General features: G+C 37.4%; 5 protein-coding genes and 1 long non-coding RNA gene across 7 annotated transcripts in view; 3 read left to right on the top strand and 3 right to left on the bottom strand.

Annotated features, from left to right (window-relative positions):
- LOC103433732 (phospholipase A1 PLIP1, chloroplastic-like) overlaps positions 1–1,366 on the top strand; it is a 3,009-nt gene extending 1,643 nt beyond the window's left edge. The window contains exons 5-6 of the mRNA XM_070820263.1: positions 36–455; positions 711–1,366. Coding sequence (XP_070676364.1) covers positions 36–455; positions 711–1,094 — 804 coding nt within the window. The 3' untranslated portion in view covers positions 1,095–1,366. The remainder of the gene's footprint in view (positions 1–35; positions 456–710) is intronic.
- A 4,896-nt stretch (positions 1,367–6,262) lies between these two features.
- LOC103433734 (zinc finger CCCH domain-containing protein 1) lies at positions 6,263–9,565 on the bottom strand. Of its 2 annotated transcripts, none has more exons than XM_008372007.4 (4): positions 9,397–9,565; positions 7,717–7,885; positions 6,826–7,640; positions 6,263–6,705 (listed from the first exon to the last, which is right to left on the bottom strand). In XM_008372007.4, exons 2-4 carry the CDS (start codon positions 7,751–7,753, stop codon positions 6,601–6,603), a joined length of 957 nt encoding a protein of 318 aa, XP_008370229.1. In that variant the 5' UTR covers positions 7,754–7,885; positions 9,397–9,565; the 3' UTR covers positions 6,263–6,600. The 2 variants fall into 2 exon arrangements, with proteins under 2 accessions (XP_008370229.1, XP_070676811.1); XM_070820710.1 differs by lacking the exon at positions 9,397–9,565 and adding an exon at positions 8,192–8,591.
- A 26,204-nt stretch (positions 9,566–35,769) lies between these two features.
- On the top strand, positions 35,770–47,202 carry LOC103433730 (regulatory-associated protein of TOR 1-like). The gene is made up of 23 exons (XM_008372003.4): positions 35,770–36,560; positions 38,125–38,227; positions 38,733–38,815; positions 38,903–39,061; positions 39,157–39,273; positions 39,400–39,557; positions 39,760–39,914; positions 40,038–40,182; positions 40,265–40,343; positions 40,506–40,607; positions 41,084–41,167; positions 41,266–41,376; positions 41,704–42,057; positions 42,145–42,325; positions 42,572–43,132; positions 43,374–43,694; positions 43,800–43,923; positions 44,682–44,815; positions 44,918–45,063; positions 45,188–45,289; positions 45,457–45,542; positions 46,182–46,266; positions 46,354–47,202. Exons 1-23 carry the CDS (start codon positions 36,276–36,278, stop codon positions 46,690–46,692), a joined length of 4,014 nt encoding a protein of 1,337 aa, XP_008370225.1. The 5' UTR covers positions 35,770–36,275; the 3' UTR covers positions 46,693–47,202.
- Positions 47,203–48,033: 831 nt separating this feature from the next.
- On the bottom strand, positions 48,034–52,990 carry LOC103433729 (TOM1-like protein 6). Its single transcript, XM_008372002.4, has 9 exons — positions 52,539–52,990; positions 51,766–51,844; positions 51,564–51,662; positions 50,689–50,802; positions 50,215–50,378; positions 49,991–50,072; positions 49,824–49,909; positions 49,423–49,719; positions 48,034–49,189 (listed from the first exon to the last, which is right to left on the bottom strand). The coding sequence occupies exons 1-9, from the start codon at positions 52,670–52,672 to the stop codon at positions 48,277–48,279; spliced, it is 1,968 nt and encodes a 655-aa protein (XP_008370224.1). The 5' UTR covers positions 52,673–52,990; the 3' UTR covers positions 48,034–48,276.
- A 4,934-nt stretch (positions 52,991–57,924) lies between these two features.
- On the bottom strand, positions 57,925–62,452 carry LOC139195336 (uncharacterized). Its single transcript, XR_011580167.1, has 3 exons — positions 62,317–62,452; positions 61,567–61,628; positions 57,925–58,061 (listed from the first exon to the last, which is right to left on the bottom strand). It is a non-coding gene; the product is annotated as an uncharacterized lncRNA (long non-coding RNA).
- A 1,858-nt stretch (positions 62,453–64,310) lies between these two features.
- On the top strand, positions 64,311–65,237 carry LOC139195073 (uncharacterized). The gene has a single exon (XM_070820262.1). The coding sequence runs from the start codon at positions 64,311–64,313 to the stop codon at positions 65,235–65,237; it is 927 nt and encodes a 308-aa protein (XP_070676363.1).
- Positions 65,238–71,931: the final 6,694 nt, after the last annotated feature.

Below are 71,931 nucleotides of genomic sequence, written 5' to 3'. Positions count from 1 at the left end.
AACTAGGCCTAGCTAATAGCACCGTCCCTATGTAGGGGACGAATATACGTGTTCACAGAGGAATCTATGAATCGGCACAGGCTATGTACCAGCAATTCATGCCGGAAATATTGGAACACTTACATAGAAACGGTGAACTCGCAAAGCTTCAATTTACTGGCCATTGTCTTGGAGGAAGCATTGGTCTTTTAGTCCACATGATGCTCCTCACTAGGAAGGTTGTGAAACCCTCTACTCTTTTGCCAGTTGTCACATTTGGATCACCATTTGTGTTCTGCGGAGGCCACAAATTACTTGACCCACTAGGGTTGGATGCGACTGATCACATCCACTGTGTGATGATGCATAGAGATGTTGTCCCTAGAGCTTTCTCCTGCAAATACCCCAACCATGTGGCTACTCTCCTCAAGCATTTAAATGGTTCGTTTCAGTCACACCCTTGTCTGATAAAAAATGTAAGTACCAGTTTGATAAATTCATAGAAATGGGCTAGCATACTTCAATATCATGTCAATAAGGTGTCGATACCATTGTCAATAACATGTCAATAGTAAAACACGTCCACAGGTTATTGATATGTTGTCGAAAATATAAATATCGCTAAAACCCGTCGCCTAATAAAAGACGGACGTACTGCAAATAGATTTTTGTCTAACTCATAAAATCCTCCATGTTAATAAATCATTTTTTGCTGATGTGTTTTTATCCAGAAGATGCTGTACTCTCCAATCGGAAAACTGTTCATTCTCCAACCTGATGAAAAGTTATCTCCTCCACACCCTCTACTCCCCATGGGGACTGCCCTCTATGCCTTGGACAACACGCAATCTGATTTCTCGTCCGATATCTTTAGGGCCTTCTTGAACTCCCCACATCCACTAGAAACCCTTAGTGATCTAACAGCCTATGGTTCAGAAGGTACAATCTTACGCGATCACGACTCATGCAACTATCTAAAGGCTATGAATAATATCCTAAGGCAACACACAAGGATGGTTGCGAGGAAGGTGAGGAAACAGCGGAATCTCCTGTGGCTGCTGCTTACTTCACCATCTCCACACTGGTCCAACGATGAAGATGAAAGTGGTCTGTAGAGAGCAACAAGTTGGTAACAAGAGATCATACAGAGATATTTAAAAAAAAAAAAAAATCCCTGCATATAAATATAGAGATTCTCATGAGGAATTTATCTCTCTCATCCACTCCCCTAATTTCTCGAACAAAGGCGCAAGTACAATCTACAAAATTTGGTCTATAAGATATTGAGAAGTCAGGTCAATTCAAATGACAGTGAAACTGCATGTATGATAAGATTAAATCTATTCACATCACTCACTGACGAAATTTCCAAGTAAATCTGATAAACAATGCATCGATTCAAGCAAATAAAATTCAAACTTGAAATGGACAATATTATGAAGATATCATGTTAGCTTAACTGCATTCGTGGAAGCGTTGAGATTATAAAGATATCATGTTGGCTTAACATAAGTGTTCATTACTTAGAGACTAATTGGTTAGCAAGGGGCATGATTATAAAAAAGCATTCCCAGCTCACTTGCATCTCACTCTCTGAAATATACAAGCTCATCGGCTCTATTTCTCTATTCTTCTTGTATTCTCTCTCTGCTTTGATTTCTTCTTCAAAACTTACTGATCCACTACTCTTAATATAGTATCATTCGCCTAAGTTAATCGATCTTCCTTTTGTTGTTCGTCTAATATCATTGTGATTCGTACCTTGCACCATTGCTGTTTCAGTTTCTGCAACCAATTTGTGGTTTGAGTGTATTGAGAATATATATATATATATATATATATATATATATATATATATATATCGACTTATTTCTTAGGTTGTATGCTATAACTCATTCAGCACGTTATTCTTCATTAAATTCGTCGTTGAGAGTTGAGTTTCCGTTTAAATTGAAAAAAAATTTGGGCACGAATCCCTAATTTTTGCCATGGATGCAAATTCTATTTTATTTTGAAGCATGAAGCTTGAGATTGGAATATTTTGTACCGTATGATTTGTTCAAAACAAAAACAAGACTACATAAACCATTGACAAAAATAAATAAATTTTACAAAAAAAATTAAATAAATACATTGTATGGAGAACTATATAAACCATCGTCAAGCTAGCATGCATGTTGATTTTCGATCAGTAATGGAGAGCCAAATGGTTCACCAGTCATATTAAGAAGTTATATACATGCACTCAAAATTAAAAAAATTAAAAAAAAATATATGAGAAAATTTAACAAATTAATATCTAAATAAACCATTTATAAAAAAAGTAATAATTAATCTATTAAGATAAACCATAATTATTGGCAGAAAAATTCAGCTTAATTAGCCCGAAAACAAACTGATATTATATATAAGCACTGAATCAGAATCAAATCAACAGCACCAAAAACTTGAATGATATATAAACCACACCGCTTGCATTCAATAAAATTGAAGCATGAATTTAATCCGCAGATAACACTACCGATCATTTCGAGCGAACATGGACGACATCGGAGACTGCCTGCCTCCCGCAGCAGAAACCCTTGTACTTCGAATGAAAACGAAGCCTGAAAATTGAATCGTTGATGTTAGAATCGAAACAAAGTCCATTACCAAAACCCCGAATTCCTCATACACTTGTATGCTCTTCCTGAGAAATATTACAGCCATCACCGTCGACATGGCATCCTTCAATCTAGCCATTTTCTGTTTCCTAGGCTTCTGCTCTTAAGCTGTTCTTTCTCTGTGAAGACAGAACTTAGATTTGATATGGTGTTACATCAAACATTGATTAAGTTCTGTTTGTATTATTGGGCGTACCAAACTAATAATATATATATATATATATATATATACACGAAGTTAAATTACTGATATACCCTTTATTTTACCACATGAGATCAGAACTTTAAATTTTTTTTTAAAATACTAATGAAAATTACTTAAAAACAGTTTTAACGATAAAGACAAAATAAAAAATAAAATAAATAATATCATGATTTATTTTTTAATATAAAATATAATTTTTCATTAAAATAAATAATACCAAAAGATTTTCATTAAAATTCCCTCGTGATTTGCATGAAGCATGCGAAAAAAAGTTCAAAAGCTGTTGCTTTCAAGTCGAAAGGTCCAAGGACACTATCGTAATTGGATGAGTGGCATGTGAGAGAAACAAAGCACTGAAAAAAATGAGGACATTGTGGACTCATCCTTAGGTAGATGCAGGCTTATGTGTTACTGTCCGTACTGAAATTTCGAATAACTTGCTTGAAAAATGTCGACACTCGATGTCATGGGACTATTTACGATTAGTACTGGCATTTTTACTTTACACCAGACCTTTTGTTGAGTTTGTTTTATTGTTCTGTTAAGAAGAAAAAATGACGTGATATTCACACATTATTTTATTTTTTACATATCTTTCTAAGTTTTGACCGTTAAATTGGATGAATTGAAGAAAATCAACGAACAGAAACTAACAAAAGATATGTATGAAATAATTTAAAGTATGTGGATAGCACACCTTGAGAAAAATTTGGACAAAGAAAGCAGCACTCCTTGTCTCCCAAAGGTGGCGAAAGGACAGGCACAGCGACTACCCAAGGTGGACTCCCCACCGGCGGTGTCAGGCCATAAGGGCTATGCAGACTTGACGTCATCCTCACCTTCTTCCCATTTATCACTGGCATTCAATGAAGCTGAGCATTCTGTATGGGGCTAAAAAGTTATAGATATAACTTATTTTAGAGGTCGAAAAATTTTTAGGGCTCTAAAAATGAACCTCTTATAATTTGGGGCTCTATATCTTTGAGGCTATATATTTATTTGGGTGAAGTGCTGATTTAATTCTTGAATTATTTTTTCAGTAAAATAAGTTCATAAATTCATTAAAATTATTAATTTTATTCTTACTATTATATCCAATTTTTCGTTAAGTTAAGTCACTTGACACACTTTAGAGTGTAATACCGTCATTTTCTCATCTATAAGCCCTTAACACTTCATATAGATTGCGAATCTAAAGTCTAATTTACTCTCCAAATTTAACTCCACACATTATTTTTGTATGAAAAAATATCAATATACCCTTCAATGTGTATCACATGCAAGTAACGTGACTTAAATTGATGGAAAATTGAATATAGTAGCTTCGAATCTAATATTAGAGATGTAATTAGCATATTTTTATAATTCAATGACTGCTTTTTTTTAAGAAAAAAAAATAGTTTAGGGACCTAATTTTCACTTAGGTGATAATTCTGAGACTACTTTGGCAGTTCACCCTATTTATTTATGTCACAATTTGATTACTTAGTAAATTTATTTTTGTCTTAACTTTTCTTAAGTTGATTTTTTGACGTGTTAACTTAAAAAAAAAATTATGAACTTTTCAACCTAAAAAATTCAAATTCTAACAAAGTTAGATTTCGTCATTTATGCACTATTGGATTAGGTTTACTTCTCTCAATCTAATATGTTGGTTTGTTTATTTGAAATTAGACCAGATGAGATTCATTTCATAACAACCAGTGGATTGGATTATCTTATGTCAATATGATCTGTTCATTTATTTATCTGATTGACACATTCTTCAAAATCTAACAAGATAAGATTTCATTTCTTAGCAACCAATGGATTGAATTATCTTATTTCAATCTCATCCGATGTTTTATTTCTCTGATTGGCACATTCTCCGAAATCAAACAAGATAAAATTTCATTTCATAACAACATTTCGATTAGATTATATTATCTCAATCTCATCCATTGGTTTATTTCTCTAAATGGCATATTCTCCAAAATCAGACAAGATAAGATTTCATTTTCTACTAACCGTTAGATCAGATTTCTCACCTCAAGCTAACCCATTGGACCGTTATCTCTAATATCATTCAATCTTTATAAATGGTATCACACTAATTTGAGAATACATAAGCTTCCAAACCCTTTATTCTCAAATACCTCACAACCACTAAACTGTAATGGCCCAACCATGGAATGATAACTACTCATCTGATAAGGATAATGCTACTTTTGCAATGGTAGGAGCCATGTATCAGCATTTCCATAGACGTTTGGAGGCTACGTTAGTGCAAAATGAGCTTAAACACGGTGGCACATTGTCACACCAACAAAGAGTAAATTGAGATCGGGTAGAAAGCCATGTTGAACTAATGCATGATTACTTCTCTAACCCTCCGTTGTATCCACCTCGCTTCTTCTGAGCTAGGTTCCACATGAGTCTTGAGTTGTTTGACATGATCATGGAGAGAGTTGTCAATTTCGACAATTATTTCACTCAAGGACGTGACGCATCCGGAAAGCTTGGATTTTCACCATATGTCAAGATAACGGCAACATTCTGAATGCTTGCATACAGAGCAGTGGTCGATTCCCTTGATGAATATTTAAAGGTATTAGAGACAACAACTCAAAGTCTTGCAAGAGATTTTGTCGTGTCATTCATACTGTCTACGGACCAGAATACCTTCGTAAACCAACAAAGGATGACTTGCAATTGAGAAAAGCTAAGGAATGAGGGTTTCCTGTATGCATGGGAGTCTAGATTGCATGAACGAGGGTTTCATGTACTATGTGATGTGAGGTCTCTTAAAATTGACTAATAACTTCCGAGTTACCATTTTCGAAATGAAAAATGGGTTTAGCATCTTATTTTTTGTGCTTTAATTAGTATAGCCAGTAATAATTACTAATATTAGTGAAAAACACTTTATATTTTCGATATTGAAAGATGTCTTAAATTCTAATCCATCATTACTATTCGAAGGTCAAATTATAAAACAAAATACATAAAATGTCACCTATCAACTGTTAATGCCAAATGTGATAATAATCGGGTGCAATAACAATTGTGTTCAGAATTTTTTTATTCGTAAGGGAACTTGAAGTGCTCTTTTACTATAAAAAAAAAAGAAAATTTGAGGCGCTTATTAGTGAAACTGTCATTTTTGGTGTTGGTGTGGTTGATTGCCACCAATACATTTTGAAAGAAAGTTTCTGTTTAATTAGTCATTGATCATTGTTAGTACAATGCTTAATTAGCCCCATTCTGTTTAATTAACACTTTGTGTACCCTTCCATGTGCTTTGTTCAACTTCCTTTCTACCATCATTCCTCCACCTTTGCTCATCCCCATTTTCCAATTGTACTTCCCCTTTGCTCATCCCCATTTTCCATTTGTACTTCCCCTATATCGCTAACATAAAAGTGAAAGCCAAAACTAAAACAAAATGGTTATCAATTCAGCGTCTCTAATTTACAAAAATCCATCACATTACAATTTACATACAATTCTAAGGACTATACTTAGGCTTTTAACTCTTCAACAAATTATTTTACATCCATCTTAGAGCAATGACGGCCTGCGTGTGACAAGCTAAAGTGGGTCTACGCCACTCCTAAGTCTAAAACTTTTGGACATTGTTCTACCCCTAATGAAAGAGAGCTCGAAATTGATTTACATGAAGAAATTCCAGCTCTGTCAAAAGTGAGAATCATTCCTTCCCACATGCCTTCAATTTTCAAATGCCTGAAATCAACAAGTAAAGTGTCATCTCTGTTATTTACCCTCTGCTGCCATCCTTTTCCGTACCTCATGAGCTGTATTGAATATGCCAAGAGTAGGCTTGTTGCACACGAAGCACTTCTTGTTCTTCGAATGATGCTGTGAATGAAAAGCAGATTAAGATTAGCAAAACAATTGAAAGAAACACGGCATGGGAAAACGGGAAACTCTATATAATTGCAACGAGTTGAGATGATTCATGAAGAAAAGCGGGGTTACCTTTAGCGCGCAGTGCTCACAGAAGTAGTGGTTGCACTTGGTTACAACGGGATCAACAAAGGGTTTCCGGCAGATGAAACATGCGAATGGCAACGAGCCATCCTCGTCGTCGTCGTCGTCATCATCCTCAGACTGGTCCACATCATCTTGGCCCAAAGCTAAATTCCTCTTCCGTGTTTTCTCTGCTTCCTCCCACTCCCTTTCCATCTGCCACCCAGATTTGTAGTCTCCACGATCATGCATAAATTTGCAGGAATCTCCATAACCACAATAACCAGTCTCTTTGTAGTCCTTACAAATGTCTGGCTGATAATCAAATCTTGTGGTAGCTCTGATGTGCGCAGAAGCTCTGAGAGGCCCATGGGAACCTCCCGCTTTCTCACTGGCCACTGTTAGCTCTCTTCGGAACCCAGCCTTGTAGTCAGTATAACCATGGATCCCCTTATATAACTTTTCATTCCCAGTCTCTTTGCTCGTCCCCTGCAAAGCCTCCTCTGCCTGCTTAAGAACTCTCTCGCGAACAGCTCGGGCATCTCTAGAAAACTCAGTCTCAGTCTCCAGAGTCGCTGTTGCTCTGCTATCATTTTCTACTTGGATTTCTTTCGAAGACTTGAACTCAAAGATTGCACTGCCATCAGATGTAGAGCTCTTCGCCGGTCCACTAGAAAAATACAGCTTGCCATCAGGCTTTGCGGCTTTTCTTTGACTTGGGAATGATGTGCCCCCATATGTTGAGTTGTCCTCCTCCTCATCTTCATGAGGCCTTCGCTTTCTAATGTTTTGCTTCATTGATGACTTCGGGATGAAGTTGCAAACTGGAAAGGCAATAGATCAATGTTACAATGTACAACGAACGATAGCTACAAAAACTCAAACAAGTACAGAACATACCTTTTCCAGGTTCTGGATTTCCACCTGAATCCGCCATATAGACACGAGTAACCAAAGCAAGGGTAGCAAATTAAGGTAGCCGAGGGGATGGTTTCACTGCTACTCTTGCTATTGGAGCTGAGTGGTTGGATTTGGGTTCTGAGAAGTAACTCTTCCTTTTTAACAGGGGCTGCTGACAAACAAAATTAACTTAATAATCTAACCAAAAAGCTCAAACAAATAGACATCATAGATTTCTTACATGAATTTATACATGAATCTCGCGAAATAAAGTGAAATTGTAAAGAAAATGGAGATCAAGCAACCCAAAGCAACAGCTTAAACTCTCCCATAAAAAATTAAAATTAAAAAAAAAAAGAAAAAAAAAGGTATAAATGTAAGTGTTTTCTGTGGTATATCAATACTCAATTAAACAAAAGGATAGTGAAGTTCGTGTTTGCTTCCCCAGAAACCTATGAACCAACAAAAAATACACCTGTGAATCCTTAAGCCAGTCATACTGCTCTTTCAAAGTTTCAGAGAAATTCAGACCACATGAGTGATAATTTGGTGAAACCCTAATAATGGAGAGAGAACTAATTTGGCGCAATTCAGCTCCAATGGTAATGCCTCATTCACCAGATATCGTTGGTATCATACCAATTCTCACTGGCTTGATTTGGATGAAAGAAATAATTCAATCATGACAATAGCTTCATGAATGGATTGATTTCAGGGTTGCAGCCAGGAATTTCCAAAAGCGAGCTGCCATTCTTTAACTAACTACGCAAGGAAAATCCCGCCCCTCGGCTAGGGCAATGTGCCTGCCCCTTGCACCCCAATTAGAACTCTCCAATTCAGAATATCGTATTGTGATTGTCAACAAAACACGAAAAACTAAGCACGAAAAAAGATTTAATCATCAATAACTTTGTTATCAAGGTGTTAGGTACTCAAGCCCAAGGGAAGAGCCCAACCCAAAAGACTAGTCCAATAGGTGGGAGGACCCCAAGGACTTAAGAACCCCTACACTCCCATAATTGTAGTCGATGTGGGATCATAACATTACACCATCCTTCGGAAGACCCAACGCCCAAGGCGGTAATCACGTCGCCCAGTCCCTCGTCACCAAGTCCCTTGGAGCCCATACTCTCAAGGCGGTAATCACGAGGCGGCACGTCACGTCACCAAGACCCGCAACGTCGAGCACCTAGGCTCTGATACAAATCTTAGATACTCAAGCCCAAGGGAAGAGCCCAACCCAAAAAACTAGTCCAATAGGTGGGAGGACCCCAAGGACTTAAGAACCCCTACACTCCCATAAGTGTAGTCGATGTGGGATCATAACACAAGGGGCCATAATTTTGGTCATATCCCATTGTACGAATCACTTTACACTACAAGGTTGGCCAATAGTATCCCTAAACAATCCAGTACGCTAGAACCTTAATTCCTAACACTAAATTAAGTTGCAAGCCTAAGGATAACCATCCTTCTTCGAATATCGAAACGAAACGAAAATCCTTGGACCAATTCCAAATCAAGAAGAACTAACCCGAACCCTAAACCCTAATTTCCCCAATCATAGAAAATCAGAAAACTCGCAATCCCCAATTCCCAAAATCTAAAACACCCAAATTCAAGTAACCCAACAACTAAATCACAAAAACACAAAAAAAAAATTGAGAGAGAAGAAGTTACCTTGTTGCTGTTAATGGCTGGGTGGGCTATGGAATGCGTCGTCTTCTCTTCTGGGGGCGATTGGAAGATTGAAGATTCGAATCTTATACGTTTCGGAGTTTTTGAGTGTTTCAATTTTGCCGCGTTGAATGTGTGGACGCAGATCGAGAGACGGACGAATACGAGACAAAATGGGCTTGAGCTTGTCAAATAATGGGCTCAGCTGGAAGCTTCATGTTGGGCTTCCTTAGGTCGGTGCTCCAATAAGAGGTAGAATAAAAAGTATTAATTTATATTCTTTTTCAAATTAGAAAAATTATTTCCGCACCCTTATTCTCTTTGTGCACATCCTTGTTTATTCAATTCATCGAGTTTCCTTTGAATTATTCAACTCTCAAAGCCAATAATAAACAAGGATGTTCAGAGGGAGAAAATTGGTAGGTGAAAATCGCTTCCATAAATGTAATGCAACTAAACTAGGGTAAAAAGCCGATTCAAGTATAAGGTGAAGCACATTGTCCCGACTAACTAACTTAATCAATCAGTAGATATAGTATTTATTTATCTTTATTGTTGTATGAATGTATGATGCACTGTAAAGTGGTAGTGGGTGGAAATTTAAAAATGCATGGTTTGGCTGCCATTTTACTTGCAAAGCACTCAAGAGAAGGGGAACCCATCATTTGGTTGTAAAGCACAACTCATGTGGGAGGAGCATGCTGTAGACACTTTCATGGTCCTCATGTGCATTGCATTACAAATTTTTACCGTTTTGGAACACCGACATGGCATCTATCCGACCAATGAGAGACATTCTTAGTACACAGGGTGGGCCCTTGTCAAACATTATCATTTGGACCTGGATTTTGCCCATATAACTTACATACACCTAGCTTCACTGGTTTGATATCCCAATTCAATCGTATAGTATTAGTAATTAATTTTTCACGTGACAGTGTCTGATTGTCTATCATGAGTAGGTAATTTCTTATGCTAAATTTTTTTTTTCTAAAGAAAGTGAGTGCACTTGGCTAAAAAATCACATTCGACGTTGAAAAAGAGAAATATTTTTCCCCAAGATATTTGATTTCCCAATAAGTAAACAATGTTTACTAAACATCTTGCTATGAGATTGTTTGGATTTGAAAGTGGTAATTCAGGCTGAAATAAAGAAGCCTGGTTCAAATTGAAACCGTTGCTCTCCTACGCATATGAAAAAGTAAAAGTAAATGATTGAGATTTAACTAAATCTCATATAGTTAACTTTTAATTTTTCACTCGAAAAAAAATATGTGCGGAAAAGAATTTCCAACTGAGATCCGCAGCAGCTGCAATTTATTATTTAATTTTTCTACTTATTATATTTGCTATAATACATATTGATTCTGATGCATGCACCATAAACATGTACCTGCAAATCAAACAGTGACACGTGCGCAGAAATCAGGTTCAAAGCATGATAATGAAAAGAGAAATTTTGTATTGTGACCGGAATACGAATGGTACACCATGAGTTTTTATAGAAATTGTAAGAAATTTTATTTTTTAAGTTATAAATTTTTTAACATACATATCTCACCATTTATATAATGACACGTAATATATCATTCCGTGTATTGATCACATTAAAAAATCTCTCCAATAAAACAATCTCTGTCCAAATATCATCGGGATGTATGCTGATTTTCCACAATTAGGTCGACAAATTGCAATTTGTTACGGGAAAATCATGTCAGTCTTTTGCCTTAACGGCTCTAAATCATATCGAGTGTGCTGATATGTTATAGCATCATCACTGACCTAAGCAACTGCGCTTCAAACATAATCTGGGGTTTTCGAATTTGCACAGATATTGTACATGATATTTGAACTCATAACTTTCGGACGATTCATAAACATCGTCAGATCAATAGGTACATTAGTGCAGATTAGAATACGAAATGTGTTTTGATCATTTTTGTCGTAGTTAATTGGTTATAATTAGAATGAAACTTCAACTTTCTTCATTAATTCTTAAATGTTGCACAAAACTCATACATGAGATACGTTCCTAATGGTTTTTCAATATCATCGTATCAATAGGTCATTAGTACGCTTAGATACTAAAATGCATCTATTAGCATTTTCTATAGTACAAAAAATATCTTTACTTTGAAAGAAAGACTTACATGACACAGATATACTTTTGTTACATATATGAACTAAAGATAAGTGTACGTTTTTGTTCACATACCTTTCATTGACACAAAATGTCACGTAACGATGTACCCATGTCATATAATATAAATTGTTCTCCTACTTTAGCTTTGTTTTTTTTTTTCGGTAATCACTTTAGCTTTGTTTGTTAGTCAAAGAACAATAAGAATTGAAGGACACAACAGCCAGCACCAGGGAAATAGTGCAACATGAGTCATAGGCAATTTTTAAATGTACGTTCCAAAAACATGTGAAGTACTGTACGAGTGTAATTTTGTGATCTTCATCTTGTGAAGATTTGTTGTGTGCATAAACCCCCACATTGTAGGGCACCCTTCCACAATGTGACCCTAATGCCTGGGAAAGTATTGCACAAGGCTTGTCCTGGGCCTAGTTTTTATTTTCTTTCGGTGATGTGAATTGTGATGGCACAAAAATAAATGAAAAAGAAAGTTGGACGTGGAAAAAGGTGATGGCACAAAATAAAACGGATCCCCTCCTGAGCATAGGGTGGGAAACCTCTTGACCGGATCATCTAGACCATTGAAATTTGATCTAACGGCTATAAATATGGGGCCTCTAAAAGTTATAATTATTGTAGCCGTTGGATCAAATTTCAATAGTCCGGTGAAGAGGATCATCACCCTATGCTCAGGAGGGGATCTAGTTCCGACACAAAAAGGATGGCATTGAAGTTGATGAGTTGATTCTCATAAGAGTAATGTTATTCATACCATGTTTTTGTACCACATTTTTATACAACCTTATATGGCATTTGATGTGGATATCCACATCATTTAAATTACTCAGATTTTTAAATTTAGTTCATTATTTAATAAAATAATAATTAAGAAAAACTAGTTAATTAAATGATGATTATGATATACGAGGAGTCTTTCTTCTTCCTTTCCTTGGGTTTTGCAAATTTTCAAATGATATGGCTGTCCACATCAGATGTCATCTAATGTGGTATAGAAATGTGATACAAAAACATGGTATGAATAACATTACTCTTCTCATAAGCCTTTGTCTACCTCACTTTGATCCTTGTAGGACCCCTTCAAATGCCCTTACTCATTCGATTGCTGCATTGCATATTAGTGTTTTATTGTCGATGACTCAGTTTATGCAGCAAAATGACCTCGCTGCATTGCAGCAATCCATGAAAGTTAAGACCTCACGTACCATTGCACCACCATAAATATTACTAATCATTGCCAGTGGCTCGGCCAAACAGCTCATAAAAATCTTCAGTTTGGAGGGGGAACAGTGAGGCATCATAACATACTACCCTTACTTTATGGCTCAGAAGATCGGTCCTGTTAGTTGCCTAGCCTTCCATCCCTACCAAGTGCTGCTTGCAGTTGGTGCTGCAGATGCTTTTGCATCCATTTATGCTGATGACAACTCCCAAGTTTAGATGAGAATTCTAATTCTACCCTCATGGTTTGATAAGTCTTGCATTTATAGTGGAAGGCAGTGCAAGTAGACTGACGAATTCAATTGCAATCTTGCTGTTGCTGATCACTCGGTACATCTGGACCGTCATGATATAATAGTCCACTGCCCCAATTCTTCTTCGACGTCAATGGGTGGATCTGGAAGCATTGGTAGGCAAACGTGTTGGTGATGTTTATAGCGAGGTTGTACACTGGGCGTCATGACATAATCTCAAAAAACAACGCATATCATGGCAACATGGGGTCCACTGCCTAAGCCAATTGGAAATTTTGTCTCTTTGCCATCTTACCTATACTATCTTTTTTTAAATCATAATATCATATCGTTATGTTATCAAATTATTAATCAGAACTGTAAATTAGGATCGGGCTTTGAATCGTATTTTCAATATGATTTAACTTGGTCAATAGTATTTTAGGGGGCCTTTTCATTGCTGACAAGGTTCAGTCTTGTTTCGCTCGCACAGAGATTTGTGCCTGGCGGTGTGAAAATGGCAAGGGTTAACCGAAGACCAACTTAATCTCTTCATTCTTTTCTTTAACCCCAAGAAATATATATATGATCAAGCCGGTTTTCGGTGTTTGACTTAATCTTTGTCTGAACGTTTCAGGGAAATGGAAATGGCATTCCCCTTTGGTGTAACCACCTCTGAGGTTGGTAGAGGTCCTAACTCGCCAGAATTACTTGAACACCTTCAATGGGAGTCAGTTCTGAAGGTGATTGAGAAAGAAAACTGCAGAAGAATGCGTTTGTGTGGGGTTGTATCTGAAAGAAAGGCTCGCTGCCCTTATAAGGATAAATATGAACGTAAACCAGTTATCTTTATCTCAACTTCTGGTGATGGTTGCTTATGTAGTTATTGGTGATGTGAGGGGGAGAGGATTCATGCTTGGAGTTGGAGTTGAACTTGTCACTGATCGTGAGCTGAAGACATCTGCAAAAAGGCTGAAACTGTACATGTAACGGACAAAATGAAAGGGTCGTGTTAACCTCTTCATTTCTCAATTCGTGCTTTGATGCTACCTGATCTGCAAATTTATCTTTACTTTATTTTTCCTTTTATTATTTAGATCTGGGAGTCTCGATTGGCAAAGGTTTACAATAAAAATGTTTTCGGAATCACACCTCCGCTGTGCTTCACCAATGAACATGAAGGTGTACATTTTTTTTCCAACCATCTTAGCAATCATAGAAAATATTGACTGACGTGCCATTCCTAAAATTTTTAGTACCAATTGTGTCGCCTTTTTTATCCTTTGCTGCAGATTTTCTTGTGCATGCAATGCACTACAAGATGACTGACATGCCATTCCTCAAATCTATTGTAGATAAAGGGTGTCTAACTAATCATTCAGCTATCAGTCTAAGCACTTGCATAGTGTTATATTCTGAATACATATCCATAAATTTAGGTTCACTATGATCATGTAACACAGAGTAAACAATTCGTTGTCTCTCGTACTGCTATCTTGAATATAATGCATATGTTTAAATTGTAGTTTCTGTACAATTTCCTGAGCATTGCCATAAGTTTGTTCAGTTGCACTTCTGCACCACAATGGCATGCAGTTCGTTTACACCTCCGGCCTCTCCGGCTTCCTCAATTCTAAGGCCGAGTGACATCTCCACGGAGAGCCTTCGAGTCCGAAGATTTCACGTCGGGATATCACAACTTTAAATTAAGATAATCTTGACCGTGCTGCCATCGCCGATTGCTCCAAAACCGCGTGGTTTCTCAAAATTTCATAAAACCAAATACAGGAGAAACGAAATAAAAAAGGCGGACCGACGATGGTAATACTGGTTTGGGGTGAGGTATTCAAATGAAGGGCTTTTATGGAATTAGTTAATAGCAGGGTCATATTGAGTTGAGGTTTTTTATTTGAGAAATGATTTCTGCACATTTACTTTTTAGTTTTTACACCCTTTTTTGGTCATTGTTGAATAAAACTAAGAATGAAAATCCATAATTTAGAATATATGTGTCATTAAGTAAAATAAGAAATAAAACGTGCATAAATCAATTTATTTTGTTATAAGCCTCTATGAGAATGTAAGAGGCACATATCGATTAACAGGCAAAAATGTACTTTGATGGATTATGTGGCAATTATTCTTTCAATATTTGTCTTGCCAAAATTATCTCTTCAAACAATGAGACAAAAATTCTAAGACTATCTCCAACCTTTGGGTTAAAATCTAAAATTTTTAACCCACAAAATTCAGGCTTTAGCACAAAAACAATGTTTCTTCTCCAATAGTTCTAGGTTAAAATTTTAGCTCAAGATTATTAAATAATGAATTTAGACTAAATTTTTTATTTCGGTAGCCTTTTGAAAATAAAATTTATAATAATTTATTTTCATAAACATTTTAACCTAAAAATATATAGATTCTAATGAAAGTAAAAAAAAATTCCCTAAACCGACCCCATGAAATATGTATTTATAGAGTTTAGGTGAATTTTGATTTAAATAATTTTTTTAGCCGTTGGATTTAATTGTGGGCGATTAAATTCTTTTTAACCATTAGATTTGATCATATTCGATCTTAGTTGTTGGATCTAATGTATTTAAAATTAAATAGTTTGAATATGGACTGTTAGATCAACTAATTGTCTAATAATTAAAACAGTCGGATCAAAAAAGAGTCGTTGGGCTTGTTTTGAGTGGTCAACATTCTCGTCAAGGGCGGGCCCCACTTCCTGTCAGCCCTCACACGTCTTCTGTGTTAGGGGCTTCGCCTTGCTACAACCTTCACTTTTTGGGTGCGTCCAAGCACATAAGGTGGGCTAGCCTTTTAACTCTGGGCAAAATTCTGGGTTGAATTTGCCCAAAGTTTAGATTTTAACCCAACACTTATTGTAGACTCAATCATTGGAAAAATATTGGGTTAGTTTAAAACCTAAATTTTAGGTTTTTTTTTTTTTTTTGAGTTCTAAATTTTAGGTTTTAATCCTAGGATTGGAGATGGTCGAGCAAAGCCAATAAAATAAAGAAAAGCAACAAATCTATTCACCGAGTATAAAGGAGAGAGAGGGATTCAAACCCTCAATAGTTCTTTGTTTTGAACTATACCGGTTTTCAAGGCCGGAGCTATCAACCACTCGGCCATCTCTCTGAAAGATAATTTCTTTTTTATTTTTATCCCATATTTTATTTTTATTCCACTCCATAGAACATGGACATATGAATTGATACCATTACTATCTATAGAAAGATATTGGGTGTGAATCTATAGGTCTATCTATTCTACATATATGAAATATAGATGCATAATCCAGCAAGCACACCCTTAAGGCAATTTGTTATCTTATTATTTCTCTACTTTTAGTCATTTTCAATAATATTCAAGAAAAAGCAGTGTAATATGCACATGAGTAGGAGTGTAATTGTGTGTACAAAATATTAGTGGGACCTCAAATTGACCTCATCTCCCTCAACAAGGCTATTTTGCCTCATGGAATCTTTAATTGTGTTTGAATGAAGGAAGTAAACTAGAAATTAGGATAAAAGTCATAATTTATAAATTGACATCAACTTCCTTGTTTGGATTTTTAAATATAGAAATATAGAATTTTCACGTGAAAACATAACTTATAATCCGGGACCTCCAATTTCCAAGTTTTAATTTCATGTAAATATGTATAATTTTCAAATTTCTATGAGTGAGAGTTTAAAAATAAAAAAATACAAAAAAACTCAACCATGAGTAGCCACCACCACCTACCACCACCAAAACCTACAACCATCACCCACCATCATCATCACCTTTTGGTCCTTACTGTTACCACTGGCACCACCCACTACCATCGCCATCGCCACCACCACCACTAGCACATTTCATAACTATTATCTTTCATTTATATATTAATAACTTTATACGCACATTTCGTATTCAAATTTCATTATTTTTAGGTTAATCAAACTAAAAATTCACAAATTCTAGAAAATAAAATTTCATTTCGTATTCAAATTTCATTATTTTTAGGTTAATCAAACTAAAAATTCACAAATTCTAGAAAATAAAATTTCATCATTTCTATTTCCATCATTTTAGATTTCCTTAGTAACCTTAAATTTCCTTATCTAAACACAATGTTAATCCCATGAAACCATGTTTTGCTGATGTGGAGCAGTAAATCTAATTTGCCTAGTGAATTGTCTAGTCTTTTGGAGATGCTTTTAACTGCTAAATTTGGATAATGTTAGGGAGACTAAATTTGGAGACTAAATTTGCAAACTAAATGATATGTCACCAATAAGAATGTGCACGTTTATCAATACTTAAATAATAATCAATCGTCAATACTTAAATAATAATCAATCATCAATTTCCATATCCTTTGATTTTCAAAATTTTATCTAAAAATTTAGTTTCCTTAACATTAGTCACTAAATTTTAGTTTTTATGTCTTTATCCACACTTCTAATAGTTAAAAAGTGCGAAATATACGACACCCAAAATATTATAAATAAAAGGCCTTTTCTTTTCTTTCAGTGTTGTGTGATGCACAAAAAGCAATGAGAACAAAGTTGGACATTGAATAAAGGTGATTGTAAAGTCATTATGTTTTAACATTTTTTTGTATAAAACTGCAGACTTGTAGGTCAACATTTCTCCTTTTGGCTTTTGAGGAATTTTTATATTGGTCGGTTTGGTTGTCCTTCTATTTTATAATATGGAGAGAGGAAGAGAGAGGAAGAGAGAGACAGAGAGAGATAGAAGGTGAGGAAGAAGGAGGATGCCACTGAGTTGATGTGTTGATTCTCCTATAAGCCTGTCAAAATTCTTGTAGGACCCCATGAAATGCATTTGCTGAAAATTCGAATGCTGCACTGCATGTTAGTGGTTTATCACGGATGGCTCAGTTTATGCAGCAAAATGACCTCGCTGCATTGCAGCAACCCATGAGAGTTACGACCCCACTTACCGTTCCACCAACACAAATATTACTATTAACTTCACAGCAGATTGTGCATAAAATTATGGGAGTTGTACATCCCTTGATTTAATTTTTATCGAGTAGGAAATTCAAACTTAATTATATTTGAAAGCAAGACACTACTAAATTAAGAATTAATCGAGTCATTCGCAAATGCATATGTTAACATTAGGACTAGCCTTAACATTCTTAGGCTTTGAGGTAAACCATTAAAATGGGGCTCTATGCATGCCCTCAGAGCATTGCAACTTAATTATGGGGTATCGTCTAATTGTGTTTTAGGTATTTTAGTTGGTTATATGATGAATTGTTGGGGCATGCCAATAGCTACTTTGTATTGAGCTACTTAGGTCAGCATTGTAATAAGTTAATTTAAATCGATAAAACATTGCCATAAATTTTTTTTTTTCTTTCTTTTGATATGAAAGATATTATAGGGATGGGGAATTGAACTTATGAACTCGGTATACTTAAATATGAACGATATTAGGAACGGAGAATTGAACTTATATATGGACTCGATATATGGTCACATTTCTGAGAATGCTTTACCTACAATCCTTTGGGCACCATTATGACATTACGGACTAATAATACGATACCTTATAATTTAATGTTTTCACATATAATGTCGCATGATTAATTTAAAACTCTGAAACTTTAGTGTTCTCGCTAGATATAACGTATTCTCCACGTTCCCACTCTATACGAATGAGGCCTACTTTTTTCAAAATATAGCCACACCATTGTAAACAAGGAACCGTCGTATCACTCAATATACAAAAAATAAAAAAACGTTTTGGTGACTGAACACTCATTGATCAGTACTCAAGCAATTACCGCATGCATAGTACTGTTACTGTATTGGGGCCAGCCATCCTCAAAACCCCCGTTTTAGCAAACCTTAAGACTACACCAATCGTCCGGTCAACTCAGTTCATCCCAACCAGTTCACGTGTCGTGCTTGGAATACAAGAACAGCCAATCATGGCCACGCAACCCTGATTATTCTGCATGCCTTCATAACGACGTAACTCCAGGCTATCTTTTTATCTCTCGGGTATTTGATAGACTTTTCCAGATATTGCAAACCGTAGAAAACGAATAGAATTGCCTGTTTTTAGCTCACTGACGTTGATTGGCATGCGCAGGGTTAAGTATTTAGCTCGGAGAAATATTAAAGAGACTATTTAGAAGTGAGGTTTTTCATAAATTCTATATTACCTCATATTTTTTACAAAATATTTTATGATAATAACTTGAAAGTTGACGTTAAACTGTAAGATAATAGAAAGTTCATAAAAAATTATACTTTGAGAGAATTTTCTTAGTATTTCTCTTTAGCTAAACAAGATAATATTTGTTTCGTATCAATGTCCCTAAAATTAATCACACATTTACATTTATGTCTTATTCAATCGCTAATAGTAAAGAAGATCGCAAATGTTGCTATCAACTCCACGTGGTATTCATACATGCCTGCCTCGGATTAAGCTTCATAGGATTGAGTGTTGAACCATAATTCCTATTTTCCTATCCATATAGCGTTGTCTGGTAAGACAAATTCATGTATTCTGTTGGTGAATTATTAAGGCAAATGACTTCTACGTGTACCTTTTTTTTCCTTTAAATACGTGTGTTTGAAAAATATTAAAATGTTCCTTTCGGGACATCCGATAAAATGGGAAGTGGCGATATGGCTCTAGTGTAAGAATGACACATAAATGCTACTTAGTACTACGGTCTAGTGGTATTTCTTTTCACTTGTAAGTAAGAGGTCTTAGGTTCGACCATCGTAGATGACGAATTCGATACCAAATTAGGTTGTCCATTGTGTAGTTTAACCAAGCTCCCCATTCTTTTAGTGTAAAAATATATTTTTGTACTAAAAAAAAAGAATGACACATAAATAAATAATAAAAAAAATTTAAAAAGAGTGCCAAAATTTAATAAGGTATACTAAAGGAGAAAATAGCGTATGAAAATAACTTTGCAATATTAATCAAGTAATGATTTCTCACTCCAATATTTTCTCATCTAACAATTGATTTCTCTTTATATTTTTTTATTTTCTTTTAATTTATGAAACTTTGAGATTAGAACGTAGAAAGACAATCAAATGAGTGCATAAAAAGAAAATGAGAGTTTAAAATCACTTCCCTTGAGTTTTCAAACTGCATATCTTAAGTACAATCGACTTGACCAATTGTTCATTGTTAATTTTTCAAAAAATTAGAATGAATGCCAAAATTATAGGTCATGACTCAACTTAAGAGTCACACCATTGTCTAGTAACAATCTACATGGATAAGCTATGAACTTCATTAGGGTAGTTTCCCTAAAAATTGTGTTCGAGAAACTCTTCAAGAATCAAACTGTTAATAATGAGGATAATAATAAAGGATGTGATTATCATTTTTTTTTTTCAAAATTGCATTTTAATAGAAATTTTTTAGGGCTTTATGCATTCATATTTATTAAATGAGAACAATATTACAACCATTGAAATAACGGGTTCACTTTTTAAATTTAAAGTTTTTTTTTTTTTGGTCAAAAACAAAACAAACAATTTCATTGAGGATTTGTGAAGATGAGGTTGTACTTTATCTGATTTGTTGGATTTGTTGGATTTGTTGGATTTGACTAATAAGGAAAAACTCATTTCTAAGCAGCACTCTTAATATTTTGTTTAATCAAAAGACGTCACTACCCTTTCATTTTCAATGCGCATTTCCACTGCATTACTTGGACTCTGACATTTACAAAATTAAGGTCCTATGAATGTTTTTCTTGAAAATGCGGATAACTGATGGCAAACCACGATTATATACTTCTTAATCAAAGCAAAACATAGCCACTTGTTCATATTTTTTAATTTGTCATATAATTTTAGTTTATTGGATGAAAAACTTAACGGAATTAAGAAGAGATGACAAATTAATGATTTTAAAAAGTTAATATGACAAATTGCATAAAATTTTAGTTTATATGATAAATTAAAAAATGTGTACATGTTCATATGTTCAAAAAAATTTCCTTAAATATATATATTATTGTCATCTTTTGCGATTAAATCGGGAGAATTTGGCATGTATTTTAACTCCATTGCTTAGTCCATATGTGGACATCGGACTATACAAAAACTGACACGTGGACGACGTACTTACTGTTTAAGCATGCGTAAAAGTATATAATTATTTAAAGGAAAACTAATGAAAATGACTTGAAAACTTTGAGTTTTAACAATAAGGACAAAATAAAGGATAAAGTAAATAGTAATAGAATTAACTTTTTAGTGTAAAAATGTGGTTTTTCGTTAAAGTGAACAGTACCGAGAGCTTTCGTTAAAGTTTCCTTAATTTAAAGCTTAGTTTATTTTTTATTTTTTTAGTTCATTAATATTTTTACACTAAGAAGAGGGAAAGTTCGACTAAGCCACGGGCAACCTAATTTGGTATCGAATTCGTCATCCACGAGATTTGAATCTAAAATCTCTCACTTTTAAGTGAATAGAAATACCACAAAATCATAATACTGAATAACAAAGCTTAGTTTAATTTTGAAATCAAGTGCTTAATCATTTAGTTTAGCTTGGTTTTGTTTCCACGACATTGATTGGGACAGAATGAGGTCAGTTCACATGCGTCAGGGCATATGCTTTTTATGTTAATCTGTTGAAGCATATCTACATCAGAGATATTGGGCTCAAGCTTTATGATGCAGTAGCCTTTTAAAATCTTTTTTGTGGTGGGAATATGTCTTTATCTCTGTTTATTTTTTACTTGTCTTATTGACAAGAGCCGCCCGAGAATTTAGAGACCTTATGCGAGCTTTTAACATGGGGTCTTAGAATTTATTGACTCTCGAACTTTTGTATATTGATTCGTATAAAATAGAATTTGATAAATGCATGAACAAGTCTATTTTTTATTAATTATTTTTGAATATTAATATTAAAAAAAATTACAAACATTGCTTAAATATTACACGTCTTGCATTTTTACACTCAAATGTACTAATTAAGTTTACATAATCTAATTTTTCAATCAATTCTATTTTGATTAGTAAAATAGTTAACACATTCAATATTTCTTGTGACATAGTTAATAAAGATAAGATTTGATCAACTTTAATTTTAAAAAACTTCCTTAATTGTAACTGGTATGGTTAAGAAAATTCTATAAGTAAAGACTCAAAGTTTGCAAACTTCTCATTTGAGCAGACACAAAGTTTGTAATATTAATATATATATATAAAGTAAAATAAAAATTAGGGGCCCTAGGCAACCCACCTACTATACCTTCCGGGCTGGCTTTGCTTATTAGTTGAGAAAAAGATAATCAAAATTAATTGAGAGTATTGAATGGAAAACCGAATTTTCATTACTTATGCCATCTTATTCCTGCATAATTTCTTCATTTTGCAAAAATATTAATGTAGTGATCTATTATTTTTTTTAATAGCAAGTAACAAAAACAAACCAAAAGTTTGAAATTTACTAAACAAATTTGAATAATGTAATGTACTGAAAAAAACTGGATTAGAACAAATAACTTAGCTCGATTAATTAGTATAGAATTATATACATGTTAAAAAACATGTGCATATATATATATATATATGTAAATTCATTTCCAAACGAAATCTTCGTGAAGGCAATTGTAGGCCTATGTCGTCTCCGTGTATGGTTGGTCATAGCGATGGAGGATGGTGGAGAAATGCGATACATATTGATAGGTTAGAGATCCGAGTTCCCTCAATGTAAAAGAATAAAACACCACTCAGTGTTTGTTCGAGATTGTACTAATGATTTCTAACTCATGTATTCTTTTGTTTGTTTCTTCTTTATTCCACGGATTAATACTAATATAGATGGTTCTTGCGCTAATGGTCGTACCGGTTTTGGAGGAATTTTTCGTATTCGGAGGGGCATGTGCCTGGTGCTTTCACCTCGAATACGGAGTTTGTTAATTCAATGGTTGAAGAAATATTAGCCTTCATGCTTCAGTTCTAGATTGAAAACACATTTGGGTTGAAGCTGATTCCTCTTTGGTTCTGAAATATTTAAAGCCCCTACTTCAACTTCTTGGTTTGTTTCAGTCAATTAGAATAATTATTTATGGTGCCTTCGTCATATGAATTTTATTTGTACACATATTTATAGGGAAGATAATCAAATTTCTACGCGTTAGCTTCTTTTGGTGCGACTCCCTCTGGCTATTATTGGTGATCTATATTTTCAGATTTTACATATGCAGCTCATGCTTGTGACATTTCATTTCATCCTATTTTTTTCGTTTTTGTTGATTTTTTTGTTCTATTTGTGGATCTTGGTTCTGTTCTCCCGCTTATATTTTTTGTATTATTAATAAAATTTTGCACTACTTAATACTACGGTTTAATGGTATTCCTCTCCACTTGTAAGTGAGAAGTCTTAGATTCGATTTTCGCCAAAAGCAAATTTGAACCGCATTATTGCTAATCCATTGTGAAACTTAAACACATTACCCCCTTAGTAGAGAAAACATCATTTGTTAATAAAAAACAATAAAATAAATTTATGAGATGGGGGCCATAGGAGTCATTCTATCAACAAATTAGTCATTTTTAATTGCTCTGAGCGATACGAAAATAGTCTACTTTTATAGTTGATAACTAAATCTCGAGTCTTAGTTCTTTCTGACCACTTTGTGTGTGTTAGAAAGTAAAACTATTTTTGTAGTATGACTACAAAGCCTTATGAGTAATTTAACTCGCCTAATCCTTCGTCATCTCATTTAAATAAAAAAGTCGAATGATTAAAAATAAAATACTATAAAACATTAATACGGGTTGTTATATTTTGATCCAACGGTTACAATTATTATAACTTTAGTTTGTAGCCGTTAGATCAAAATATAACGATCCGTGTTATTAGATCAGGAGAATCCCGATGATTTGCCTCGGAAAGGAACCAATTCCCCAAATGAGTTGATAGTGAGTTCCATGTAATTATTCTAGTGTTTGAAATTGGAATTAAGTGCGCTTAAATTCAATGGAAGACAACCAAACACGTGCTCGACGATCAAATCTTGGAATTGGGACACGGGGTTCCAAGCTAGGATAGGACATACAGACTCCCACAACATACTCGTGCGTACACCTTCGTTTTGAGTTGGCTATGGCCAACGAGATATTTTTCAGTGCTTGTGGAATTACCGGAACACAAAATAAAACATTACGTGTCATTATATAAGTAATATATTTATGTTAAAAAAATAAAATTTCTCTTCACACATATTATGACACGTAATGTACTACATGTATTTCGAGCACGATAAAACATTTCTCTTGGCCATCAAGACATTGATCCGCCAATCCCTTCATCTATTATATATAAAGCCAATGGTGAGATGAACAGTGGCTTTGAGTCACGGGACACAAATTTTGGTGTCACCCCCTTTAACAAAAATAATTGGAAAGAACTGCCGCTCAACCAAAAAAATTCAAAACATACCCAAAATAATATATCAAATCATGCAAGGGTAAGTTGGTAATTTGATCATCATAAAATATAATATAAATATAAATGGAGAGAGAGAAAAGAATAAAAAAAATGAAAGGGAAGATAAAAAAGAATAAACAAATGACAAAGTTGATGGTGCCCAAGTGATGAGGAAGAAATATATAATAAAAAATAAGAAAAATCATGAATGTTGTATTCAAAACATCTTAAGATGTGTGTAAAGCCGGTGATAAAGAAAGAAAATAACAAAATAAAAAAATATTGAAGCAATTCACGCATATAAATACATTTAAAATGTCTAAGTCGTGCGTAGCGCGCTGTGATTCAAAAATATCTTTTGCACGCGGTTGTTTATTAAATATTATTTCTCAAATTTTAAACACTTAAGAGATTGTAGTGCCAGTTATAAAAAAAGTTTCTCGCACACGCATAATAATGTGATCAATTAGTTGTCAAATGATCATTTTTTTTATAATAAATGATGTTATCTACACTAAGGGGAGATGTAACATCCCACATCGCCCATGGGAGTGATCCTTAAATGTATATTCTCATCCTTATCTAGCACGAGGCCTTTTGGGAGCTCACTGGCTTCGGGTTCTATAGGAACTCCGAAGTTAAGCGAAAAGGTGGCCATAGCACTTCCATGATGGGTGATCCATTGGGAAATTGCTCATGAGTTCCCAGAAACAAAACCGTAAGGGTGTGGTCAGGGCTCAAAGCGGACAATATCATACTACGGTGCTAGAGCGGGCCCGAGAAGTGATCCGCCCTGGGCCGGGATGTGACAAATGGTATCAGAGCTAATCCCTGACCGGAAGTGTGCCGATGAGGACGTCGGGCCTCTAAGGGGGGTGGATTGTAACATCCCACATCGCCCATGGGAGTGATCCTTAAATGTATATTCTCATCCCTACCTAGCACGAGGTCTTTTAGGAGTTCACTGGCTTCGGGTTCTATCAGAACTCCGAAGTTAAGCGAGAAGGTGGCCAGAACACTCCCATGATGGGTGACCCACTGGGAAGTTGCTCATGAGTTCTCAGAAACAAAACCGTGAGGGTGTGGTCAGGGTCCAAAACGGACAATATCGTGCTACCGTGAGGGTGTGGTCAGGGTCCAAAACGGACAATATCGTGCTACCGTGAGGGTGTGGTCAGGGTCCAAAACGGACAATATCGTGCTACGGTAGTGGAGAGGGCCCGGGAAGTGATATGTCCAGGGCCGGGATGTGACAGGAGGGAGTGGGCTTAGTCTCACAATGGGCTAACAATCAATTGTTTATTAAATATTATTTTTTCTAATCTTAATGTCAATTCAATAAAATGTAGATGGAAATTGAAAGAGCGCTTTTATTAATATGGATTTAGCTGATTTGATTAGTTAAAAGACCACTTTTATTAAATGCATTTATTATTCATTTTCATTTACATTAATAAATAGATTTAAAACATGTAAATCATGTATAACACGTCGTGATTCAAAAAATGCCTTCTGCATGCGCTCACGCGCTTGCATGGAGGCTAGTCCATATATAATTACCCTGAGGTTTACCATTTAGATTTTCAATTACAAAAATATATTAACTATACTCTTTAACTTTGTTTTACTTGCACAAAAATTGTCATTTGTATATATTTTTATAAATCATCAAAGCAAACGATAAACAGATCTTTAACGGTTAAGAGTGATGATAATTACGTTACGTAAATTTGTTTCTACAAACATACAAGCATGAACAATTAACCTTTAAATACTAATACATAGAAATCAATACTCGATCACTAAAGTCATAAGTTTCCGCAATATCCGCCTCAAAGTTAATGCAACATGACTTCTTTTTTTTTCTTTCTTAAAAAGATTTTTCATATTTGATGTAAAAAAATCAATTGAATTAATGTTTGCAGGGAGTGTGGATTCTCGTTGATCCTCTGTGTGAGGATCTTGGGGATCCTCAAATCACATTTGTTCATCGTACATCGTGTGTAAGAAATCAAAGTAATTTATTATTATTTAAAATTGAATATAAACAGTACTTGACAAAAACTGCACAATGCACAATAAACAAATGTGATTAGAGGATCCCCAAAATCCTCACAAAGAGGATCCGACAAGGATCCTCTCTCGTTTGCAGGGGACTAGTGTTTTATTGATGTGTATTATGATAAGTTGGATGTTCTTTCATCTTACTCAAAAAAGGGAATGATACTAATACTTGAGTGAGTACTCATTGGGGAGTAGCACCCAATATACAAATTTTGGTATGTGGCTCAATAAAATAAAGGGAATTTTAACGAAAAACTTATGATACTGTTCACTTTAATGAAAAACCATATTTTTACACTACAAAGTCAATCCTGATACTATTCACTTTACCCTTTATTTTGTCCTTATCGTTAAAACTCAAAGTTTTCAAGTCATTTTCATTAGTTTTCTTTAAAATAAATTTTGGTATGATACTTGAATATATGGTTTTATTTTTTATTTTTTAACATTATTTTAACCCGCGAGCTAGAAAAGCTTATGTGTTCATCAGTTCAAGAACACCAGAAGATTCCAGTAAATTATGTTAACTTAATTTACTGGAATCGACATTGGCAAATGACTTGTTGAAAGTTATAGGAGAAGAAAGAGAGAGTGGGCTCGTTTTATAAATACAAATTTTTATTTGTAGCGCTAAAGCTAGGGCGTCACCCGTAAGTGGCGCGCTGTGTGGCCCGAGCACAGTGATAAGTGAGCAAGGGTCGCTGTATCTCCATCGGCACCTGGATGCAGTGTTAAATGAGCAAGGGGGCTATAGAAACTTCTTTTCGAACGACTCCACTCAAAGTTGTTTGGGAGCATATGCTCCTATCAACTTTACACGGGACACACAAAAGAAGTACTTTGATCCTATTAGACGGGGAATGGTGAAGAAGTTAGGACAGAAGGGTAGAGTTCAAGAGAGCAAAATGCGTTTAGGAACGTGGAATATAGGAACCTTGACGGGAAAATCTATGGAAGTAGTAGAAGTTATGGTGAGGAGAAGGATAAATATTATGTGCCTAAAAGAAACTAAGTGGGTTGGGCGTAAGGCAAAAGATCTAGAAAACTCAGGGTTTAAACTATGGTATTCGGGCACAAATAGAACGAGAAACGGTGTTGGCATCATTGTGGACAAGACCTTGACACAAGATGTTGTAGATGTCAAGAGGGTAGGAGATAGAATCATGGCAATTAAGATTGTAATAGGACAAGAACTTATCAATGTGATTAGTGCGTACGCACCTCAAGTAGGGTTGGATACGAGTTCGAAGGAGAAATTTTGGGAAGACCTTGGAGACTTGGTGCAAGGAATTGCTCAGACGGAGAAGTTATTTATAGGAGGAGATTTAAATGGACACGTGGGCAGGGAGACAGGCAACTATGGAGGTTTTCATGGTGGCCATGGTTTTGGGGAGAGAAACGAGGATGGGGAAGCTATCTTGGATTTTGCAATGGCATATGATCTCTTCTTAGCCAACACCTTCTTTAAGAAGCGGGAAGAACATGTAATCACCTACAAGAGTGGGTCGTCAAAAACACAAATAGATTTTCTTCTAATGAGGAAAAGGGATCGTATAACTTGTAAGGATTGCAAAGTTATACCAGGAGAGAGCGTGGCTAATCAACATCGCTTGTTGGTGATGGATGTACATATCAAAAGAGTGAGAAAAAAGAACAAGACTTGGAAGTGCCCAAGGACTAGATGGTGGAATCTAAAAGAAGAAAAACAAGTCATTTTCAAAGAGAAAATAACCACCCAGTGTGTGTGGGATAGAGAGGGGGAAGCTAACCAAATGTGGGATTCCATGGCTAGTTGTATCCGAAAAGTAGCAAAAGAGGTATTAGGAGAGTCCAAGGGCTTTGCCCCACACCAAAAGGAATCGTGGTGGTGGAATGAGGAGGTACAAACAAAGGTGAAGGCTAAGAAGGAATGTTGTAAAGCCTTATACAAGGATAGGACCGATGAAAATGGTGAAAGGTATAGAAAAGCGAAGCAAGAGGCGAAGAAAGCTGTGAGAGAAGCTAAGTTAGCGGCTTATGACGATATGTATAAACGACTAGATACCAAAGAAGGAGAGTTGGATATCTATAAACTAGCTAGAGCAAGGGAAAAGAAGACAAGGGACCTAAACCAAGTGAGGTGCATCAAGGATGAGGATGGAAAAGTTCTTGCTACAGAGAACGCGGTTAAAGACAGATGGAAAGGTTATTTTCATAATCTTTTCAATGAAGGACATGAAAAGAGTGCTTCTTTAGGGGAGTTGAGTAACTCAGAAGAGTGTAGAAACTACTCTTTTTATCGTAGAATCCGGAAGGAAGAAGTGGTTGTAGCTTTGAAGAAGATGAAGCATAGAAAAGCAGTAGGCCCAGACGATATACCAATCGAAGTGTGGAAAGTTTTGGGAGAGACGGGCATAACATGGCTCACTGACCTTTTCAATAGGATTTTGAAAACGAAGAAGATGCCAAATGAGTGGCGAACGAGCACTTTGGTGCCTATCTACAAGAATAAGGGCGATGTACAAAATTGCATGAACTATAGGGGTATTAAGCTAATGAGTCATACAATGAAGCTCTGGGAGAGAGTCATTGAGCATAGATTGAGGCAAGAGACACGGGTTGCGGACAACCAATTCGGGTTCATGCCAGGGCGCTCAACCATGGAGGCAATCTATCTCTTACGAAGATTGATGGAAAGATATAGAGATGGGAAAAAGGATTTACACATGGTCTTTATAGATTTGGAAAAAGCGTATGATAGGGTCCCAAGAGACATTCTTTGGAGGATTTTAGAGAAGAAAGGAGTACGAGTAGCATATATCCAAGCTATATAGGATATGTATGAAGGAGCAAAGACTGCCGTAAGAACTCATGAAGGACAAACCGAAAGCTTTCCCATAACTGTAGGATTACATCAAGGCTCATCCTTAAGTCCTTACCTCTTTGCGTTGGTAATGGATGAGTTAACAGGACATATTCAAGATGATATTCCTTGGTGTATGCTTTTCGCAGACGATATAGTGTTGATAGATGAAACTCAAGAAGGGGTAAATGCAAAGCTTAACCTTTGGAGAGAAGTGTTGGAATCTAAAGGTCTTCGCCTAAGCCGATCAAAGACAGAATATATGGAGTGCAAGTTCAGTGCAAATGGAGGCCAAAACGAATTAGGGGTGAGGATCGGAGATCAAGAAATACCAAAGAGCGACCGTTTTCGTTACCTAGGATCTATCTTGCAAAAGAACGGAGAATTAGATGGAGATCTCAACCATAGAATACAAGCTGGATGGATGAAGTGAAAGAGTGCATCCGGCGTGTTGTGTGACCGCCGTATGCCACTGAAGCTCAAGGGAAAATTTTATAGGACGGCAATAAGGCCGGCGATGCTGTATGGCACAGAATGTTGGGCGGTGAAGCATCAACACGTACACAAAATGGGTGTAGCGGAGATGAGGATGCTTCGTTGGATGTGTGGGCACACGAGAAAGGATAAGATTAGGAATGAGGATATCCGGGGTAAAGTATGAGTAGCCGAAATTGAAGGAAAGATGAGAGAAAATCGGTTACGGTGGTTTGGACATGTGCAAAGAAGGCCTACTGACGCTCCGATTAGAAGATGCGACTATGGGACAGAGGTTCAGGGCCGAAGGGGTAGAGGAAGACCCAGGAAAACTTTGAGAGAGACCCTAAGAAAAGACTTAGAGTACTTGGATCTAACGGAGGACATGACACAGGACAGAACACAATGGCGTTCTAAGATTCATATAGCCGATCCCACTCAGTGACTTGGATTTTCCAAGTCTCCAACCGAGAAGTTGTCCTCGTTCGGGAAATTAAGGGAACACTACCTCAACCTACATGCTCCACTCACAAAGCTCCAACATACAAGCTTCAACAAAAGAAAATTCAAAGAACTTAGCGAAGAAGGCTTTGGTGATTTAACACAATACGTTGAAATGAAGGAAAGCTTATTTATTGATATCTTGGTAAATTACAAATATGTACATATACTTGAGTCAAAATAAACAAACAAGAGGGAGCCTTCACAAAGGTTGCTTAGGAGAAGTCTCGGCAGTCGGTAGAGCCCCAGAAAGAGAAGGCACCGGAGGGGGATCATTCGGAGCCTCAGTACTGGACAGAACCCTAGAAGGAGGAGGCATCAGAGGTTGATCATTTGGAGCTTCATTACGCGGTACAGCCCCAGAAGACGAAGGCAATAAATGCCTTTGGAACAAACCCACAAATCTCTGATGATCAAGTAAAACCTGACCATCAGATTCCTTCATCTGGTCAAGCTTCCTCTTCATGTTTGTAGCATAGTCATGTGCGAGCCGGTGCAACTGTTTATTCTCATGCTTGAGCCCTCTAATCTCCTGTTTGAGACTCATCACTTCAGCCGCCAATGATTCAACTTGGCGGGTTCGAGCAAATAGGCGTTGTGCCATATTAGACACAGAACCTGCACACTGAACACTAAGAGCCAGAGAATCCTTAACAGCCAACTCATCAGACCGTTTGGAAAGTAGTCTGTTATCTTTGGGAGTGAGAAGGTTCCTGGCCACTACCGCAACGGTCATATCATTCTTCATCACGGAATCCCCAATGGTAAGAGGACCAGTAGGGGAGACGAAGGATGGGCGCCATATGTTGTCTGGAGAAGGCGGGGCTGCCTCTTCAACAAGGTTCAAGTCAAAACGACGGTCGGAGGGGCCAGACATTTTCAAAGGTGTAGAAGAGAGAAGAGGTCGGACAAATCAAGATCTTAGAAGTGCAAGAATGGAGCTTCTACAGGTGGATATTCAAGTGTGCTTTGGAACTTAATGTTAGCCTCTATAAAAATCTGCACTCGACGAAGCTTCAGAAATCGAAGAGGCGTTTGCTTTCTCAAAAGCTGGGCTGCTCAGAGACCACGAGGGTCGATCTCAGAAATCGAAGAGGCGTTTGCTTTCTCAAAAGCTGGGCTGCTCAAAGACCACGAAGGCCGATCTCAGAAATCGAAGAGGTTTGCTTTCTCAAAAGCTGGACTGCTCAGAAACCACGAGGGCCAATCTCAGAAATCGAAGAGGTTTGCTTTCTCAAAAGCTGGGCTGCTCAGAGACCACGAGGGCCGATCTCAGAAATCGAAGAGGTTTGCTTTCTCAAAAGCTGGGCTGCTCAGAGACCACGAGGGTCGATCTCAGAAATCGAAGAGGCACCTACTTTTCCAGCCTTGTCAGCACTTGTCACACGCACACTCAGCTTTGCGGAAATTATGGGCATTCTGTCGAAGATTTCTGGCGAAGTAGAAAGCACATGAATCGTACTGTTCAATCACCCACTTCCCATACGCAACAGTAGCTCATGGGTACCACATATAACTTTGCCAAAATTCTCTGACAAAGTTGAGACTACTTTTCCAGCCTTGTCAGCACCTGTCACACGCACACTCAGCTTTGCGGAAATTATGGGCATTCTGTCGAAGATTTCTGGCGAAGTAGAAAGCACATGAATCGTACTGTTCAATCACCCACTTCCCACACGCAACAGTAGCTCATGGGTACCACATATAACTTTGCCAAAGTTCTCTGACAAAGTCGAGACACGTGAAGCTTGCAACTCTCACTACATCGCTCTGACCAAGAAGGGTAAAAGAATAGCAAAGAAACAACACTAACAAAGTTTAGACACATAAATTTTGACGGCCTAGCTACCATATTATTACCCACAAGGGTAAAGGAACAGTACCACTGCTGGATAATTGGAAAGTCCCGGTGTGTCAACCTCTGTGCTTCATGGCAAGGTAGACTAGCAAACATGCCCAACCTTTACTCACATTCGAGAAAACACTCCCAACAAGATTGCTTGCCCCAAAATCGAAGAGGCATCGCCCTCCGAATCTCGAGAGCCAGACTCCCAACATGATTACTTTCTCAAAAATCGAATAGAGGGTAAAGGAACAGTACCACTGCTAGATAATTTGAAAGTCCCTGTGTGTCATCCTCTATGCTTCGTGGCAAGGTAGACTAGCAAACATGCCCAACCTTTACTCACATTCGAGAAAACACCCCCAACAAGATTGCTTGCTCCAAAATCGAAGAGGCACCGCCCTCCGAATCTCGAGAGCCAGACTCCTAACATGATTACTTTCTCAAAAATCGAAGAGAGGGTAAAGGAACAGTACCACTGCTGGATAATTGGAAAGTCCCTGTGTGTCAACCTCTGTGCTTCGTGGCAAGGTAGACTAGCAAACATGCCCAACCTTTACTCATATTCGAGAAAACACTCCCAACTCCCAACATGATTACTTTCTCAAAAATCGAAGACACCGCTCTCCGAATCTCGAGAGCCAGACCCCCAGCATGATTGCTTTCTCAAAAATCGAAGACACCGCTCTCCGAATCTCGAGAGCCAGACCCCCAGCATGATTGCTTTCTCAAAAATCGAAGAGGCATCGTTCTCCGAATCTCGAGAGCCAGATCCCCGACAGGATTGCTTGTTCGAAAACCGAAGAGGCACCACTTTCCCAACTTCAAGAGCCGGATCTCCTTGGATAAAGCTTGTCTGTAATCTTCACACGCAACATCAGCTTTCCAGATACCACAGACCACTTTTTCAAAGTGCTCTGACAGAGTTAAAACTTGTGAAGCTGGCAGCTCCCACTACCGTGCTATGACCAAGCAGGGTAAAGGAATAGCATTATTACTTGATGTTAGGGAGACTCCTATATATGTCGACCTCCATCCCCAACGGACAGGCAGACCTGCAAAAATGCTCAACCCTTCCTCTTATCTGAAAGGGCATTCCCAACGAAGCCTTTCGAAATATTCAGCTTTCTTTCCCCCCGATAATACCTCTGTAAACAACCTATACTAGAGCAAGAATATCTCATATCATCAGGGTTAAAAGCAAGAGTATCCCATATCATGCTTTTTCCCTGTCTTTTCCTTTGGCCTTGTTCTTACCTGCAAGACAAGGAGAAAGAGAGCAATCAGTCAGCACTTGGAATCAAGCTTCCAGCCAGGAACTGACTGCCTGGATCCCCTTACCCTGGCATTGCTCTCGAGTACTCATCTTCAACATCTTATGCTTCCAAGGAAGATACCGCATCTGCCTGAGGATAGGGCAAGTGAGAAGGATACAAGGAAGCATGTGGAGACAAGCGTAACAGCACACGTGCCGATACATCCACTACTCTGTCAAAAGCAAAAGTATCCCATATCAGCAGGGTCGAACGTACTCTAGATTTGATGGACTTGTTTTGACCCTCAAATTCTTCAGTCGGCCTTATACTTTGGAGGAAACCAGAAAACCCTCCAGCCCAGTTCAAGAATAAGCCTGTGGAAAGTTACTTCTTCAAAAGCAAAAGTATCCCATATCATCTCTTCTCATTTTTCTTCTCTTTATCCTTCATGCTGCCTGCAAGATAGGGAGAATGTGAACAATCAGCCGGAGCTCTGATTGCTTACCTTGTCTGTTACCTCTTTCAGCAGATCCCCTAGTTCGGCGACTTGGGGGACTCCTACTACATGGTTTGTATCGCGCTTGACCAAGCCTGAAACTACAAGTAAGCTTCAAGTGACATTGATACATTACCTTGTGCATCTCCACCAGTTACAGATACCACCCCTGGATGGAGGAAGAGTACTTCCAGAGAAGATTCCACATCTACCTATGAGACAGATAAGGAAAGTCAAGCCGATACCACACTCCGGGACTTAGAAGTTTCGTGGTTACGAGATCATTCTCCCACAATATTTCCTAATGTCATTTGTACTAAATCATTCACTTGTACTCCCTAAAGGAGAGCTTGAACCTATGTACTTGTGTAAACCCTTCACAATTAATGAGAACTCCTCTATTCCGTGGACGTAGCCAATCTGGGTGAATCACGTACATCTTGTGTTTGCTTTCCTATCTCTATCCATTTATATACTTATCCACACTAATGACCGGAGCAATCTAGCGAAGATCACAAAAAGTGACCGTTTTCGCTACCTAGGATCTATCTTGCAAGAGAACGGAGAATTAGATGGAGATCTCAACCATAGAATACAAGCTGGATGGATGAAGTGTAAGAGTGTATCCGGCGTGTTGTGTGATCGTCGTAGGTCACTGAAGCTCAAGGGACAATTTTATAGGACGGCAATAAGGCCAACGATGTTGTATGGCACAGAATGTTGGGCGGTGAAGCATCAACATGTACACAAAATGGGTGTAGCGGAGATGAGGATGCTTCGTGGGATGTATGGGCACACGAGAAAGGATAAGATTGGGAATGAGGATATCCAAGGTAAAGTAGGAATAGCCAAAATTGAAGGAAATATGAGAGAAAATCGGTTCCGGTGGTTTGGACATGTGCAAAGAAGGCCTACTGACGCTCCGGTTCGAAAATGTGACTACGGGACAGAAGTTCAGGGCCGAAGGGGTAGAGGAAGACCTAGGAAAACTTTGGAAGAGACCCTAAGAAAAGACTTGATTACTTGGATCTAACGGAGGACATGACACAAAACCGAGCGCAATGGCGTTCTAGGATTCATATAGCCGACCCCACTTAGTGGGAAAAGGCTTTGTTGTTGTTGTTGTTGTTGTTTCTGTTCACATAACACAAATTTTGTAGTGCCGGTGGACTAACAGAAATTAAGACTGATGTATGACATTGAAATGAAATAACAAATAAATATATGAGATTGAAATGTTTTAAAAAATACTAAATGAAGTTGCAATTGAATTCAAACTTGAGAGTACAAAATGTGATTTACCGTAAAAAAAACCGATTAGAAATAACCAAGGTTCAAAAAGACGTTAGGTACTAGTCGGACGACGGGTTGGAGTCTAGCGCCTAGGTGGTTAGGCGGGCCCTTAAGCGGACTAGGCGGATTTAAATAAATCTATTATATTTCGTGTAAATAAATGTCTCTTTATACTTAAAATATATATAATTTAATCATAAACTACAAAATAGAATAATATATATATATATATATATATATATTATAAAGTATTGGAACATAATGAAAACATGGGAACAAACATATAATGTGTGTTTATTTAACTATTCAGCAAATCTCTTACAATTTATTGAAAAAAAATTATAATATAAAATGAAAGTTATCTATTTTCTATTTAAGCGAGTGCTTAGGTGGGTCGGGTGGGTTAGACGGGTGCCTTAGCAGGTTTAGATGTCATTTCATAATTCTCAAACGCCTATCCATTAATCGGGACGGTGACAAACCTAAATTTTTAGAAGAGTGGAAATAACAAAAAAACTGATGCGACCCTTTCCGGACCCGGAGAGTAGTTCAGTGGACAGAGGTCGGTAGGGACAAAAGCGGAAACAAAGGAAAATTTGACGAACAAAGGCACAGTCGACACACACTCGCCTCCCCTCTCTCTCTAAACAAATCCTTTTTCTGAGTTTTTTTGGGTTTGGTTTTAGTTTCCTCGCTGTGCCGCCACTGTTTTATGCGCCTCCATCATCCTCTTCGTCGCCTAGGGTTTCTAGGGTTTTCAGAGGGATTTTCTGGGGCTTTCCGAGCTGGATTATTCCCTCTCCTTCCTCAGACGAATCTCAATGCGCCGCTGGTTCAGCGGCTTCGTTGATTAGGCCCCCTCCCAATCACCACTGCACTTTCCTCCAATCGCTCCCCTCCTCCTCCGCCGCCGCCGCTCTCTCCCCTCCCAGCTTTCTCTCGATCCCTATAATCCAAGGATTTCAGTGATTCCATTTGGCTATTTCTAGGCATGGTTGTTCAATTGATTGCTCTTCTGGTTGTGTTCTGAGGGTTTTTGATTTGGATGGCATTGGGGGATTTGATGGCCTCCCGGTTTTCGCAATCCTCGGTGGTGGTCTACAGTCAGTTGGACGACTGCGCCTCCAGCCACGACGACGGCGATTTGAGCTCCCAGAGAAGGGAATCAGAGACTGCCAGTAGTGGTTATGGAAATGCCACCGCCACGAGCATGGCCTACTTGCCCCAAACCGTTGTATTGTGTGAACTTCGACACTATGCTTTCGAGGCTTGCGTGCCCACCGGACCATCGGATAGTGGTTTGGTCTCGAAATGGCGGCCTAAAGACCGAGTAAGCCCCTGCTTTCATTACATGCTCTTCATTTTTCTCGTTGGCATAAATTCCTTAATAAAGTTGTATTTGTTAGATTATATGACAGGAAAAGATGTCTCATTTTTTAGTTCAGTATGCCAGTGGCTTTACTTCTTCAGAAAATGAAATCCGTAGTTAAAATCCCACTAATTCAAATTTATAATTTCATGAAAGATTGTTAAGTTTTTTCCTTCATCGATTTTGAGCATGTAAAGACCAGGTATTTGTATTGTGTCTAGGAAGTTTTAACGTTCCGTCGCTAATTGTTCTTTTGAGTACATTATTGTCAGATACTTTGGTGATACAACCCAACAACTTGGGTTTGAATTAGGTTTCGATCAATGGGTTGTATGAATAATTCCATTTTTAGTTCGATAGGAATACAAGTTTGTCAATTTCTTATATTTATCGTCGTGTCAATCATTTCAGCAGATAAAATTTTAGGAAGTGTGAAGTGATTTTCACACTCCTAGATTTCTCCTTTTGCACTACTCCCCTTTTTCTTTTTATTTACATTTATTCTTCTTGGATTAATTCAATCCTAATGGTAGAAATAAGGGGATGAGTGCAGAATAAAGGGGAGTGCAAAGACCACTTCTCAAATTCAATTTGTTTATTTCTCTGTAAAACCAACAAAAAACCAAGGTGGTTAAATCATGTGGTCTCGAATAAAGTGATGAACTGAACAATTCTAAACAAGGAGTAATCACTCAAGAAGCCACCTTGTTCACGATTCAACTAGTCATATCCTGCTGGAAAGCCCTGATTGTAAGAAAGAGTTTTCTTTTTTCTGCCCTCTTCAAGGCCAGGTTCCTTTCCAGTTGGCTATTACTGCTAGTTTCTGTTGCTGCAGCGATCCATTCAAACCTCCCACAAATACGTTACATTTCCTTTTTCCAATTTGTTACAGAATGATGTGTGACTATCCTGAGAGAATTTCAACCACCATTACATGTATGATGTATCACATGACAGAAAGAATTAGTATAATGGTTGGTTAACTTTGATCGAGAAAAAAGATTTTGTATGATTTGGGAATTTCTAAATTTAATGCCATGTTCTTCTCTTTCTATTCTTGAGACAAAGAAAGGACTCAACTTCTTCTTTTATTTTGGATTTCCAAATTATCAGTGCTTGAACCATTGGACATTTTGAAAAGTGTACTCATGAGTTTTACCAGTGAACATTATTGTTTACGCGCGGTAACGGATCACACAGAATGCCTAGGTGCTTCCTGCGGTCTAGCCTATTGGTAAACTTTGATGGCACTGTCAATGTTGGTTGAAGTTTTATCTGCTGAAAACCTGATCTTTGTTTAGGTTTTTAGAATATGCACATTCGTGTAGAATGGCAAATTTAGGTTTTTTGTCATTTTGTTATGAATTTTCAACCCTATTCTTCAACGTTGGCATTGAAGCAATTATTAAATTTATCTGTTTCCTTTGTTGAACTTGGTTTCTTGTTTTTATTCTAACTGAAGATGCTCACAATTTGTACTTGTTAGTTTGTCTTTGCTTTGGCTTAACTTTCAACTTCTTTGCAGATGAAGACGGGATGTGTAGCTCTAGTATTATGTTTAAACATTAGCGTTGATCCGCCTGATGTAATTAAGATATCTCCCTGTGCCAGAATGGAGTGCTGGATAGGTGATTTTACACTGCTGATTTTTACTTTTCCTTCAGTTTGTTGGTTGTGTAGTGGTTATTAATTATTTTCTTTAATTGTTTGCGTTGGCTTATTGAGTTTCTTACTTTTTGGATTTGGTACAGCGTGCATGAGTTCTAGATCCTCTTATCCATTTTTCAATACCAAAGCACCCTTGTCATGCTACGGCTAATAATTTTAATCTGCAATAATAAGAGATTGATTTAAGTTCTTCACTAAAAATGTACATATTCCGTAGTGAAAGTTTGAATTCTTTTTTGTTATCATCTTGTACCCATTATCAAATAATAAGCAAACACATGTTTCCAAGAGGGAATGATACACAGTTTTAGGGCTACAACCATTATAACTCAGACACAGCCAAACTTCCTTTTACTTTTATCATCCCTTTGGCAATGAAATATAACAAAATGAAAAGTTTGGATAATTATATACTTTTCTTTGTCGAGTTTACCATTCTGTTAACATATTTTTCTGTGTCTTCAGATCCCTTTTCTATGGCTCCACAAAAAGCTCTAGAAACAATTGGTAAAACCTTGAGTCAACAGTACGAAAGGTGGCAACCCAGGGTGAGAAAGTTTTTGTTTTCTTTGTGCAAGCTGTTGATTTTGTTGTTTAAAATTAATTTTTAATTTTGTTTTACAATATGTGACCAGGCTCGCTACAAGGTTCAGCTTGATCCTACAGTAGAAGAAGTGAAGAAACTTTGTAATACATGCCGCAAATACGCCAAGTCCGAGAGAGTTCTTTTCCACTATAATGGACATGGTGTACCCAAGCCAACTGCTAATGGTGAAATTTGGCTCTTTAATAAGGTTTTTACCAATTTCAAGCCTGCTGTTTTGTTCCCTTGCTATCTTTAAATAAAATACCTTCTAGGTACTCATTTATTTAATTTTTTTGGGTGAAGAGTTATACACAGTATATTCCCTTGCCGATTAGTGACCTTGATTCGTGGTTGAAGACACCTTCAATATATGTGTTTGATTGTTCTGCTGCTGGGATGATAGTCAATTCTTTCATTGAGGTATCCTGCAGTGCAGTTATGAATGTTTATGTATATTTGATGTTTTAGCTTTTGATGATGTCTGAACTTGTATTATGTTATTCTATTGTATAGAATTATTGTAATGTTTGGATTTTTTTTGGTTAGCTTTATGATTTGGGTGGCTCTAGCTCTTCTGGATCTGCAAGGGATTGTATCCTGCTGGCGGCTTGTGAACCACATGAAACTCTGCCACAAAGTGCTGAATTCCCTGCTGATGTGTTTACTTCTTGCCTGACAACTCCCATTAAGATGGCATTAAGATGGTGAAGCTTGTCTCCTTATTTTGTTAGAAGAGATTATCGGTCTTAAGTTTTGCCTTACTGTTATTGTACTTCATCCTCCAGGCTGTTGTACAATTACTGTCATTGATTATAATTTCTCATGTTTTCACTATTTGTTTATCTCCTTGTTATGTTCTAGCGTTCTATATCATTCTACTTATTTGATTGTTATGTATTTTCTCAGGTTCTGCACACGATCATTACTTCATGAGTCTATTGATTATTCGCTAATCGATAAAATACCTGGCCGCCAAAATGACCGGAAAACCCTCCTTGGCGAGTTGAATTGGATTTTTACTGCGGTCACTGATACGATTGCATGGAATGTTCTCCCTCATGGTAGCTTTTATGTCTTTCCAATTTACTGGTCTGCTGTACTGTTATCTAATGTTTTTGAATTGGATGTTCATTTGTATGCTTTGGTGGTGGCACATCCATGTAATTCTCAGTTCTGTGTTGCAGATCTTTTCCAGAGACTGTTCAGACAAGACCTGCTAGTTGCCAGCCTTTTTCGTAATTTTTTACTTGCTGAGCGAATTATGAGATCTGCAAATTGCTCTCCGATCTCTTACCCGCAGTTGCCTCCAACCCATCAGCATCATATGTGGTACTACTAAAGGAGAGAATTTTTCAGTTATGCCATATTTCAGCTAAATCAATTGTCAATCTTTTGGATTTTCACTCTGCAGGGATGCATGGGACATGGCTGCTGAGATATGCCTTTCTCAGCTTCCATCATTGGTTGAGGATCCTAATGCAGAGTTCCAGGTGTGCTTCTGGGTTCTTTTTATCCTTTGTTGCATTTTTTACGTTATGCAGTTAGGTTCCTATTGGTGTTATGTGGAATTAGATATTTGTATGAGTTTCCTGTTGTCTGTTTGCGACATGCCTAACATTTACTTCTATCATTATATTTTTGCTTTATTCCAGCCAAGTCCATTTTTCACTGAGCAGTTGACTGCTTTTGAGGTATGGCTTGACCATGGGTCTGAACTCAAGAAACCACCAGAGCAGTTGCCTATTGTTCTTCAGGTGTGGTATTATACTTCTCACCTTTTAGATTTGGTTCGCTAAAGCATTCTGGGATATAAGTTTGATGTTTTCTTTTCTTTATATCATGTCTAATTGATTTTGTTTTTAAAGTGGGTTGAAAAGTCACCTTTATGCTGCTTTTATCCTGTTTGAGGCATTTGATATAAAGCTTCCTTAATTAAGTGTATTTGGTAACAGTATCGTTTTTGTTAAGCCCAGCTGTGAAATAATTGGGCAAAATGACATGGTACTTCTAGGCAGTATTGGTTGCGTTCAGTTCAATTAAGATGATAACAGAGTAGTGCCATGGTCCCTAAGTTGTGGTGGTGTATTTTGGTTTGAAGGGCATTTCTACTTTTCTTCGTTATGTTGATTCAACTTGATTTGTCGTTCATCATGGATCATTGTGTTAAGTTCATTCTCTGCCAGATTTTTCTGTTCCTTAATAGCCTGACTGAATAACATCTGTATTTTAGGTGTTACTAAGTCAATGCCACCGATCTCGAGCTCTAGTTCTTCTTGGAAGATTCCTTGATATGGGATCCTGGGCTGTAGATCTGGTATTTGTGGTCATTTAAAAATGTTCCGTCTTATTATCTCTATGTTGGTTGAGAGCAATATTTTGATGGTCTTTTAAAAATGACATTTCTGTTTTTAGGCCTTGTCTGTTGGGATATTTCCATACGTTCTGAAGCTGTTACAAACAATGACACCTGAACTACGACAAATTCTTGTATTTATTTGGACAAAAATTCTTGCTCTTGATAAGGTATGCCTAGATTACTGCAGCACATTCTTTGTCCAGATATTTATAATTGCTATCATCATGACATGCTCTTCGTCAGAATCTGCTGCTGTTGCGTATTATCTTGATACCTGCTTCTAATCTTAGGCATCAGTGTCTACATATCAAAACTCTTTGTTATCAACAATGTGTGAAGCACGTGCTTCTTTGCTTTATTCCTGATGCGTCATGATTTTTTTCGATTTTGCTTGATTAGTTCCTTTCTGGTGCCATATGCTTGCCCCCCCTTTTGTTTCAGTTAGTACTACAGTAGTAATCACACTTATTTATTTATTTTTTGTGTGGAATCAGTCATGTCAGGTTGATCTAGTGAAGGATGGGGGTCATACGTATTTCATCAGGTTTCTTGATAGTATGGAAGCGTATCCAGAACAGCGTGCAATGGCTGCTTTTGTTTTAGCTGTAATTGTCGATGGGCATAGACGCGGGCAGGAAGCTTGTATTGAAGCAAGTTTGATACATGTTTGCTTGAAGCACCTTCAGGGTCCAACTCTAAATGATACACAGACAGAACCACTATTTCTTCAGTGGCTTTGTCTCTGTCTTGGGAAGCTGTGGGAGGATTTCACAGAGGCCCAAATATTTGGTTTGCAGGCAGATGCCCCTGCAATATGTGCTTCTCTACTTTCTGAGCCCCAACCAGAGGTAAAGTTTTACTGTATAGACTGTTTTTTATGAACCAATGGCATTTTTGGGTTCTGTAACGTAGTCAATGAGATTCTTCTATTTCAGGTTAGGGCTTCTGCTGTTTTCGCACTGGGTACCCTGCTTGATGTGGGTTCAGGCAATGGTGTTGGTGGAGAAGAAGAATACGACGATGATAAAAAGATTAGAGCTGAAATTAGTATTGTTAGAAGTCTACTAAATGTTGCTTCAGATGGGAGCCCTCTGGTCAGGGCCGAAGTTGCTGTTGGTATGTGATTAGTCATCTGATATTCAGTTAATCATATTCGTTTGGTTGGACTTTTATTGCTTTTGGGTAATAAATATGCACTAGATTGTCTGTCACCAGTACATACCCTAGTGTTTTTCCTTACCATCTTTCCCCCCATTCAAAACATTAGCAGGATTCTTTTACAGGGCCCTGAAATTTGATTAGTCATGTAGAGATTTCTTGTAGGAATTTTGATTGTGTAAAGTTGTATATTCATCTTTACAGCACTGGGACGCTTTGCCTTTGGCCATAACAAGCACCTCAAGTCAATTGCCGCTGCATATTGGAAACCACAATCTAATTCTCTTTTGAATTCCTTGCCCTCTTTGGCTCATATGAAAGGTAGTGTTGTTTCATCTCAAATTGGTCCACTTTTGAGAGGGACCAATGACAACTATGGAAGAGTCTCCACCAGCAGCCCTCTAGCGAGTTCTGGAATTATGCATGGATCACCATTGTCTGACGATTCATCTCATCATTCTGATTCTGGAATATTAAATGATGGTGTGAGCAACGGTGTTGTCAACCACTCAACACCTGAACCCCTGGACAATGCAATTTACTCTCAGTGTGTATTGGCTATGTGTACTCTAGCCAAGGATCCATCTCCACGCATCGCAAGCCTTGGTAGGCGGGTTTTGGCCATTATAGGGATTGAACAAGTGGTGGCCAAACCCATGAAGTCCACTGGTAACAGTGTTCGACCTGGTGAATCCACTACAGCAACTCCGATTCCCAGTTTTTCTGGATTAGCTCGATCTTCTTCATGGTTTGATATGAATGGAGGTAATGATTTGAGAATTACTTACTGTTTCTCCCAGTCATTGTCTTTTTATTAATTGCAGGGACCAACATTAGTATGATTAAAACATCAAAAGGAGCTGAATGTCAGGGGGAAAAATAACTTGGAAGTTATTATTTAACCCGATATTCAGCTCCACTTGATGTTTTGATGTATGGTATTGGTGGTTAGTTTAATCTACCTATGCACTTCCAATCTTGTTATTTAGTAACCGATTTTTGACAGGTCATATGCCATTCCGAACTCCTCCTGTCAGCCCACCTCGGCCCAATTACTTAGCTGGAATGCGGAGAGTATACTCTTTAGAGCTCAGGCCTCATATAATGAGTCCAGATTCTGGATTAGCGGATCCACTTTTAGGTTCTGAGGGAACTTCTGGAGCCTCGGAACGCAGTTTTCTTCCTCAATCAACCATCTACAATTGGAGTTGTGGGCACTTTTCCAAGCCGCTTCTCATTGTGGCAGATGACAGTAAAGAAGTACTTAGTAGAAGAGAGGAGAGAGAAAAATTTGCCTTGGAGCACATTGCTAAATGCCAGCACTCGTGTTGGTTTTCTTCTCTAATTCTTCTTCTCTCTTTACCTATTATTTTTGTTTACCATTTTTTAGGCTCTTCGATGGAATTAATGTATCTTCCATGTTCATGGTCAGCTGTGAGCAAGCTTAATAATCAAATTGCTAGCTGGGACACCAAATTTGAGACGGGTACAAAAACAATCTTGCTGAATCCATTTTCTCCTATTGTGGTTGCGGCAGACGAGAAAGAGCGAATCAGGTGCGTAGGTTATCACTTTTTCAAAATTTCTTTGTTTAATATTTATATGTACTCTCTGGCTAATATTCATTCTATGTTTTCTTTGTTCGTCATGATAAACTTTCAGAGACAGAAAAACTGTGCTAGAAATAGTCATTAAGTTATTATGACTTGTGGAATTTGGAACAGATGCCTGTTTTCTTGTCCTGTGTGATGGATTTCAGTTGGCTGTTCCCTTTTACCTTATTGGGGCACAGCTCAATGCCCTTTGTGTACAATGGTCCTGTTTTTTAGTTCTGTTTTGTGTGATAGTTAATAGGTATGCTTTTGATTTATGCATCAATTTTTTATGAATGATGCGACTACGGGACAGAGGTCCAGGGCCGAAGGGGTAGAGGAAGACCTAGGAAAACTTTGGAAGAGACTCTAAGAAAAGACTTAGAGTACTTGGATCTAACAAAGGACATGACACAGAACCGAGCGCAATGGCGTTCTAGGATTCATATAGCCAACCCCACTTAGTGGGAAAAGGCTTTGTTGTTGTTGTTGTATGGAGGGTTGGTACCTTGTTTGAAAAATAAAAAATGGCCTATGCCGCCTTCTTTGTCAAACCGTCAGGTTCTGTTTGGCTTTTGGGTAGCTATTGGATGAATATGGGTTCATGTATGAGTGAATTTGGTTCATGTTGCTAAAATATATTGATTACCCTCATTCTCTGACCCTTTAGTCTAGTATAAATTTGATGGTGTGTTGATGTTTTGGTGGTTATTTCTTCATAGGGTGTGGAACTACCAAGAGCAGAAGGAGGCTACCCTTCTCAACAGCTTCGATAACCATGATTTTCCTGACAAAGGAATCGCCAAGCTCTGCCTTGTGAATGAGCTTGATGACAGCTTGCTTCTTGCTGCTTCAAGTAATATTCTATACTACAGAAAGATTAGCTTCTTCAGCAGGAAGGGCGCTATTATTGAACCTTTCTAATTAATTTGCACCTTTTCTGTGGTCATATAATTAGGTGATGGACACATTCGAATTTGGAAAGATTACACTTTGAAGGGTAAGCAGAAGCTTGTCACTGCATTTTCTTCAATTCTAGGTCATAAACCTGGCGTGCGAAGTTTGAATGCTGTTGTGGATTGGCAACAACAATCTGGATATCTGGTACTTATTTTCTTTAGGATGTAATTTGTTAGTGCTATAGGACAAGTTCTGTTTCAATTTTTGTGATTCTTGTTCTTTGTTGTGAATAATGTTTTGATTGCTTCTTCATCCCTCCATTTGCTAGTATGCTTCTGGCGAATTACCATCCATTATGCTTTGGGATCTGGATAAAGAGCAGCTTATTAATTCTATTCCTTCTTCATCAGATTGTAGCATCTCAGCACTGGTGAGTTCTTACCACCTCAACATACTTTCGACATCTATTCAGTTTACAGCTGTAGTTGTATCAATTACAGACGTAGTCCGTGTGGATTTGGCCATTGAGACGTGTAATATGTTGTATCTTGAAAATGAATGGTGTAATAATGACTGGATCCTGCATTGTCTGTGTAGTCTGCTTCTCAAGTTCACGGTGGTCACTTTGCAGCTGGTTTCGTGGATGGTTCTGTCAGGCTTTATGATGTGCGAACTCCTGAAATGTAAGCTCTTTGCGTCTTCTCAGGCAAATTTATGACGTATTACTTATGAAAGCGTTGCAATTAACTGCAAATGATAAGTTGCAAATAGTTAGATTTGCAGACCTAGATGGACAATTTCTTTTATGGCCTTGTGTAGTCTTTAGGATTGGATTGAAATGGATCACTCACTGTATTCAAGGTATTTGAAGGTAGAGGCGGATGATTTTTCATGTAGAGGATGGGACATGAAGATGAAGTAAACTTATTCCTTATAATCCTGCCATTTTTTTGGGGGTGGGTGGGTGGGATTGGAATGGATGAGTTTCCTTAATGAGCAATCCATCTTCTACCTTCAAGATGGACACAATTTTGTTTCCATCTCTTCCTCCAAAATGTCTTGAATATAGTGGGTTATCCATTCCAATCCAATCCTAGCGACCATAAGAGGCCTATTATACGTGTGGCAAAGGATACACTCTTTGTATCTGTGTCTGTCACTATACATTTGTCTCTCCAATCCGTAAGTAAAAAATAAACATATTAGCATGCTACTGGGTTTGAGTTCAGCTCCTCACTAAACTTGGATTTCTTGCTGTGATATTGATGATTTGCGTATGCTATTGTTTTGAGCTGTTTTATTTGTGTGTTTGTAAATCATAGGCTTGTCTGTTCAACCCGGCCACACACTCAGAAGGTGGAAAGAGTTGTGGGGATTGGCTTTCAACCTGGGCTGGATCCTGGCAAGGTAAGTGGAGAGACCCTTGTTTGATATTTGTTTTTGAAGTTATTCCGATTGAAAGTGAGACTTGATGAAATTCTTCTCTTCATCCAGATTGTAAGTGCATCTCAAGCTGGTGACATTCAGTTCCTTGATATCAGAAACGACAGGGATGCCTACCTCACGATTGAAGCTCACCGCGGTTCACTGACAGCTTTAGCTGTTCATAGGCATGCCCCAATCATTGCCAGTGGCTCGGCCAAACAGCTCATAAAAGTCTTCAGCTTGGAGGGCGAACAATTAGGCACAATAAGATACTACCCTTCCTTTATGGCCCAAAAGATTGGTCCTGTTAGTTGCCTAGCCTTCCATCCCTACGAAGTGCTGCTTGCAGCTGGTGCCGCAGATGCTTGCGCATCCATTTATGCCGACGACAACTCTCAAGCTAGATGAGCATTGTAATTCTATCTTCATGGTTTGATAAGGCTTTCTTTCATCTTGGAAGGCAATGCATATGGATCGACTTCAAATGCAATCGTGCTGTTGCAGATCACTCGGGGCATCTGGACCATTGTGTGATATAACATTCCTCTGCCCCGATTCTTCTTCAATGTCAACGGGTGGATCTTGAAGCACCGGTAGGTTGCTGTCTACCGATTGTGTATGCTATATATAATATTCGTTAGCCTCCGGTGTAGAGGGTCACAGTTGTGGGGAACAAATTCCTGCGTATTTATTGGGGGCTCTGGAAAATAATGTGTTATATAGGGTAAATGCTTGTAAATATCCTTTCCATTTTTTTCTCTCCTCATTTTGGTGTGTTCATTTCTTCTTTTTTTTTTTCTTTTTCTTTTTCCTTTCCCTTTGTTCGATTTGTAAAAACAACGCGTATTAATTGATCGTAATCTTTAGATGGTGACGCCGCGCGGGTAATCATCTCGTGAAATGTATTGAATTCGATAATCTCGCGATGGCTCGTCATGGTCTTATGTTGAAGTTGTAAATAATTCGTCAGTCCTTTCCTTTGTGTTTTATTCTGTCTAGTCGCCAGGTGCTTTTGCCATAATGAATGTAACTATTTTTGTTCCTAGCCAAAAATTGTTACCGAGTTTTACTTTTTCTTGGGACACTAGCAGTCTGATTCTAATGTTGATGTCATATTTATAAAATTTAGTAAATTGGTCATTTCATCATCAAAAGTGTACAAATAGTTAGTAAAATTCGGAATGAGTAGAGATGGTATATAAATATGGTTTGATACTGTTTATTAAACAATAATTTCTTGTAGGGTTATAATCTGGACGGGGACTAACCATAGCTCATTTGGTTGGAGATGGCCTAATAGCCCTTCACTTATAGCCCTCATAGCACTGAAAGGGCTTAGGCTGCCCGTTTTAACCATCGCGGGAGCGAAAACCGAACTGAAACAAACTGTTCTGAGACAGTAGATTCCGGTAGCATACATTGTCAAAACTATTTTCCAAAACGAGAAGTAGGTTTCATGCAAAATTGCGCGCTTTACGCCTTAACATTAGAGTGCTAAGGCGTCACAAGGAAAGTTCTTCCTTAACGCCTTAACATTAGAGTGCCTACATTAGAGTGCTAAGGCGTCAAGGTAAGTTCTTCCTTAACGCCTTAACATTAGAGTGCTAAGGCGTCGCCGTGAGGTGAGTTCTCCCTTAACACCTCTGCTCGAAAGTAACGAAAAGTAAAAATTGAAGCGGAGAATCTGAAATTCTGAATGCGCAAAATATGCGTAGCTGCATCATCATCGTCACCATATAGATTGGAACCGTCCAGCTATAAACATTTCGACTTCATTTCAATATAATGAAAAGCCTTGGTTTATGAAGAAAAATGCTACAAAGTCTTTGAGTCGAATGATTCTGCTGACTAATGGCAACAGCAAATCTATAAAGCGCACCAATCTAACGAAATTCGAATGTATCACAAACTGGGAGAAGACGCAGATACTGACTGATATACAAGGTATATTCACAAAGCTGCATCCCAGTTCGTAATCTGTACGACAGTATTTCACTTCCTCCCACCTACCATACCTTGGCCCGCAGCTCCTGACAAGCTAGATGATGTATTGCTGTTTGTCATCTTAAACTTTCCATCTGCATTGCCAAACACATTCAGATCTTCAAATAATCGGTACGAGGGAATGTAAGGCTTTTGTCCTGCTGCTGGGGCAGGGCTCCTAGGACCGGGGCTCACTGAACCTCCGTTGGTATCTATCCCATTCATTCCCCTTGTAGGGAACGAATTGAAGTGCTGCAAAGGTCTAGCTGATTGTGCTGGCGTATAAGATGTGGTGGCGTTGGCACGAGGAGTCGATGTATTATTGGTGGAAAAATGATTTTGGTTAGAATATCCCGGTGAAGCTGCCCATGGTGGGGGAGGGTAGGCAGACGAGTATTGAGGATATTGAGGATGAAATTGTGACTGGAATTGAGGCTGAGGTTGAAATTGTGATTGAGGTTGGAACTGTGGCTGTTGGAGTTGAGATTGAGGTTGTGCTTGCGCCCATGGAACAACATAGCTGTTATAGGACCCCATCCCTGGATTTCCAGGATAAGGCTGAGAAGGATAGGGATTTCCTTGTACCGTGGGGGCAACAGGCGCCTGATGTGTGTTGCCATTAGATGCTGGAACCGTGTGAGGGTCTTGCGTGGTGTGAGGGTTAGATGGTGCAGCGTGAGGGGTGGTGTCAGGGGAGGCAGCTGTTGTTGATAAAGTGATACTCAGAAGGTCGATCATGTCCTGCTCTTTTGTAGTCTTAACTGGTGCAGGCGGATCAGCCAGAACTAATGCATTGCTTGGAGTGGATGTTGTAGCTGCTGAGGAAGATGGATCTATTGTGCTACTGGTGCTCACCAACGCCAAATTATCATTATTTCCACCAGATGTGTTCGGAGGAGGCACGGACCGTGGTTTAAAATGCCTGCATCCATAGAATAAGTGCAACACTTGTTAATGAACTTTCACCAAACTATGAGATTAAGATAGATACTTGGTATACCAAAAGTTCTTTATGCAATTTATCATTAAATCACAAAACGGAAGAAATAAATGGGGGCCCAGCAATGGTTGAAACCGTTGACATAAGAAAAAGCATTTCTATGACCTATGAAAAAGAAACAGAAAGCAGAGAAAGATGCCCAGTCATGCACAAACCTTCGAGCTAGCTGTGCAAATTCATCTTCCTCTTCTTCGTCTTCATCAATCTGGAACCTGGCCATGTTACCAACTGGTGCAGATAGATTAGCATTAGGTCTTGGACTAGAGTCACTTGTGCTGGACTCTTTTACTTCAGTCTGCTTGGAACTTGACGGAGACTTTTCAGTCGGTTGGGGACTAAAGCTTGTAGCTTGAGTTGGCACAGGCAAACCAGAAACTATAGCATCATGTTTTGCAAGCAGATTTTGCATTCTATCGTTCAAATCAAGACCCCGAGCAAGAAGTTCTTCATCTCTGGATATTACCAAAAATGTGTAACATTAAATATTCACTGCTTGAGTATGTTTAATGCGCTGGTTACTTAGAAAATAGAAGTGACGTTGAAACTGTTAACTCACCCAGTTGTAGTTAGCATATGGATTAATTTTTTCTGGTTGGTACGACATCCATTGACAAGCTCGTCTATCACTTCATCTTTTATGGCCTACAAACAAAGAAACAAAAGGTAAATCTCTTTACCCATAAGTTGTGAGGAATAAGTTGAAAATGCCATAGTTCCTCATACCAAACGGTCACTAGGGTTCACAGCTTGCAGCATGTCATCTAAGAGCTCCATAACATTCCTCATAGAATCCAGGCTTGACAAACTAAAATTATTAAAAAGAAAAATCAAGCAGAGGAATGAGCAGAAGATAGATCTTACAGAAATCCTTAACAAGAGCACTAACAAATGCAGAACTGAGGAAACGGTAAGGGCTAATAGGTAATCAAAAGTAGAGTCAAACTCACCTTAGATTCTCCATTTCTGTAGCCATTGTTTCATCAAGCCTTCTTGAGGAATTGCTAGGCATTCCGTATCCAGCTTGAGCGTGCCGCAATGTTGTATGTGTAACAGGTGGTGTAAATATTGGAGCTGCTTCTGATGCATGCTTGGGAAATTCTACACCGGAGCGCTGTCATTCATGCAGTACACTTTTATTAATTAATTAATATCTCTTCAGGTTGTCATATACAAAAGAATCATTCTTTACATAACAGCCACTATTTCCAACCTAACAGAAATAACTGCAAAAAGAGGGAGGGTACATCCATTAAAGACGACTCGGAAATAGAACTTGAGAGGTTCTAATATATTGTGTACAACGTGATGTGTATCTGATTATATGCACTCTTGATTTGGTATTGCACCTTGATTGTCAATACCAAACTTGAAAGACGACAATCATAAATTAAAAAATCTGAGCCAGATCGCTAAATGTATACCCTTAGTTCCTCGCATGCCCAGTAGTACTGAGGATGTTTTCCAGCAGGACCACCAAATGCCTCTTGCCAAGAGTCCAGCAATATCAAGATTTTTTCTCGAACCTGCATATCTGCCTAAAATTCCATACATATGTTTCAAAGTGAGATTGAAATTCTTAACCAAAGAAAAACTAACAGGACTTGTTAGAGTAAAATTTAACAATGGATAATAGGCGAAACAGAATAACAAAAAGAAAACGTCCATCATTTGGGTAAAAAGGTTCAACAACCAACAATGCTTAAACAAAGCGAAAAAGCTTTGATGTACCGCATAAACACACACTACAAAAGAAGCAGTGAAGAAGTCATGAGAAGAAATGTCATAAAAGTGTGAATACTCTAAATTGAGACATTGCCAACATGTCATCAAACTCAAAATTTGTATTCAAATCCACAAGAACAAGGCTTATCTAAGACGTAGAGGGGCCTTGAAAACCAGAAAGAACTTTCCATTTGAGCACTAATCATTCTAATACCAAAGACACATTAAAAAGAAACCCACTTGCAGGATTATACAAAATGACACCGTCAAAAATACAGATTGGTGTGTCTAAGGTATAAAAGAATAAACAGGTCAATAGCTTTCAACAAAGACCGCAAACCTGAAAGGAAGTGCGAATGAAAACCCAGGGTAACAAAGTCCTCAGAAAAACCATTTTAAAGGCCATATGTCTTGCTAATAGATATTCTAAAGAAGTTCCAGATTTCTGGTGCAATATATTTGAAGACATGAATGCCCTCCCTAGACTCAAGATTATTTATCATTGATGAAAACGAAAGGCTCCAATGACAGCTTAACGAAAAAATACACTGCCAACAACACATTCAAGACTTACCCTCTTTCTCACAATTTTAACCATCTCTCCTAGTATATTTCTCTCTGCAATTTGAACATGTACATAATCCCCACAGTTCTTCACCATTGTCTCCAAAAGCTACAAAAGTAGAATAGCACATCATTAGCCATAAGTAAGGAAATGTTTCCACGTCTGACGAAAAAAAATTGGAAGAAGATAAAAGGCTTCCTTTAGAAAATACCGTCAAGGCTAGAAATTGAACTTTGGGGCTCTTATGCTGCAACCTTTTCTTAACAGCTTTTACGACATCTTTCGCCTGCCTGAAAATTTTAACACACAGCGATCAATGAACAACCACAAAATAAGAATTTGTTATACAAAAAAGAAAAGGAAAAACTAGAACAAACCACAACTAGCAAGAACATGAATCAATTGTATTTGGTAAGAATAAAACCATGAATATAATTCCGTAAATAGCGCAGAAGCCCCTTTAATTTGTTTCTGTCCCCAAAAAGGCAAAAAATCCAGAAACAGGGGAAGTAATTAATATAGCAAAGTTTTAAACATTGTTTGCACCAGAAATCTGCATATATGTTGAAATTTAGATGTCCTTATTGAAAGAGTACTTTCCGCCTCTTCGAATTTCCAAATAATTGACATACTCCAGCAGTTTCAAACAATTAAACAATAATATGATTCAAAAACTTCAACATCAATCTCTTCCTCTATTTCTCTCATACATGAATACACACAAAAAATTACAAATTGTAACGGCAAAAAAAAAAAAAAAAAAAAAAAAAAAAAAAAAAATATGCACCCTTTATATTTGTTTTATTTTTGGTATTACACAGATAACATCAAACTGATAAATTTCCAATCAATCAGAGAAACCCTAGGCTGAAAGAAATACAAAGTCAACTCAAAAAACCAAAACAAGAAGAAACAAACAAAACCCAAAAGATTGAAAGGGCAAAAGCTTTGAATATATACATGTATATACACATATACACATACCAATGATGAGAATTGATGGAATCGCAGATGTCTATGTTCATAGTCCAATCAGGACTTATCAGAAGATCGCTCGTCGCCTTGTCCACAGCCACACCCGCCGAAGACGACGTTAACGAGGACGTCGCTGCTATCATCTTTCTCTCTCTCTCTCTCTCTCTCTCTCTGTGACTTTTCGGTGGAGCAGAACCAAAAGAAAGAAACTTTCCCTCTGTTTGTAACGGAATCCGCAACTAAAATGAAAACCCACAACTCACTTTCCCGGAAAATTCACCCGCCATGATTATTTCTTGTTTGGATGGGTGGAAAATCTGGAAACCCTAACAAGAAAAATAGAAAGCTTTCGGATATTTTACTCTCTGAAAGAAATTGAATTTTGGATTCCTTGTTTGCTGTATTTGTATATATTCCTAAGCTGTTGCCAAGTTTAGCATGCCTTTCCTCCGAACTAGTTCAATTCCACCGGCTCACGCGCCACGTGTAATAAACGCGCGAACGGCTGCTTCGGCCTAACCGCATAGCTCGCCACATACGGTCGCTATACTGTATTTTTGTACACGTCGGACCTTGGAAAAGTCCTTTTTCCTCTTTTTTCTCTCCTTTTTTTCACTTTCATATTTTTTGTTTTAACCTTTTTTATGTCCACTTTTTTTTAAAAGAAACTAATCTTAGCAACGCTTTTTATTTTTTATTTTTTTAACAAACAATGATCTAAGCCTTAAAATAGATTAACAATAATGTAGTTCAATCGTAATTCAAATTGGATAGATAAAAGAATAATGCAAACCTGAATTTAGCTGAATTTCTTGACCAGGTTCAAATCTCTTACTTACAAGTAAAGAGAAATATCATTTCACCGTAATTCAAATTGGATAAATAAAAAAATAATGCAGACTTGAATTTAGCTATGTTTCTCGACCAAATTCAAAATTTTCTTGATAATATAAATTTAGCATATTTATCTTATCATTATCAGAAAATAAAAACTCAAATAAGAATTAAAGAACCTTAATGTGGAGATGATTCGAAAAAAGATATAAAGGGGAAAAGGAATTATATAGAAACCATTTTATTATAAAAATAAGTTAATTTATTATTTTAATATTGGTTATATGATTTATTTATTTATTTGATGAGGGTTTAGTGGGCAATTGGTGAGTGGTGATGATAATTAGGTTAAAAAAGTCATGAGATAATAATGGGACCTTTTTTGTGTGTGTGTGTTTTTTTTTTTTTTTTTGGAAGAGCAAGGAAAGTGCATTCCAGGGCACAGAAGTCAACGAAGAAACAAGAGAGCCTACGAAGAGGCAAACAAACGACAAGGTCTCTATGGGGGCCGGCCTTGTATCTTTTCTTATTTTCTCTTCAACAATGTATCCTTTTATTTCAAAAAAAAAAAAAAAACTATTCCAATATTCATTTTATTTCATTGAAAAGTCGGGAAGAAAGTCGAAGTTCCATTACAAATTCAACTGGTAATATGGGGTATAGCCAACTTAATTAAGTTTATATAAGATTCCTCTACCTATTAATATGATGTTCATTCTCAACCGTCTGTATCGAATAAAATTAGTATGAGTGTAATTTGTGCTTTCTCAACTCAACATTCTTAATAGTCTATATCGAATAAAATTAGGACAAGCATAATTTGTGCTTTCTCAATTCACATTCACGCGGTGCATATAACATGTGTACTAAAGTGTCGTTCTTTCTCGATTCACTTTTATGCGGTGCATGTAACATATGTACTTTACAAGTGCTTGTTACACTCACACACTTCTCACTGCAGAAGTATAGGAGTGTATAAGGATAAAGCGTGAATAGCTACATTCTAAATTTAAGTTTTAAGATTCGAATTTTTAGTGTAAATTAAGTTAATAAAATCATATACAATTTTTCTAAAGTGATTTTTTTTATATTTTTTTAATGGATTATGATTAACGAATTGTGAGTAAATCTGTCGTGACTTAAAAACACAAGAGCCTCTCAGGTTTTCTTCTTTTATTTTGCATGGATTCATATCATGAGATGCTTCTGCTTAATTTACATATATTTAACAAAAAAACCTTGAGATCATCAGCCCTTTTAAAAATTTTGTGTGTGGATTTTGCTTAGCAAATCTTTGCTACCAATTAATAATTCTAATAATAATAATAATTATATAATCCTGATTATGATAATTATAATATTTATCAGGATTATTTTATTGGAGTAAGTAGAGATTATGGACAAAATTCGAACCTACACTAGTCCTTGGGTTCTTAGACTTTTGACCTCAACAGTGTCATTGTTGTTTATATATATATATATATATATATATGAATCCTTTAACAAGAGGATCTCATTTTTCAAAAAAAATAAAGACATTTTCTTGTATGTTGGATTGACATTAATGAAATTGTGTGGTTGAGATTAAATTACAAGTTACACAATCTTAATCACACAATTTTATTAAAATTAAATCTAACAGTCAAAAAGATATTTTTATTTTTTTAAAACAATAAGGATGCCTCTTGTTAAAAGACCTATATATAAGACAGCAAAAAGCTAATCGAAAGGGGAATTTTCGTATTAATATTTTGATTGGTTTCAAATCATGAACACGTGAAACTTGCTTTTGGACATTTGTCAGTCAATAATTACCAGCTAAATAGAAATTTCAACGCGACATGCTGGTCTTTTTTATGTATTTATTTACTTAATTTTGATAGGGAAGAGGATCCTCTTCGTATGCACTTTGTGAAATCTGAAGGATTCTCACATTTTAACCGTTTATTGTATATTATGCGGTTAATTTTTATCATGTATTATTTATGTTTAATTTTAAATTAAAAAATTAAATAATTTCTGACCGTACAATACACGATGAATAGTTAAGATATATGATTCTTAGTATTCCCACAATTTAGATCCAGATGGAATCCAATTCCTTTTGATAGCCCATGAAAACTACAATTAAATAAGGATAGGGATGTCCACGCCCTACCTCTTCACCGGAAAAAAAATGAATTGAAGTCTTGAATAATAAGGTATACTACAATTGTAACGTTTCATGACAATCACAATATATTATAAAAAGAAATTTACACTTAATATTATATAATTGACACGAGAAATTACGATGTCTTTGCCAGATAATTGAAAAGCTTTCGAGTCGATGAGTGTTCGTGCCTCTTTTCACTTGACGGATTACTTTACAGGAGTTGGTGCCATAGCATGTATTCATGTACTCTATGTTTCAGTCCGTCGAATTATTCAGCTAGTAAATTATGCGTTTTGCTGTGGTGATTCGCGGTCGAATTATTCAGCTAGTAAATTATGCCTTTTGCTGTGGTGATTCGCGTACCAAGGACTACAAAGGTTCTGAGAACTTTGAGTCGCGTTTTCTTTGATTCGCCACAAACACAAACTACTAAATGTAAAATAAAATTTTTTGAAGTGCCAATATCAGTTCATTTGTTTAATTAATTATGAAAATAAATCAAACGATTAATCTTACTTGTGCAATGATAGTCTAGTCTCTGGTATATATAGAATATAGTGCATGATCTTTCCCTAAAACTTCCTTTGACCTTGAAATCATGGGTGTCTTCCTTTGCGTTAGAAGCCAAAAACATATCTAATTCTGTCTCCAAGTGGATAAACCCCGACATTTTGGCGTTTCTTTGTCAATATTATCAGCGATTAGGGATTATAGCATAGTTGATTCATTTTTACGATTCGCTAAGTTTGTGTAATCCTATTGTATCAGTGTCTTTTTGCAATCACAATTGTAATCGAATATCGAGTTTGCATATACAATTGCTCTGGAGATCACAATTCTCGAATTGCATGCTCCTCCATTGTAATTCTGCAATTTCTTGTGATCGAGCATGTATCTTTAGTTTTATTGTGATTTGCAATGTAATTTTTTACTGGAGCTGACGATTATGGTATTTATAATCTAGGAAGCAGGTGAAGAGTTTGATCCGATTGAAGAACAGTAGTAGGTCACATATAGCTTTTTAAGGTATTTTCTAATTCCTTTTTGACATTGACTTGTGTTTTAAACAAGGATTTCGAATGAATTTATCATTTCTTTTGGATACAGAGCACGCTGGTCCGGTAAATTGCTTGTGTAGTTTTCTTTACAGTATTGACATTGTGATTTATAGGACTCTAGATCTATGTTTATCATATAGAAATGATTTGTTTCTGCATAAGGGCTATAAATATTATGTTTATCATATTGAAATTACGATTTTTGCTATTTCTCTGTAATTTTCATTTGAAACTGTTTTTATTGCCTTTAATCGCATACAATTAATGTAATTCATTGATGTTCAAATTGATTACTTACTTCAATATAATGTTCTGTTCGAAAGTGAATCCAAACACAGAAAACAATTGAAAAATGATGAAACAAAACATTTGTGCGTCGTGGTTTCAACACATTTAAAAGAAATGAAAACTAATGCAAATGGCTTGAAAACTTTGAGTTTTAATGAAAAGAACAAAATAAAGAGTAAAGTGAATAGTACCAGGATTGACATTTTAATGTAAAAAAGTGGTTTTTCGTTAAAGTGAACAGTACCGGGAGTTTTTCGTTATAGTTTCCTTAAAAGAATTGGTTTTACCTTGATGATAAGGCCATCTTTTAAGAGAAGTCTATTCCTTGTTGGTGAAGTATTTCTTTGCTGGCTCCAGTGTGTCAGTATTTATTATTGTTGGTTTGATGGATGCCTTTGGAGTTATTTTAGTGTGATCTATGCTTGGTATGTATTTCTTTATGGCAGTAAATGAAAGTATGAAAATTTGGATAAATTACATAAAACTACCTTAACTATTGGGTCAGCCACAGTTTCATACTTCTTTAAAAAATTTCAATGTCATACCTTATCTTCGAATTTGTTGCAATGTCATACCTTTCATATGTTGTATGTCAATTTCTCTGTTAAATGCTGACGTGGCTTGAGGTGGGACCTACTTTCTATTAAAAAATAATAAAATATTAAAAAAAATAATTTACCCTTAAAAAAAAAAACCCATCTTCCCCGACCCCTTCCCCTTCCCTGCAACCCAAATCCAAAACCACCCCAAACCTAGATCCCACCCATGCCAACATCTCCCCCCCAGACCCACCTCATCATTCTCTGCCGCTGCCATATCATCAGCATCCTCCTCCTCCTCCTCCTATCCAACCCCTAAACCCTAATTGCACCCTCTTCTGCAAGCACTCACCGTCGGCCACCCTCAACCTCCTAATCTCTCATTTTCGATCACATTTCGATGGATTTGATCGGCAAGAACGCTGGAGCAGTAACTCTTGTGAAAAACCAGCATGGGTCTCGATCCAAGAAGCACGATAACTTGAGATACACTTGGACCGAAACCCACCGCTTCACCTGTGTCGAAATCGGCATCGAAGTCCCAAAAATCGGCATCTAAGAACACAAACCTGGTTGTTCGTTTTCCTCGGAACAAGATCCGGGAGAGAAAGTTCATCGTCACAAAGAAGAAATCAAAGAAGGAGAACCTGAATGTCGCCTACAAGTGCAAAGAGAAGGGACATTTAAAGATGTGCATATGCGTTGTTATGAAAATCTAAGGGAGTCGCAGGAAGAGTTCTTCAAGAAACGAAACGACGATGTCGAATCCGAGAGTTTGAAGGAGAGCGACAGAGGTTAGCATGAATTGGAGGAAGCAATCGATGAGGGTTTGAGGATTCAAGACCTTCAAAATGACGTGGCAGCAACAAAGAAGGAGGATGTGGGTCTGAGGGCGGAGATGTTGGTGTGGGTGGGATCTGGGTTTGGGGGTTTTGGATTTGGATTGTAGGGAAAGGGAATGGGACGGGGAAGTTTTTATTTTACTTTATTTTTTTAAGGGTAAATTATTATTTTTTAATATAAAGTGGGCCTCGCTTCAAGCCACATCAACATTTAACAGAGGAATTGACAGACAACCGACGGAAGATATGACATTGCAACAAATTCAAAGATAAGGTATGATATTGAAATTTTTTAAAGAATGGGTATGAAACTGTGACTGACCCAATAGTTGAGGTAGTTTTATGTAATTTACCCAGAAAATTTTAGCATTCATTACAATTATACTATGCAATGCAATTAAAATTTCCTTGAATTGTTTGTTCTGCATTTTGATATTGTATATGTGTGCTTAGCTTAGATTTGAAATTAGAAATGATGGTGTTAAAGCATTGGTGAGGTTAGCAGGTTTTGACATGAGTGATTGCAGGCAAAATATACAAGGTAATCAATTTGACAAGTAAAACCATGGCTCAAGCAAACGGGTTTCCACCTAATGTACTAGCCAATGGTGGTGTACAACTACCTGTCGTTTTTGCTCAGCACCCGGATGTGATAAATCTCATTGCACCACATACCCTACAATCGCATGAAGAACCTACAAAAACCAATGGAGTTTATACAATGCAAGCATTTTTCGAAACTTATATCGGTGAATTCAGTAGGGCCTTGGTGGGAAACGTAATAGGCATGAAAAACGAGATTAGCAGATTAGCCATGAATAATGGACTAGCTGGCAAACATCAGGTTATCTTTACTTTGTGGCAGCAAAAATGAGGCCTGAGAATGTCAACTTTACTACTAGAAAAAGTCCCTTTCAACAACCTGCAGTTTCCATTACATGCAGTGCTGCTTGGTGCGCGAGTATATATTTTGTTAGTGTTATTTTTTTGCTCAAAGTAAGGTGCATTAATCTCTGTTAAAATTTGATAATGAGAGTTTATTTCCTTGTTTCAGGACTTCCGACGATGAAATCCGGAAGGAGGAAGACATCGAGGAAATCCTAGAACATGATGATAATGAGATGTTCGATGGAGAAGGCCAACTCCCAAATGATGGTTGGTTTGAAGACCATAATTTGACCACTGGCGACATCATTCAGTAATTATATATTTGTGTGTGTAATGCCTTTTATTGTTTTACACTATATTATTAACAACTTAATCTTTTGAGAATAACTGATTTTTCATTATTTTAGGTTCTCGAACCAAGAAGGAAACATACATGTAGCCCAACGTACTCCCGTATTTCAACCATTAAGATTCTTTTTGAAACCTTTGTCTGTCAACAGATGTTGTATGGAACAACAACTTGTCTACCTCGGCAGGATTGCTGACTTATCATGAGCATTTGCAGTTGAATATGTAAATAGTCAGGTACAAGCAATCCAGATCCCAGAAGGCAGGATTCCAGTGGCAATGATAAATCTTTACAACATAGGACGACTTTTTTCTAGATTTCTGCCTATGTTGTAAAGATTTATCATTGCCACTGGAATAAGAAAATCTTTGAATTCCTGCCCGTCCTCTGGAATCATGCCATATAGGATCTGAATTGCTTGTACCTGACTATTTACATAGTCAACTTCAAATGATCCTGATAAGTCATCAGTCCTGTCGAGGTAGACAAGTTGTTCCACACAACGTCTATTGAGAGCCAAAGGGTTCAAAAAGAATCTTAATGGTTGAAATACGGGAGTACGTTGGGCTACATGCACATTTCCTTGGTTCGAGAAATTGAAATAATGAAAAATTAGTTATTCTCAAAAGATTAAGTTGCTAATAATATATGTAAAACAATAAAAGACATTACACACATAGGTATATAATTACCGGATGATGTTGCCAGTAGTCAAATTATGGTCTTCAAACCAACCATCATTTGGGAGTTGGCCTTCTCCATCGAACATCTCATTATCATCGTCTTCTAGGATTTCCTCGCTGTCTCCTTTCTCTGGGATTTCATCGTCGGGAGTCCTGAAAAAAGGAAATAAAATCTCATTATCAAATTTTAACATAGATTAATGCAACTTACTTTGAGCAAAAAAATAACACTAACAAAATATATACTCACGCACCAAGCAGCATCGCATGTAATGAAAACTGCAAATTGTTGAAAGGGACTCTTTCCAGTTGTAAATTTGACGTTCTCAAGCCTCCTTGTTGCTACCACAAAGCAAAGATAACCTGATGTTTGCCAGCGAGTCCATTATTCATGGCTAATCTGCTAATCTCGTATTTCACGCCTATTACGTCTCCCACCAAGGCCCTACTGAATTCACCAATATAATTTCCGACAAATGATTGCATTGTATAAACTCCAATGGTTTCTGTAGGCTCTTCATGCTCTTGTAGGGTATGTGGTGCAATGAGATTTATCACATCCGGGTGCTAAGCAATAACGATAGGTGGTTGTACACCACCATTGGCTAGTACATTAGGTAGAAACTTGTTTGCTTGAGCCATGGTTTTACCTGTCAGATTGATTACCTTGTATATTTTTCCTGCAATCACTCATGTCAAAACCTGCTAACCTCATCAATTCTTTAACACCATCATTTCTAATTTCAAATCTAAGATGAGCACACATATACAATATCAAAATGCAGAACAAACAATTCAAGGAAATTTTAATTGCATTGCATAGTATAATTGTAATGAATGCTGAAATTTTCATACCTTCATTTATTGCCATAAAGAAATGCATACCAAGCATAGGTCACATTAAAATAACTCCAAGGGCATCCATCAAACCAACAATAATAAAGACTTACACACTGGAGCTAGCAAAGAAATATTTCACCAACAAGGAATACACTTCTCCTAAAAGATGTCCTCATCACCATGGTAAAGCCAATTCTTTTAAATGTGTTGATACCACGATGCACAAACTTTCATTTTCGAACAGAACATTAAACGTAATCAATTTGAACATCAATGAATTACATTAATTGTGATGAAAGGCAATAAAAAACAGTTTCAAATGAAAATTACAGAGAAATATCAAAAATCATATTTTCAATATGATAAACATAATATTTATAGCCCTTATGCAGAAACAAATAATTTCTATATGATAAACATAGATCTAGAGTCCTATAAACCACAATGTCAATACTGTAAAGAAAACTACACAAGCAATTTACAGACTAGTTGGATATGATAAATGCATTCGAAATCCTTGTTTAAAACACAAGTTAATGTCAAAAAGGAATTAGAAAATACCTTAAAAAGCTCAATGTGACCTACTACCGTTCTTCAATCGGATCGCACTCTTCACTTGCTTCCTAGATTATAAATACCACAATCGTCAGCTCCAGTAAAAAAATTACATTGGAAATCACAATTAAATTAAAGATACGTGCTTGATCACAAGAAATTACAGAATTACAATGGAGGAGCATGCAATTCGAGAATTGTGAGCTCCCTTATGCAGTGGCGATTGTATATGCAAAATTGATATTCGATTACGATTGTGATTGCAAAAAGACACTGATACAATAGGATTACACAAACTTAGCGAATCATAAAAATGAATCTAACTACACTATAATAAGGGGTGTGCTATCCACACACCCCGTTTTACTTCTCACACACCTCTTGATAAATTCTGTCCGTTGATTTTCTCCAATTCATCCAATCCGACAGTCGAAAATTAAAAAGGTATGTGAAAAGTAAAATAGGATGTGGGAATATCACATCCTAATTTCTAATCGCTAATAATATTGACAAAGAAACGCCAAACAAAAACACCCTAAAGAAACACCAAAAAGGAAAAAAAATCCAGGACCCTTTCGTTTTTCGGTATTACACAGATAACATCAAACCGATAAATTTCCAAACAATCAGAGAAACCCTAGGGGATAGAAATATAAAGTCAACTCAAAAAACCAAAACAAGAAGAAACAAACAAAACCCAAAAGATTGAAAAAGCAAAAGCTTTGAATATATACATGTATATACACATACACATACCAACGATGAGAATTGATGGAATCGCAGATGTCTATGTTCATAGTCCAATCAGGATTTATCAGAAGATCGCTCGTCGCCTTGTCCACAGCCACACTCGTCGAAGACGACGTTAACGACGACGTTAACGACGACGTCTCTGCTATCAGCTTTCACATTCCCGGAAAATTCACCCGCCATGATTATTTCTTGTTTGGATAGGTGGAAAATCTCGAAACCCTAACAAGAAAAAAGAAAGCTTTCGGATTTTTAACGCTTTGATATCGAATTTTTTACTCTCTGATATCTAATTTCCGTAGCTCAACAGCAAGTAACAATGGCGGAGACGCGAAGAGGATGGAGACGAAGAAATATTAATTTTCTATTTCTTCCTTAAATCTGACTGTTCTAACCGAATAAAAATGCTTAGGCCATTTCCAACCCAATGCTGCCAGATGACTCGTTTTAGCTATATCATCTTCCAAAAAATTAATATTTTAATCAACAGTGCATGACTATATTTCTTACTATCTCCAATCGAGAGCCATATGGCTCGTTTAGCCCTGTCAAAAAAACCATCTTCATCCGAGGACCAAAGAGTCATAGGGCCAAACATATTATTTAAATTTAAAAACTACAACAACCTAAATTAAATGCACATTTACCATCTCTAATAGGAAGCTTATATTTGGGGCACCCATTATATTTGTCCCACATTGGGAGAGAATTGAGCAAGCAAAAGCTTGCATGTGTGGCACCCATTATATTTGTCCCACATCGGCTGTGTGAGAGGTTTAAGCAATCAAACATGCTTATAAAAGCAATATCCTCACATAGAACCAATCACCTTTCTGGACCTTAATTAAACATTCTTTTTAAAATTTTGGCCCAAAAACTATAAAAAACTATTAATAATAAAAAAAATAACGGCTAGCTGACGTTAGCTAACTGTTGAGATTCAAATTTTTTTAGCCTAGCCCAGGGCCTGCTGGCTGGCTCATTTGGGTCACCCGGTTGGCCCTTTTTTGTCCGGCGGGGTCCACGAGCCCTTTGGTCTGGCATTCTGTTGGAGATAGTTTTAGACCTAGTTTGGGAGTGAGGTTCTTAAAAAAAAAGCATCCATGAAAAAAAGCTGTGAGGGTTTTACGTGTTTGATAAACTGAAAAAAAATGGCTTATTTTGGAAGCTGCTGTGAGAATAAGCTGAAATCAAAGGAACAAGCTGAAGCTGCTATTTGCAGCTTTGGAAAACTGGCTTTTTTTTCAAAGCACACGGAGCTACAGTGCTTCTTTAATGAAAAGACCCACTATTAGACTGCTTTTTTTTTCCAAAAGCACTTTTACAAAAAAGTTTACTAAACACTCTGCTGATTTATTTCACAGCCGCTTATTCTCACAGCACATCCGCTTATTTTCACAGCAGTTTTTTTTTCAAAGCACAGCAATACCAAATCAGCCATTAGAGCTATTTTCGGCCCCATCTCCAACCCTTGGGCTAAAAACTAATATTTTTAGCCCCCAAAATTTAGCTTTTAGTCTAGAAACAGTTTTTCTACTCCAACCCTTCTGACTTAAAATTTTAGCCCCCATATTATTAAACAATGAACTTAGGCTAATTTTTTTCTTAAATTAACTTTAAAAAAAATTATGTAGACTAACGTAAATTAATTTTATGAACATTTTAATCTAAAAATATTTTAATTCTGATAAATATTGAAAAATCACTAAATCAATACATGAAACTCATGAAACACTATGGAAGAATGTGAAAATCATGAAAGAGATGTATAAACACAAAATACATGAAACACACAAGACACACAAAACACAAGTGAAGGACATACAAAACATATGAAACACAAACCTACACACATGAAATTGAAACCTTCAATTATCCTCTATATAAACACATAGGTTGAATATCAAACCATCACACAACATATTCACCAATCTGCCACCTTTCAAAGTGTTTTTGTTTACTAAAAATCTTCAATATCTTATTAATGGGTGATAGAATTAATGGGTGATAGAAGAAGGTGTAGCAGGGCAATGCAGATGGCACAATACCAAGCAAGCCTTGACAATGCGGATGTAGAAATGATGAATGTAGAAGCCAAATTTGCAAACTCGCTTATGCAATATGAGCATCATGCTGAATCTAACTTTCATGGTTCTATCACTTGGCGTTCATTTGTGCAGTGTGATAGAGAAGAGTGTTATGATTGGATGATGAAAGATTATTTCATTGAGCGTTCAAGATATCCTGCTCAAGATTTTCGGAGGCAGTTTCAGATGATGAGAGAGTTTTTTGAAAGCATCTTGAACGCATTTGTCAATCATGATCACTACTTTGCAAGGAAGATAGATGTCGTAGGCCGACAAAGTCTATCACTTTATCAGAAGCTCGCATCTGCATTTCAGATGCTAGCTAATGGGTGCTCTGCAGACTCAACTGACGAGTATTACCGACTTGCAGAGACTACTGCTATTGAGAACTTGAAGCGTTTTTGTAAGGAAAGTGAAGCCACATATGGAACCACATACATTTGCAAGCCAAATCATGAAGATTTGAAGAGGTTTCTACAAATTGGGATCCTACAAGCTCGATGGGCCATTGTTAGATGGGCTGCACGATTGTGGCATACCGAAGACATCCATTCAATCATGATGACGTGCATAATTTTGCACAACATGATTGTGGAAGATGAGTACATCGAAATTGATGAAGATTTAGACGAAGATGTGGATGATGACCAACCAACACGTGCGAGAGCTATGGCAAGATATGTTGAATATCTCGCTGCAACCACATATGAGACCCGACAAGATAAGGTTACATTGAGTGAGTATATGAGACGTTTAAATAAAATTCAAGCTCCTCAAATTCATGATACACTCCGCAAGGATTTGGTTGAGCATATATGGCATCGAGAAGGCGAACGTTGATGATGTTGGTGTATTAATGTGTTCTTGTGTTAATTTTAAGTGTGCTATGTTGTTATTTTATGTAATAATTTTAAGTGTACCATGTTGGTATTTTCTAATAATAAATTGAAGTGTTTTCTTGTGCGAAGTCTTTTGTCTAGTACGTTGTCAAAATTATTGCATGTCGTTTGAATTATTGAAGGCATCTATTGTACACCAAAGTGTGCAATAATAAGTACAATAATTATTGAAGGCATCTAGATTAATAAGCCAAAAATTTAATACACACGACAAATAATAAAGTACATAAACTTAATACAAATGGCAATTCATAAACCACATACACTTAATACAATCGATAATTCATAAACTACATAAACTTAATAATGATATCCACCATCTTGACTTGGTGGTTGTGGATGCAAATTTCCATCTCCTTCTTTTTGGACAAAATTGCACCTACAAAACAATTAACACCTTAGGGTCAAGGCCAAGAGCTTCACGCGCCCACGATGAATAGGGGGCTTTGGCCGAAGAACCTATGATGCCAAAGTTAGAATTTAGAGAGAAAAGTGTTTAGAGAGTTTTTGGAGTTTTTGCAAGAGTGTGGACTTAGGTTTTTAGAGAAAATGGGGTAGTATATATAGGGTATGGCCGGTCCCCCTTGGAGAAAAGGTGGCTGGCCCTTTGGGATGTTTTTGAATGTAGTTTGTAGTTAATGGGTGATTTAATTGGTAATTAATGGATTAATTAGGTAATAAATCCATTAATTAGCCAATTAACATATTTTTAGAAGGAATGTTTTGGAGGTTATGGGATGAATAAAATAAATAGCTAATTGATTAGCTAAAAAAGGGAAAATGAGGTAAAGAATATATGGAATGAAATAGGTTTTGGGAGTTACCTTATAGAAGGGATTTGATGAAATATGTTTTGAATTGTTACCTATTTTGGGCACTTTTGACTTGGTTAAAGGATGATTGCCCACTGCTCGGGCGTTATGCCTCAAAGGTATTTATATCCTCTTATGTCCAAAAATCCATATGTTGCCTCCTGATTATTTTTGGCTCCACAAATGCCCCCACATCTATTGGTCTGCTCGCAGAAAAGGGTAACAGGTGTAGAGATTTTCTTGCCTTGGGAAACTTTGAATTGTTTCCTATTTTGATGTTGATTCTCTTTTTTAATAGGAAATTAGATCCTTCTAGGAAAAGGAAATAAATTTCTCTCAAAGACTATTTAAGTCCACCTTAAGTGGATTATTAAATCAATTTTGGAGAGCAATTTATTCTACCTTACAAGAGGGAGAGAGTTTAGAGGATATTTGTTCCCCCTCCTCTAGCAATCTTCCACATCTTGCCCATTGCAAAGGATCGTCTTTCGTTGCTTGCTTCGTTTTCTCGTTGCTTCTAGGTAAGAAAAAAGTTATTTTTCTTGTCTTCTTGATTTTTTTGGAAGCCTCGGGGCTTGAAATTTAGCTCGTGGGTGGTCGATGTGTCTTTGAATAGTTATAGCAAGGTGCTTCCGTGGGTGGTCTTGGGCGCTGATGTTGATTGTTGAGGGTGGATAGGCTAGGCCGTGGGGCCTGGCAAGTTTGCTGGGCTCCTGCGGCTTTAAACTTTTTTTTTTTAACACTGGGCCGTGTGGCCTGCTTGTGCCAAAAAAGGAGAGAATGCCCAGGAGGACTTGGGCTGTGAGGCTTACCTGTGCCGCCGTTGTACAGCCTTCTAATGAATCTTCACTGTTCTTTTGTAGAATTCCTTCAAGTATGTCTTCCTCGAGCCACAAGAATGGTGATGACGTGCCGCCGTTGTATCGTCAAGACGGGTCTTTGAGCAAGGTTGGCTACTTCAAGGTTGCTCACTTCAAGATTAGCTCCGATTATTTGTTTAGAAACTTCCTTGAGGCATATTGGCATGCCATTCCGTCGGGAGTGCGTGTGAAGCGAGTTAAGGATGGTAGCAGCCGTGAGCCATGCGATGGGGCTTAGAGAGCCAATAAGTTCCACCCCTACTATTTTGTGTTAGGGTTTACTTTTCGTATGCTGCTTTTCTTCCAAGAAGTGCTATGCTCCATGAGATGTGCCCCTGCCCAATGTTCTCTAAATGCGGTCCGTGTGATGGTGGGATTCCACAACCTATCCAAATTCTTTGACTTAGATCTAAATGTCAATGAATTTTGGTAATTCTTCGACATAGGTCATATCAATGGAGTTGGGCAGCTGCAGTCATAGGCTTTTTGATAACTCGAGCAAGGGAGATCATGATTAGGCTAAGGAGACTTTGGAGATAAGTGGAGAATGGGAATTTGATTCTTCCCTCGAGCTGCGTGTACTAACAATTTTCATATCCGGTAAGTAGGCTGCTTAATCTTCTCGGCTACTTTGTTTTAGTGCTAAGCTGCTCTTCCATTTTTTTATTGTCTTCCGCTGTTTTTGTAGATTCAGAATTTGGCTCCACTCCTAAGGCTTCTCTGGACATGAGGAAAATACATGTTGCCCTGGGTATCCCCTCCGAGTACAGTGAATGACGCTGGTTGCTTAGTCCTCTTCGTAGGAAAAAATATGGGCTGCCCCTGAGAGAAGAGATAAAACAAATCAAGGCTGAGGCGTTGGCTCGTCCTATCACTGTGGTGGAGCATGCTACAAATGAAGGTGGGAAAAAGAGGCTTTCCCTGCTTGCTCAAGAGACGCATGCTGAAAAGAAATTGAAGACTTCTTTTGTTGCTCGTAAGGGTTCGCCGGCTGCTCCTAAGCTTGTGATTAACTTGACTTCCTCTAAGGGCGAGAAAGAGGAGACTGCTAGATCTGTGCCGGTGACACCTGTCGTTTCGAAGGTTGCTAGCTCAATTGCTGAAAGGATTGCTCAGCGCAGAAGTTCCTCCATGCCTCATGTGCCAAAGTTTATGCCAAAGCGTTCATTTGGAGCTAAGCCTAGCTCACCTTTGAAGAGGCTTGCTACTATGAAGAATGAAAAGGCATCTCTACCTGCTAGAATGGCACCAAAATCTACTTCCTCTGCTGCTAAAATTGACTCGTTTGCTGAAAATAAGGAAACTGTCCGCATAGGCAGTCATGAGAGATCCAACAAGTCTGTTTCTGGGGAAGCTACTGAGATTTGTGCGCTCTTGAAACCAGACATGCTCGAGGACATGGATGTATGTGCCAAGTTTGTTGATGGCGTCAAAGGAGTTGTTGGCCCAAGTTCCCGAGTATAGGAGGACTGCTCTGTTGGCCATGATGCAGAAAACGGCGATTCTGACTGCCGAGTCTATACTTCTTGATCAAGAGGATACCAATGCTACTAAGGAGGTGGCAAGAACTGTGGCAGCCGAAGCTTATTCCTCTGTAGAAAAAAGTCAAGAAATTGGAATCTGAACTTGCTGCTTTGACTACTTTGAAGGGGTCTAGTATCTCTGCCCCCACTTCTTTGCAGCTTGAGACCACTCGCCAAGAGATTGTGGATTTAAAGGCTAGGCTTGACGTGATTCAAGTAAAGTACAAAAGTGCAGAGAAAGAGATCGAGTGTTACATACCTCAGATTCAAGATCTTGGATGTTCTATCTTTGAATTCCGTTCTGCTGTTTATGCAAAGGATGAAAAACTGATCCCTGCTTACAACCAAGTGATTCACTTCAAGAAGGTTGTTGATAGGCTTGAGCCTCAAGTGTTGGAACTCCAAAATGTTTTGAAGATCAACGACAATCTGAAGAAGGAAATGGAGGAGCTGCAGCGGGTTCGTGCTTGCCCACTTAAGGAGAATGAGTAGTTGAAGGGTGAGAATACTGGGTTCGAGGCTTCGCTTATTCAGAGTCAAGCCGATTTCTACGAGCTTGGTTATGTAGACCATCTCTTTGGGCGACCGTCTAACTTTGAGTTTTTTGGTAAAGACTTTGAGACCTTCTCTATTTCTCTGGAAGACTTGCTCGCCTTTACTTTTGAATCTTCTATTGGTGTAGTACTCGGAGAAGTTGGTACCCAGGCTGGGGCAGCTGAGGGTGAAGCGCCGGATGGTGCCGCTGCTGAGAGTATCACGACTGCTGAAGGTGTGGTGGTTGAGAGATGTCCAAGTTGCTGAATAGTTGTGAAATCCCGTTCTTGGATTTCACTGTTATAATCTACGTATTTGTACTATTGAGATTTTATATTATTTTTCAAGAATTTATATTAATTTATTTGAATTTAGATTTCAATTAAACTAGTTACGAAGAGTGAAGTTTGGAAAATTATTATTTACTCGTTGACCTTTCGAGGTTACAAGTAACGTTTTTGAATAGATCTCGAAACCACGACCGCGTAGGCGAAAACCGTTTGCTAGTCCGGATTATAACAATATAGTTACGAACGTTTGAAGTTGTGTTACTAAACTATAGATTTTAGAAATTATTTAAACTCTCACTTTGAGGGAAAAAGCCCAAGGAGGTATTTGCTTTTGTGGCCAATCAGAAGTAAAGGTTGAAGGGAGGTCCAATCGAAAAAAAAAGGGAGGTTTTTTGAAAAAAAAGAAAAAGGGCTGCTGCTAACCCGTTTTAGGGGAGAATTGGACCTGTTAACCCACAAACTTGACCCGCTTGTATCTCCTTCATCGGAGCTCCGTTTTAGGTGATCTTGGTGTCCATGGAAAGCTCTTGACGAGCCCTACATCTCTGTAGTGTTAGATTTCCCATTTTCTTATCCATTTTTCCAATTCGAGGCAGCAAAGTTCCATGGGTTTCCGGCGATTTTGTCATTTTTCTGGTGATTTCGGCAACCATTTCCTTTGAGTGAGGTATGAAACTTCATCTACTCTTCATAATATTCAAGTTGGTATGCTTAGTTTGTGCTTTCGTATTCATTTTAGAGTTGGTGTTTAGAACCCTAGAAATCCTGTTTTCTCTGGTGAATTTGGACGGTTTCCGGTTAGAATTTATCGTCGGCCTAGTTGTGAAAAGTGTTTCCTTTGTTGAGCTCTAGCTACCATGAAAATTTGAGCTGATTTAGTTAATGTTGAAAATTCGGGGTTTCTAAACCCTCCACCTTGGCTACCACAACGTGTGGCGATGCGTGGGACCGTCCACAAGTTTGTCTAAGTACCAAATACCTTCTAGTGACCCTGTGAACCTATGTCTAGCTTGGTTTCCCGAAATTCAATTGTTTGGTGTGGTGATCAAATTGGACCGCCACTTGTTTGTGTGATTGACGACAATCCGACCGTTAGATCATAATGAAATTTTAGTATGTTATTCTAGAAGCATAATGTGGACTTTGGGAAGTTATGGATCAGAAATCCAATGTGCGGATCTTCAGGATCGAATTACGTAGAGTTTTGGACCCTATCGTTGATTTGTGATCAACATATCTCGAAACGTTCTAAATAATAATGAGATATGATTATTATCTTATATTCTTATATTGGTATGATTTGGTCTTATAAATATGATTTCTATTGAAATGTGATTTTTATATATTTAGCCATAGACCTATGCTTATTACATATGATTTGGCTTGTGTACTGATGATGTTTGTGATATATATGTGTTTAATTATCTTTTAAATAATGTGAATGATAATTATGATGAATGTTATGACAATTATGGGATCTAATTATTGTTTGATAATTATTTGGATATGATTGCCAACTGAATACCTATTTGAACTTGGCATTACTACCTAGTATGTGATAGGGATGAAAGTCAGGAGATGAGTTAGGTACTTTATTAGATTTTTAGTATAAATAGTAATTAGGGGAATTCCTTGTGCTGTGCTCCATATGACTAGATGTTGGTTGATATGTGGAATCGATAGTGCATGTACGTATAATTGGGTATAATGTGTGATGATGAGACCGCACCATGTAGTAGTGGTACATGGATGGTCTTGCTTGGTATATCCGCGATGAGGGACCATACGTATGCTAGGAGTGATCATGCTTGGTATGGGTGATCACTACCTAGAGTTATATGATACAGTCCCGCTTGGTATATCCGCGATAGGGGACCATACGCATTTTAGAGGTGATGATGATTAGTTGTACTTGGTCCATTTGATAGGCGATCATATTTAGTTTGGTTTCGTTGAGTGGTCCGGAACCCGAGGTTGGTTGATTTCGTAGAGTGGTCTGAAATCCCATTATTTGGAGAAATAGGTTTGGCCTAACTGTGTCACTCTAGCCTTAGTTTTATATATATATTTGTGTCCATGGTTTCGAGAATCTTGTGAATTGAGTTAGAAAATATGTTGGACGTCTGGGTGATTCCTTCGGGATTTTCTACGATTCGATTATGATTTCATAAGGTATGAATTTAGAAGATATGGGAATGATTGTTATTACGTTGATCAAATTAATTAATTAATATGGCTAGAGAATGGTTTTGTGTTTCGTAGGTTCTTAAATATGATGTATGTTGTGAATTGTGATATCATGATGAGACATAATGATTTATATGTAGGATGGAAGAGAAATCATGATTTCATGAGGGTTTGTTATGTAGCCTGAGCCCAGGAATTTCATGCTATCAGGTTATATTAAATGATTAAGGAATGTTATGCTTTTCTACTTGAACTCAGTGGGATAAATGTTTGATTTTTTGAATGGTGAACTACGAATGGCTTGATCCCTATTGAGGGTACGTAAGTAGTCTAACGAGGAGGTTAGATGCAGCCATAAAGTATACGGAAAAAAAAATTACTACGCAAATTCGAGGCATGAGTTGAGCTTGGTACATATCTCACAGACGG

The sequence above is a fragment of the Malus domestica genome, chromosome 04 (genome assembly GCF_042453785.1).
Source record: "Malus domestica chromosome 04, GDT2T_hap1".
NCBI classification, from domain to species: domain Eukaryota; kingdom Viridiplantae; phylum Streptophyta; class Magnoliopsida; order Rosales; family Rosaceae; genus Malus; species Malus domestica.
The sequence above is the reverse complement of the archived record's forward strand: the minus strand, read 5'-3'. Positions and strand labels throughout refer to the sequence as shown.

Coding starts and splice junctions, on each gene's coding strand:
- LOC103433734 (XM_008372007.4), bottom strand. CDS start 7,753: ATGGCGGATTCAGGTGGAAATCCAGAACCTGGAAAAG. Junction 7,641..7,716: donor AAATCCAGAACCTGGAAAAG/GTATGTTCTGTA, acceptor TTGCCTTTCCAG/TTTGCAACTTCATCCCGAAG. Junction 6,706..6,825: donor GTGAGCACTGCGCGCTAAAG/GTAACCCCGCTT, acceptor TTTCATTCACAG/CATCATTCGAAGAACAAGAA.
- LOC103433730 (XM_008372003.4), top strand. CDS start 36,276: ATGGCATTGGGGGATTTGATGGCCTCCCGGTTTTCGCAATCCTCGGTG. Junction 43,924..44,681: donor GACGAGAAAGAGCGAATCAG/GTGCGTAGGTTA, acceptor ATTTCTTCATAG/GGTGTGGAACTACCAAGAGC. Junction 45,064..45,187: donor AACAACAATCTGGATATCTG/GTACTTATTTTC, acceptor TCCATTTGCTAG/TATGCTTCTGGCGAATTACC.
- LOC103433729 (XM_008372002.4), bottom strand. CDS start 52,672: ATGATAGCAGCGACGTCCTCGTTAACGTCGTCTTCGGCGGGTGTGGCT. Junction 49,720..49,823: donor CATATGCTAACTACAACTGG/GTGAGTTAACAG, acceptor GGTAATATCCAG/AGATGAAGAACTTCTTGCTC. Junction 49,190..49,422: donor TTTGCACAGCTAGCTCGAAG/GTTTGTGCATGA, acceptor CTATGGATGCAG/GCATTTTAAACCACGGTCCG.
- LOC139195073 (XM_070820262.1), top strand. CDS start 64,311: ATGGGTGATAGAAGAAGGTGTAGCAGGGCAATGCAGATGGCACAATAC.